The following is a 66,080-nucleotide window of genomic DNA, read 5'->3' on the forward strand; positions in this document are numbered from 1 at the left end:
TGTCGAGACGACGGTGATTGCTGACCCTGCTGAGTGTGCGCGCAGGAGGAGGAGCGGCAGGCGGAGATACGTCGCGTGAAGGAGGAGCAGAGGCGCGTGAAGGAGCAGGAGGAAAGGGACCGGCGTGCGAGGATTGAGCGGGATATGCGCATGGGCACAGGCTAGGCGTCGCAAGAAAGAAGCTGAGGAGAGAGCCGAGGAGAAGAAGCGCGAGTTGGCGGAGAGGCGTATGAGGGAGAGGGAGGAGCGTTCGGAGGAGCATCGCCGTTTGGAACAGTGGCTTGCTGAGCAAGCAAGGATCAAGGAGGAAGAGCTTAGGAGAGAGGATGCTGAGAGGGCCAGGGAGCGGGCCGAACGCAATAAGAGGGTAGAACAGATGGCGGCCTGGGTCAAGCGGGATAAGACAGAAAGCATGCTCACCGGCTGGGCTACCATTCAGATCAACGACTCCCTTGTCTGGCGAGGAGGTACTACAAGTTTATCGGCGATACCATGTTTTTCTATCGCAGTCCCAAGGTAAGCCTATCACTTCATTTCTTCGGCTCGCCTTCTCATAAAACCAGGACATGAACCAAGTCCTTGATCAAATCCAACTCCGCGGAAAACTCAACGGACTCAAAGAGTGGAACGACGGCTACGAAGAACTCAAAGCTATACCCAACTCTTTTGCTATTGAATTCAAGGACCAACGTGGGCCGTGTGCGATGTTTTGTGATACCGAGGAAGAAAAGGTGTGTCTTGTCGTTCGCCTGCCTCCTGCTCCCTCGCTGACCGCCTGTCATAAGGATAAATTGTTAGGTGTTTTGCATTATACCGCTGGACTGTGATTGGAACATGCCCTCTTCGCGTCCTTTTACTATCTTTATACCACATGCCTATGCACTGTATATCATCATCCCTCTTTGGTATCTTACTTTGATCTCCACAACATACACGTACTTCTTGTACTAGTAACGCTCAAACTGTCTCGCCGTGAAGTTCTTTACGCGACCCTCGAGGATGTGAGGAATGTGAGGGCGGGATAAAATTAGATACGCTTGACTTGAATGCTTTTGTAATCCGAGTCGTATGTTCTCAAGATACGAGAGGTGGTTTGCCTAACAAATCCAAGCAAGCGCACAGGAGCAACAGTTTGAGAGCTACGAAGTAGATCATAGTATCATCATGTATTTTCTAAAACGAGGACCACTCAGAATAAGAACTTGAAGAAAACATGGCGTCCGAATTCCCAGAGTTATTGGACGCGTCGGGCGCTCACTCAGATAATAATCATAGAAACACCAAAGCAATTCAATTATAAAACATTTCGACAGCAACAAAAAGTAAAAAATTGTAATGAACATGAATTGTTAGGCCAAAGCAAAATATCCGAGGGAAAACATAGAAAAAGGAAAAGAAAGACGGCAACTAGAGACAGCAATCAACAAACTAGAGAATTTAAGCAACAGCAATAGTGGGGTGACGATAGGTAAAGAAAGAGTCGAGCCGAAAAAATATAGAAATGAGAATACACCACCTGAGAAATCTATTGGATATCTTCGATGGTTGTCGATGCGCAGATAGGAAGGGGAAGAGTACATGGACTGGTATTGCGTTCCGAGGATCCGGAGAATGTGAGAAATTTGTAGGAAGCTATCGCGGTCATGGACTAGATGTACGGGTCCGACCCAGCCTCAGTGTGTGGTGAATGATACTGATAACCAAAACTCTCGCCCGTCGCACCGCCGTCTGCCTGATGAGCATAGGGATTGTCCATGGAATAGCCTGGGTATTGGACGAAGTAATGGTCTGGGTTATAACCTTCGGCCTGAGTGACATCCGATTGAATACCTGGTGGGGTGCTACTGGCCAAAAGAGAGGGCGTGGGCGGAGGGGGTGGAATATTCCCTGCATTATCGGTAGGGCTAAATGCATGGCGGGGACTGGGGGAGAAAATGGGTGCGGCAGTGACCGGGGTGAGATTCGCGTCGCGAGAAAAGGTGTCGGTATTGGCATTGGAATTGACGAACGGCGTGAATGTACTGTTGACGATGTCGTTGGAAAAGTTGATCACGTCGACACCATGAAAGGCAACATTATTTCCCCGGGAATTGTCCAACACGTTCCACGGCTCCCCAATACGATATGCGTTATCGGCAACGATGTGATCGCAAAGCTGAGCTTCACACGTGCAACGTTGTGCAAGAGGCGTCTATAATGTATGCAGCGTGAATTCAAGTTACCGTGCACAGTAGGGAGGGGCATACCTTTTGAACATACGCGGCACATTGAGCTGGGGGATGATGATTCACGACCATCGAAACGTAGTCGACATGGGCGTGAATACCGTGTCCGCACTGGCCACAGATGTACTGGAAGATTGTGAGCACGGGAATATGGGTGAAGATGGACGAGAGCCTACCGGGTCTAACGGAAGCGACACGAACCATGGACACTGACATTGTTGGGTATTGTCAGTGATATGGATGCATCGTTCTCGAGACGGTAGGACTACAGAAGACATTAATGATTGAATGAGGGCTGCCATGGAAATCGAGGTTCATATCGGTACACTTATATAATGGACTAGAGGTAGATACAGCAGATGTTAAGAAGTGTGAATTGGGTTGTGTTTCTGAACGTGACCAGTGTTGACCGCGAAAATAGGCTGCCGATGCGCTTGGAAGTCGGCAGAACCACTTAGTGGACCACTATACTCTGCACAGCCACCCATAACAATCGTGGGTATCACTTGTGACGTAACGTCACTCGACCCTTGTCGCCGTTATCGATGACAAATTGCATCGATTATGGGTGGCTGTGCGGATTGCTCAGATCTGAAAGGGCGATCATGCCGGTGGCATATTCCTAACTTTGCAAGCAGTGTTTCTTGCCGCATCTACCTTGTCGACTATTATTTACATAAAGTGCAGCAAGATGAATCTCAATTTCCATTGCATCTTTGCATACCACCGGCACTCGTCCAATCAGCAATGTCTTCAGCAGTCCCTACCGTCTCGAGAACGATGCATCCATATCACTGATAACACCCAACAATGTCAGTGTCCATGGTTCGTCTCAATTCTGTTAGACCCGGTAGGCTCCCGTCCATCTTTGTCCATATTCCCGTTCTCATGTTCTTCCAGTACATCTGTGGCCAGTGCGGACACGGTATTCACGCCCATGTCGACTACGTTTCGATGGTCGTGAATCATTATCCCCCGACTCAGTGTGCTGCGTATGTCCAAAAGGTGCGTTGTTCTTCATTCCACACGATCCCTAGAACTCACGCTGTGTTGTCTATAGACGCCTCTTGCACAACGTTGCACATGTGAAGCTCAGCTTTGCGATCACGTCGCCATCAATAACCTGTTTCGTCATGCGGATCCGTCGAGCGTGTTGGACAATTTCGCGGGAAATAATGACACTTCTTATAGTGTCGACGCGATCAGCTTTTCCAACGACCTTCGTCAACAGTACATTCACGCCGTTCGTCAATTCCGATGCCAATACCGACACCTTTTCTCGCGACGCAAACCTCACCCCCGATCAATACTGCGCCTATTTTCTCCCCTGGCCCTTACAATGATGCAGGCAACATTCCACTCGCTCCATACATACCCTCTCCTTCGACCAGTCACACCCCATCCGGTATTCAATCGGATGTCGCTCAGGTCCAAGCTTATAGCTCAGACCATTACTTTGTTCAATACGCAGGCCATTTCATGGACCATCCCTATGCTCATCAGCCAGACGGTGGTGCGACGGGTGAGAATTTCGATCATCAGTATCGTTCCCCAAATGCGAATGGTGCGACACCTGAGGCCAGGTCGGGCTCGTACATCTAGTCCATGACCGTGATAGCTTCCTAGATGTTTCTTTCATTCTCTGGATCCTCGGCTCGCCCACTCCCAGTTCGCGTACTCATCCCCTTCCTATCTGGGCATCGACGCGCATCCATGACAACATCCAAAAAATCCCTCACAAGGTATATTTTCATTCTTATTTTCTTCCAACTCAGCCCTTCCTTCACCCATCGTCACCCCATCGTTGTACAAGTTCCCTAGTTTGTTGATTGCTGTCTCTAGTTGCTATCTTTCATTTCCTTCTCTATGTTTTCCATTGGATCTTTTGCTTCAGCTTACAATTCATGTCCATTACGATTTTTACTTTTGGTTGCTGTCGAAATGTTTTATAATCGAATTGCTTTGGAGTTTTTATATTATCATCTGAGTGTACGCCATGGAGCCAGCACGCCCGATCACTTTGGGATTCATGTGCCATGTTTTTTTCTTAATCTAAGTGGCCCTCGTCTTTGTATAATATATGATGAAACCGTGATAACTTCTTATCACCGTTCCCACAAATGGTGTAAGATATATGGCTGACGGAGAATTGATGAACGCGCTTATCAATATATCTTTGCTATTGAGAGTTATCCATACAAACGTCATGTATTCACAGCACTGGGACGAAGCGGATTAGGACCAACGGCGTGATCGGCAAGATCCACCGAACATGTACATCCCTGACTCGTGTACGTCTAGGTCCAAAAGTCAGCCCGCGAACGGACTTGAAGGAAAACAGCGCACCGTTTGGGAAAATGCTGCGTACCCTGTTGGCGGGCGGGAGTACACTTACAAGCATCGACACTTGTCAGCATGCGAGTGGATGTCATGGTTGCATGTAGCACTCGAACTACGATGGTGTGGTTAGGGAGGAGAGAAGGACTGGATGGGTGTTCTTACCTGGAGGTACAAGACCGCCGTGCAAGGAAGAGTGAAGCACGGGCACTAATAGCTTTGAGTATTAGTAACCCGGGTGCACTATCCTCTGTAATATGCAGTAGGCAACGTGAAGAGACTGGTACGACATTTGGAGGAGTGCTGGAGGTGGTACGCTTCTGGTGCTTTCGCGTGATTCACTGCCCAAGATAGCAAGCCGACTACCAAACCCAGACGACCCAGTCGAACGAGCTTCCAAATCTGGTCAGCCGTTCTCGTTCTCAACGAAATCGTTCGCAAAAGAAACCCGAGGAAAGAAAGAGAATGGCCCGAACGAGATGAAAATCCGCATTTCGAGTGTCGCGATGTATGTTCATCTTGATTCTTCCCTGCATCCTCGAGTTGTGGGAACGAATCTCTATAGAATCTGCGACAGGGGCATCGTAAGTCAGCCCCAAAAGGACAGGAAAGGATGGGACGCAGCAGTTCGATGTTAAACAATGAACACCAAACACTGTAATCAACACTCGGTTGGAATAGCGTGTTATAAGCGCAATACTAGAACAAAGCAATGAGTCGAAACGGAAATTTTGTTAGATGAGAATCATCAAACTAATGGCGAAAGATCTGCGGATACGAGGGAGAGCCGGATAAGCATCCATCCCCTCCGCCTCTCCAGCACACGTTCTCTCAGCCTTCGGATTATAGCCCCGAGAAACATCACCAGGATGGGAATCGGAGTGGGTATCTACCTTTATAGAGTTGAATACTGGGTTACGGCTTCAATACTGCGCTTGTTCGTCCTGCGGTAGGGAGAGAAACTGATAGTTGCAAGCGGTCTCGGATGCAATCGATGCAGTTGAGAGTTATACGCATAAGGACGGGAGGTGGTTGCCAACAAATTTTCTTCCTTTTCTACCCATGTGTCCTGAGAATGAACTTCGCAACTTCTTACATGAAAAAGTGATACACACCTCTGCATCCAACACTACTATGTAGCCTGCATTCAATTGGCTATCGCAGGTTTACAGGCCTTGCAGTCATCATCGGGGAGTATTTAGAGACTACGGGGAGATAGTAAGACTTCAGAATTGAGATGATCCGTGCCAGTCCATCGTGACTATTCTTCCCAGCACCACAAAAAATATGCAGCCCAATGGATGGTCGCGGATTATGGAAAAGGACAGCAGGTCAAAGAACCTGCGAAGGAAACGCATCGCATCATCAGAAAAACTCCATTGTGGGTCGTCTATTAGTCTCTCGTAGAAAGACGATACATACTGTTGCTTGATTAGCTGATTCGATTTGGCATAGTGCCGATTGCCTTGAATGGGGCGCCAGCACGTCGAGTCTGGTACATATGAGAGGAAAGAGAATCGTGGGAATTTCACTGTCGGTCCGTTTTCCGAACTCTTCGGTAATATCAGCCGTCATCTTCGAATGTCAATCCTGCTCAGCTCCCAGCCGCAGTTTCCATTACCTTGCCAGCAAGGTCTCCGCGATCCCAGTCATTTGCTAGTCGAAACTTGTGATAAGCAAATAAATGTTAACAACGAGCAGACTCTCGCAATCATTGAAGAGGGTCCTAGATATAGACTACTGCCGCCATCCTTGTACGACGGACTCTGCGAACGTGGTCGCCTGCCCGGAAATCGATGGAGTCGACGAGTATGTGGGAGAGAAGTATATGCCGATGGTACCGGTAAAGGGTGGAGTGCGAACTGGAGGGTATGTCCTCCGTTTTCAGATATGACGTTCAAGCTACTGACTCCCTACAAGTCCAGGATCCACGAAAAGGCTCAGTGTGAAGACCATGGTCGAGTCAAGAGGGTAATTTGAGGACGAGAATTATTGCGGGGGCAACGGTGGTGGACGGAGAGGTGTACGGGGATGCGGATGAAGACCGAAGAGTGGTAGGTCTTCTCACTTCTCGTGCGCACTAAGGAGTCCTCACCCTCCGCAGAGATCGGTGTTGGTCCCTCTCCTCCATGTCCTCATCCACTTGATATGGATGACGCGCCTAGGTTGTTGAGACGCTGATACGGACTGTACGCCAGGAAACTGGGATTTTGTTTCGAGACGACGGATCGTTATCCCGCGAACAAGGTCAGGCGTGAAGACGGGGTGAAGCAAGCATGAGAAAGATGGTGAAATGGAGGGTGACGTGGGAGGCTATTACGCCAGAAATTGTAAGTTCATACATTCACCATCTCTAGCTCAAGGACTCACCGGCACCCCTCTGTAGCGTCAGCTACACGACTTGTTCTTTGAGAGACGACCTCCACGGACGTATCGAACGAGTCGAAGCTTTTCCTTGGGGGAATTTTGGCTCGAGACGACGTATGGTCGTCCGGTGAGCAAGGTCTGGAACATGGCGGTAGGAGGAAGATAACGCGGGAGGGAGGATATGTGCACATGCGTGCACGGAGGGTAAGTCTACTCTTTTCTGTGTCCGGCTACGACCCTCTGACCTTCAATTTCAGTCCGGACTGGATGTATCTTGTACTGGTGGAGGATTCAAATAGAACTAAAGCTAGATTTGGATTCAGTAATGGTGTGTATATAATACAATGTTTTATTTTTGTATCTAGAGCGCGTAGCCAACCTGAAGCAAGTGCACGTACGCACAGCCATGTCACTCGACACCGCGCACCACGTCAACGCATCCCGCCTCCCTGCACGCCATCCCCTCTACTGCCCTGCCCTTGTCGCTGCTCGTGCTAATGGTCTGGATGGTAGCCCAGCCGGCGAGCATGCTTCCTGTTTTATCCCGCTTGACCCGGGCCGCCATCTGCTCTACCCTCTTGTTGCGCTCGGCCTGCTCCTTCGCCCTCTCAGCCTCCTCTCTCCTGAGTTCTTCTTCCTTGATCCTCGCCTGTTCCGCACGCCATTGCTCCAACCGGCGATGCTCTTCAAGACGCTTCTCCCTCTCCCTCACGCCCCTCACCGCCAACTCACGCTTCTTCTCCTCCTCGGCTCTCTCCTCGGCTTCCTTCTTGCGTCGCCTAGCTTCTGTGCTCATGCGCATATCCCGCTCAATCCTCGTACGGCGGTCTCTCTCCTCCTGCTCCTCCACGCGCCTCTGTTCCTCCTTCACCCGACGTATCCCCGTCCGCCGCTCCTCCTCCTCCCGCGCAGCCTCTGCTTCCTCCAGTTCCCGCTGTCTCCGCGCCACCAGTCTCCTGGGCGCACGCTCAGCAGGGTCAGCAATCACCGTCGTCTCTGCAGGGTTGCACTTTCCTGCAAGCGGTACTGGAACAATGGGACTCGGGGGACACTCGACCATGACTGACGATTCGTCGGATTCAGGCCAGGATTGGTCGTGGTCGTGGTGCGAGATGATGGCAAACTCGGATACGCTCCTCCATCGTTCGGGCATGTCCATGCGTGAGCGAGAGGCGACGCCGAGTGAGTAGCTGTGCATCGGCGGGGGATGGAATCTGTAGTTGGGTGGTGCGAGCAAGTTATCTTTGGGCGGCGTTGGGGGCGGGAGATCGTCGTCGATGCTGTGGTTGCCTTTCCTCCCTCCAGCACATGGTTCGCCATGTCAAGGCTGTGGACCCGGCCGTTCCTTATTGGGACCTGGCGCCGGTAACACCACCACCACCTCCAGGGTATCGTCCGCCATCTGGTCCTAGAAATACAGAGTCACAACAAGGAAAGAGTATTTTTTCAAAAAGAGGTAGTGTTATGCACGATGACAACCATTCATCTGGTGCAGATTCAAGAACCAAATTAATTGATGATTCGACAGCCGGGGAATTGCCGACGTACAATTGGGAGAAGAAGCTCTTGCGCTCTATCAGCCTGCCACGACATCTGCCTGTCTCTCTTCAACAACTCGATGCTCGTTCAAAGTGTGGTTACAGACAATAGGGTTTGTATTCCTCACATCCATGGAGAGGACCTGACTCTCTCATAGCTCACAGCTGATGCTGATTTCAAGTTATAGCACCGTTCGTCAAACATGACTCTTCGTTCGTCCTCGACTGCAAATTCCCACATACCCCAATCTTATCGACCACCCCTGATATACTTAGTACGGCTTGTCCAGGGACGTCTGCATAGAAATCGTCCCCTGGGCACAATCTCAGCTCAGGCATCACCCCTCTCCGATGGATTCCTCGACAGTCATCTTGAATAGGACGCTCCAAGTCGCTCTTCTGACTAAACCCATATCGTGGCCGTTGTTTTACAATGTACCCGAGCGTTCCTGGGTTCTCGATATTCCTCCCTACATGGATGCTTACTCGCTCCTCTGACTGGGTACTTCATAATTTGCTTACAAGTTAGACACGGTCCTTGTATCTATAGGAAGGATGTGTGCATCTCTGCCTCGCCTACATCCTTGGATTACACGCTGAGTTATATCTCTACTTCGAACGGTGACGGACTCTTAATATTTTGTCATATCTTATGGATGAAAACCTAGGCACAGTCTCAGCATGTGCATTCCGGGCGTCGACTCTGAATTTATGACTTTCTCCCGTCTTTTATGCAGAGGATGCTCGTTCTTCTCAACCGTACCGTTCGTCTTCTCTCCACCACCTTCCTCTGGCCCCACGATACCTATTCTACCTGATGCCTTCGTATCCACTAAATGGAAACTGTTACCTCACCTCGCTCGGAAGTACTATGCCATCGTTCGGGGCCTATACGGGCTGGTGTTATTAAACGACAGACGTCGTGCCATTATTCACCGCACCCGCGAAGCAGGGCTCACTGTAAAATTCCTCGCAAAGTCTTTGTCGGAGGATTAACTTGGACGTGCTGCATCCGATATAGCCTACGCTTCGGAACACGACACGCTTCTGACTATGGTCCCGAGATAATAAGTGCCTCGCATTGCTCGACTCTGCCACATCCATCCTCGCCTCTTCTGCTGGTCGGTCAATAGAACTCTCGAAATCCTGCGAGTCCCTCCTTCCTTGATACAGAGCGGAGACGAGAGCATAATCGTTCACTCGCGGAAAGGGCGTCGGCGTCGATTTTCCCATCTTTTACGCAGAGGATATTTTGTCATGGATTTCACGTCTTTTCCGGTCTGTACATGAGTCAACACATGCCTACTCTCGGCCTTCTCGGCCTTGACCTCGGCTTACTGGTATTTTCTCTCATTTTCTCTTACTTTCTCTTACTTTCTCCCTTTTTTCTTTACAATACTAGAATAATAATGACTCAATTCCTTACTAGTGGTATATAAGTATTGTACTTGCCATTGTATTAGAATCTCAAGCTAATTTTACTCATCTTCGAAGTCCACTTAATTGTGTGAACTAAGCATCTCTGATCGGTTACGCCAAGCGCTTGCCAATCAATTGCTTCCCGACTACGCCCAGCGCTTGTTAACACCCTTACGGATCCCTCTTGGTGGTTGGAACTCGGCTTTCGGACATCCTCGCTCACAACTCGGGTTTTACTTGAGTATTCATTACTTCGGGTATTAGCTCAAATTACCCTAATCCTTAACATATTTGCTCTTGCTCTTGCGACTGTACTGTTCGTCTCCTCCCTACGCTGGAACATCCATCACCACGATACCTATTCCAGTCCTATTTACTTGATACCTTCGTATCTGCTGAATGGAAACCGTCATCACACCTCTCTTGGAAGTACTATGCTATCTGGTTTTTTTAAACAAACGACGCATCCTGTCGATGGCAAAGTCATGTCGTTGTTTACTACAACTACAAGAACTCAAGGCTATACCCAACTCTTTTGCTATTGATTTCAAGGACCAGCGCGAGCCATGTACGATGTTCTGTGATATAGAGGAGGAAAAGGTTTGTCCTTCGTCGTCTGCCTCCTGCTCCCTCGCTGACTGTCTGGCATAAGGATAAATTGTTGGATGTCCTGCATTAAACCGCTGGACTGTGATTAGAGCATTGCCCTCTTCACGTCCTTTTAAGTACCATCTATATACCACATACCTATGCACTGTATATCATCTTTCCTCTCTTATCTTGCGCTAATCTCCACAACATATACGTAATTCTTGCGACTATCACAGTATCATCATGTATTATCTAAAATTAGGGCCACTCGGAATAAAAACTTGAAGAAAATGTGGCGCATGAATTCCCAGGTTTGTTGGACACATCAGGCGCTCACTCAGATAATAATCATATAAACACCAAAACAATTTGATTATAAAACATTTCGACAACGAACAAAAGTAAAAATCGTAATGGTCATGAATTGTAGGCCAAAGCAAAGGATCCGAGGGAAAACATAGAAAAGGAAAAGAAAGATAGCAACTAGAGACAGCAATCAACAAACTAGGGAATTTGTACAACAATGGGGTGACGATGGGTGAAGGAAGGGTCGAGCCGGAAGAAAATAAGAATAAGAAATACCACGCGAGCAATATATTGGATGCTGTTTTGGATGGTCGTCGATGCCCAGACAGGAAGAGGATGAGTACACGAACTAGGAGTGGGCACACCGAGGGTTAGGAGAATGGAAGAAAAAATTAGGAAGCTGTCGTAGTCATGGACTAGATATACGGGTCCGACCCAGCCTCAGGCGTCGCACCGTGCATCGTGTTTGGCGAATAGTAGTGATGCTCGAAACTCCCCCCCGTGGCACCGCCGTCTGGCTGATGAGCATAGGGATTGTTCATGAAATGGTCCGGGTATCGAACGAAGTAATGGTCTGAGTGATACCCTTGGGCCTGAGTGTCATCTGATTGAATACCGGATGGGGTGTTACTGGCCGAAGGAGAGGGCGAGGATGGAGCGAGTGGGATGTTGCCCGCATCATTGTAAGGGCGTGATGGATGGTGAGCACTGAGGGGGAAAGTAGGTGCAGCAGTGATCGGGGTGGGGTTCGCGTCGTGATAAAAGGTGTCGGTATCGGAATTGGCGGATGGTGTGAATGTATCGTTGACGGCATCGTTGAAAAAGTTGATCACGTCGAGACTATGAGAAGTGTCATTATTTCCCGCGAAATTGTCTAACACCTTCCAAGGCTCCGCATGACGAAACAGGTTATTGATAGCGACATGATCTGCAAGCCAAGTTTCACAAGTGCAACACTGTGTCAAAGGCGTCTATAGCGTATGCAGGGTGAGTTCAAGCTACCGTACACAATAAGGAGGAGCATACCTTTTGAACATACGCAGCGCACTGAGTCGGGGGATAATGATTCACGAACATGGAGAAATAGTCAACATGAATGTGAATGCCATGTCTGCACTGACTGCAGATGTACTAGAAGAACATGAGCAGGGGAATAAGTGAAGGTGAACAGGCGCCTACCGGGTCCAACAGAGGCGACGCGAACCATGGACACTGACATTGTTGGATGTTGTCAGTGACATGGATGCATCGTTTTCGGGACGGTAGGAGTGCCGGAGACATTGGATGAGTGCTGTTGTTGAAGCCTGAGGGAAACATGTGAGGATGACTCGGAGATAGCAACTGAGTCTCCTCAACTTGTGCTCCAAACTTGAGTCCTTTTAAGTACCCGAGTGGAAACGCTGTTCCAATATCGTCTGATACCAAGGCTAGAAAATTAAAGATTTTTCTGAGCGCTTAATTGAGTTAATCAAATAGGCGCGCACTAAAGTTAAGGGCAGAGTGGCCCTCAGCAAAGGGCAACTTCTTTGTCTTTTTTTAGACCACTTCCGGCAGCTTTATCTTTGATATGACATCTTGATTTTAGGCAACCCGGATCTTTCATGTCTTTATGATCTTGCTCTCATTGCCGACTCTTTCATTGTTCCCTTACCTGGATTTCTCTTAATGATGCTCTGAACGCTTGATTAAGGTGCTGCACCAATTATTTACTGATATACCGGTCGGGAATCCTATACCCTATACCTATGCACTATATATCGTCATCCCTCTTTCGTATCTGATCTTCACAACATACACGTAATTCCTCTAGCTCCTACAGTATAAACATGTATTATCTATGTTGGAATTATTGCAGTGGGAGGCTTGCAGTAGGTATAATACTAAATTATTTGCTACTAGAGCTCCTAATGAGCTCCTTATATACTACGAAAAGTATCTAGAATATTCTACCAAAGTAACTAAATATATCTAAGTATCGTGACAAATGAGTAAGCCGAAGCTTCGGGAATCTTCTGGCATAAGCTTGAAGTTGCAAATCCCAACACTCCCCCTCAACTTCAAGTTACTAAAATGCATAATCTTCTTCATCATCTTCATCAGCTACATTTGCTCTTGTTGGATCTTCTCCCCCTTGAGCAATATTTGGGCACTTGTTTCTGTAGTGGCCTTTCTGCCCACAACCGTAGCAAATGATATTAGCCGGATCGGGAGGTCGGCCCTTGATTGATCGCGCGGCTAACGCCATTTCAAATTCCGGTGAATTGAGTTTCCGGCGGCGCTCTTCATTTAGCAATCGACGAGTGACATAATCGAAGTCTGGACCTCGCGTCGGATCGCTGGGATCAGTATTGGCCTCGATGTAAGATTCGATGGCGGTAACGATGTTCTCGTAGGTAGGGGGTAAGGATGCCAATAGAATAGTCATCCTAAGTATGTCTACCAATGTAATTCCAATATCCTTGAGGGACTGGTCAAGTTCATTGAAATTATTGATGTGCTCCTGCACAGATGCTCCCTCTTCCATTCTGAGAGAAACAAAACTACGAAGAACGGTCATACGATTGGCCCATCCTGAGGATTCATAATATTCCTTCAGAATTTGCCACATTCGGGCAGGGTCCGTGGTCTTCCGGGTTAGCGGTAACACAGAATCAGACACATGCAGAATGATCTCGGCAGCGGCAAGCCTCGCGCGCTTGTCCCAGACAGTCTGTGTCCTTGTTCCACTTGCGGGGCGGGGTTCTGTACCTGAAACTATTCCCCACAAATCCTTCCGAATTAAGTGCATTTCCATGCGGTACTTCCATGTGAAGTAATTCTCTTCACTCAGGAGATCAAATCGGGTGCTACTCCGGTCTTCCATAACTGGAGGTATCAAAGTGGTATGTAACGAGAGTATGTAATGTGCCTGAAAAGGCGAGTATACGGTGCCTAAAAAGGACTTCGGGAATGGGGTGCTAACCTAGAAAGGGTTTACAGCGACTAATACAATGATTTCACCTACGTAGAAACGATTTACGGCGGCGTAGAAACGACTTTTAACAACTTCGTCTACCTAGAGAGGATTTACGACGGCCTAGAAAGGACTTCGAGCACCAACCTAGAGAGGATTTACAGTGGCCTAGAGAGGACTTTTAATTACACCTGCCTAAAGAGGACTGATGGTGATTGACGTGTGGCTAGAAAGCCGGCTCGGGTGGTCCGAAAGAGAATGCGTGTGGAAGATGAGACTTCTACTGGAGCTCGGGGCCCATAACCTGTTGGAATTATTGCAGTGGGAGGCTTGCAGTAGGTATAATACTAAATTATTTGCTACTAGAGCTCCTAATGAGCTCCTTATATACTACGAAAAGTATCTAGAATATTCTACCAAAGTAACTAAATATATCTAAGTATCGTGACAAATGAGTAAGCCGAAGCTTCGGGAATCTTCTGGCATAAGCTTGAAGTTGCAAATCCCAACAATCTAAAATTAGGGCCACTCGGAGTAAGAACTTGAAGAAAACATGGCGCATGAATTCCCAGAATTATTGGACGCGTCAGACGCTCACTCAGATAATAATCATATAAACACCAAAGCAATTTGATTATAAAACGTTTCAAACAGCAACCTTGAAAAGTAAAAATCGTAATACTAAGTAGATGCAGATGTCAATAAGCGTGTCAGATATACCTAATTGGGCAGAAGCGTGGGACTATCGTAACGCTGATTCAACGTCCATGGTTGCCGGAATGACCCCCGACAGCCACTCGGCAACCATGGACGTTGAATCAGCGTTACGATAGTCCCACGCTTCTGCCCAATTAGGTATATCTGACACGCTTATTGACATCTGCATCTACTTAGTCCATCATATAAAGTGTACCAATATGAACCTCGATTTCCATCGCAAATCTCGTCGAATCACCAATGTCTTCAGCACTCTTACCATCCCGAGCACAATGCATCCATATCACTGACAACGTCCAGCGCTGTCAGTGTTCATGCTTTGTGCCGACCCTGCTAGAACCTCATTCATCTGCGTTCATACCCGCGTTCTCACTTTCTCCTAGAACATCTGCGGTCAGTGTGCACACGGTATTCACGCCCATGTCGACTACGTTTCGATGGTCGTGAATCATTATCCCCCGACTCAATGCGCCGCTTATGTCCAAAAGGTATGCTCCTCCCTACTGTGCATGGTAGCTTGAATTCATGCCGCATACATTATAGACACCTCTTGTCCAGCGTTGCACGTGTGAAGCTCAGCTTTGCGATCACGCCGTTGCCGATAACCCGTATCGTATTGCGGAGCCGTGGAATGTGTTGGACAATTTCCCGGGAAATAATGAAGCTTCTCATAGTGTCGACGCGATCGGCCTTTCCAACGACGTCGTCAACAGTACACTTACACCGTTCGTCAATTCCTATACCGACCCCTTTTCTCACGACGCGAACCTCACCCCGATCACTGCCCCGCCTACTTTCTCCCCCAGTCCCCGTCATGCGTTTAGCCCTTACAATGCGGGCAATATCCCAGTCGTCCCATACATGACCTCTCCTTTGGCCAGTCACACCCCATCCGGTATTCAATCGGATGTCGCCCAGGTCCAAGGTTATAGCCCAGACCATTACTTCATTCAATACCCAGGCCATTCCATGGACAATCCCTATGCTCATCAGCCAGAGGGTGGTGCGACAGGCGAGAGTTTCGAGTATCAGTATTATTCGCCAAATGCGATGTACGGTGCGACGCCTGATGCTAGATCGGGCCCGGACACTTAATCCATGACCACGACGGCGTCTCAAACTTCCAGATCCTCGCGCACCCATTCTGAATCTATCTACTCATCCCCTTGCTAACTTCTATCTAGCTGTCGACGACTACCTGCACACGCAATATATTCTCATTTCTATTTTCTCTCGACTTGATTCTTCCTTTACCAATCGTTATCGCAATGCTGTTTACATTCCTGCGTTCATTGATTGCTATCTTTAGTCGCTACATTTCATTTCCTTCTCGCCAAATCTTTCAGGATTATCAATTTGTTTGCTTTGGCCTACGATTCCCATTACATTTTTTACTTCTGGTTACTATCTTTAACATTTTATAATCGAATTGCTTTTTGTTTGTGTCACCATCTGAGGGCTATAGGGTCGGCTCCGATGAGTCTGGGATTCAAACGCCAGTTTCTTCTTGATCCCGGTGGCTCTCGCCCTCATTTTAGATAATATATGATGAAACCGTGATACCTACCCATCATCGTTCCCGTAAAATGGACTCCGGTAGTCGGCTTGCTTGTGCAGTGAATCGATGAATGCGCTTATCAATCATAATGGCACCCAAGTGCTCTTCTATTAATAGTTCTCCATATAAGCGCCATGTAGGTTCGCAGCACTGGGGCGATACGGATTTGGACCAACAATAAGATGTATCGAACACGTACATCCCTCACTCGTATACGTCTATCCAGAAGTCAAACGCGAATGGACTCGGAAGAAAACAGAAACAGAAGCATACCGCTTGGGCAAATGATGCACACCCTGTTGGCAGGCAGGAGCACACGACTATTGACACTTTATCGGCGTGTGAGTGGACGTCGTGGTTGCATGTGGCACACTCGAACTATGATAGTATAGTTAGGGAGGGGGGATAAAGAGCTTGATGGGTGTTCTTACCTGGAGGTACAAGACCGCCGCGCAGGGAGGAGCGAAGCACGGACACTGACAGCGTTGGGTATCACTGACCTGGGTGTACTGTCCTCTGTAATGGAGTAACTGGTATGCCATTTGGAGGAAGCCGGCGTATTATATACTGCTGGGGAATTGGCTGTCCAAGAAGTAAGTGAGATTTCAGACGACCTCATCGCGCGAATACTTAATCCGGCTCATACTCAATCCACTGAGTTCCTGCCTTCCGAGTTCTTCACAGTATATGAGTTCTGAACTTTCATCCGGGTAGGAGATGAGCGAGCCATCCTGTGTGGAGCGGGGTTTCGGATTGCACAAATTGAGTAGCGTCTGGAGATTTGAAAACCTGAAAGCTAGGTGCCTGATGAACTTCTACCTATCAGCTTCCAGGGAACGTCGATCATCGAGCCATCATCAAAGTAGGGGTTACGTGTGCTTAACCATCACAGGCGGGCGGCTTTGTTCAACCTTTTGGGATCTAACATCAGTCGAAATAAATAGCAGTACAAGGATAGAAACGCACAGGATATGGTGTTCCACGCCCGAATGCGATTCGTCTGCGCCTGTTTGTGATCCACGGTCTATGTAATACTAGCCGGGAATCCTCATAGCGAGGAGAACGAAGTCATGCAGAGGTTTGTATTATCGAGCGAAGGAAACACGGAAGTCCAAATTGTATTTCACGAGAACGACCTTGACAAGCAAGAAACGTTCCGCATTGAATGTACGGTCGGGATCATGAAGATCACATTAGATACAATTGGCATTCTGAAGCGAATGGGCGACAAGATAATTAGATACAGTCCGCGTGAAATCTATGGAAATGTCAGAAGGTATCAAACGAGGGTCGGAAGACACCACACCTTCGATGATCCACGTGCCCAAGACATTCTGTGCTCTTGTGGTCTTGCCCGTGCAGGATGGCAGACGATGTCCACTGAAGTGCAGATCGTTTTCCGCCATGAGACCGAGTAAGGAGTGTCCTGATGGCACCGTTAAGCTTTCGCGACAAGAGCTTGTAAACGTCCCCAGCCTTGAACAGGTGTAAATATAGACTACAGCACGGTGAGGTCCTCTGCAGAACCCACTGAGCGAGGGCGGGTAAAGGCGAGCAAGTGACGTGCCATGTCGCGCAATGGGAGAATCGAGATGCATGGGACGACAATAGGATTAGCACCTAGTAGTGTAACATGAGAAGGGTACCTTGAGAATGCTGTTGCGTTGCCCTGTAATGGAGATGGAGGCTAATGCATTAGCGCGGATGGCAGCGGAGAGTGATACTGAAGGATACCGGCAAAGCACCAAGAGAGGCTGGCAAGGGGAAATGACTGCCCCAGTTAGATTATTTGCGGTCGCACGGTTCATATATAACTATATTGAGTTTGAATGTGTGTCGCGCATAATTGACACCTAAATAGGCGTGTCAGTCTGTTTATAAGTCGTTGATGCTCGGCGACCTGACCTTCTTCCCGCCCGCACGCTCGTGTACTTCTAGATGGCGCCCGATAACCTCTCCCTGCATCTTCGGGTCGTTTCGGCGGTGGCGCTCAACGCCGATACGCAGGCGGCTAGTTCGCGGGGTGATGAGGGAACGAATATGAAGATTATCGTGGAGGCGGTCATTGTTGACGCATCATGAGACAGTGGGTGATAGTCTCTCCCTGCATCTTCGGTGTTGTTCGGGGTGTTCCGCGTGTCCGTCAGCGCTGATACGCAAGCTTTGAGGGAACAGATATGAAGGTCGTGGTGCTAACAGGCATTGTTGACGCATCGTGAGAGTAGGGAGAAGGGTAACGCGTAACGTCGCATGCAGGAAAGGCGACCTCATTCGAGGGCTTCGCTGATCCGCTATGTCTGGTACCAATACTGATAATAGCCAGTATGTAACAGACGCTGGATTGCTCCTATGTAAAATGGAGCATGGGTATCCGCGGACCGCTGGTATCCGGAAGCACTTTGCCGGGTCACCTGATATCTAATGTCGGGTCAATTTGAATTAGTCAATACGATCCGCTCTCACAGTCTGCCGAGCCTTCGTACCATTTCTCTCAACTTTGCCACCTCTATGAGGCTTCCTAGAGACAGATAGCACTGCACCCCTCGGATCACTGATCTTTTCCATACATATGAGGCCATGAAATGGCACTGCCCTCTTCGCTGTCACGTTCAAACCCTGTACGCGGTCGTGTTTTCAGCGGGAATACCACCCAAAGCAAAGTGCACCCAGGTCATTGACAACATCCTGTGCTGGCAGTGTCCATGTTCGTGTCGACCTACTAGATCCTGTAGGTTTTCATTCGCCTTCAGTGTCGCGGTCCCATTCTCTCGGAACATCTGCAGTCGGTACGGACATGATGTCGATTACGTATTGGTTGCGGGCCATTACTCGCCGACTCAATGTGCAGCGTGTGTACAAAAGGTATGCTCCCGCTGCGCACAGTCGCTTGTGCTCATGCAGCCGACGTTACTTATAGACGCATCTGACAATGTTGTACGTGTAGAACTTGGCTTTGCCCTCACAGATCACCGGTCATGTCGCTATCGACAACCCACATGTTTCTGCAGAGCTTTGGATCATTTTCCAGACAACAGTGTTCTTTCTTCCGATATCTACGCGACCTGCCGTGCAAACGACGCCTTGAGCAATCCATTCACCCCGTACTTGATGATCTTTTCGTCTAGAAATTCCAACGCTATCACCTTATCTCATGACGCGAACCTCGTCCAATCACTGCCGCGCCTATTTGGCCCCCCGGTCCCCGCGTGTATTAGACCCTTCTGGTGATGCGGGCATCACTCAACTTACTCCCGTTCATGACCTCCTTCGGCCAGTAGCACCCAATCGGGTATTTCATCAGAGATGAATTAGAAGCTTAGACGATTACTCTGTCCAATACCTGGGCGATTTCGTGGACAATCCCTACGCCTGTCAGCCAGACGGCGGCGCAACCGACGATATTTTCGAGTATCATATTGTCCCCTAGATATGATGTACGGTGCGACGACCGAGGCCAGGTCGGACCGGTACACTCAGTCCAGCGTTTGCTTTCATTTCCGATTCTTCGGCGCACCCACTCCAAGTCATCTACCCATCCGCCTGCTATGTTTTGTTAAGACCATCCGATAAATTCTATGCGTAGCGTATTCTCATTCCCATCTCTCCCGGCTCGATTCTTCCTGTGCCAGTCAGTATACCGATCCTGGTTCAATCCCTCAGTTTGTTGATTCTGTCTCCAGTCGAGACATTTCATTTCCTTCTTCTCAGCCTGTTCTCCTGTCCCAGTTATGGAGTTTAGGGAATCGATGGACTTGGTGGACTATGGAATGAATTGTTTCAATATCCATGGCAAGGATATTGAGAAAGCTGATGGGGAGTTTTAGTTGTCTTGACCGTCGAGGATTCGTGTGCGGTTCGATCTACAATATTTTTTTACCGCCCGTGATGGCAGGTGTTGGTGTTGTAGCCCAGAAGTAGGAGCTATACGCAGATGTGGGATGGGAACATGCAGGTGATTCCCACTGTGTCAAACCTTTATTTTTGGATGTTTATGCTATTTTAGATGTAGCCCCTCAAGTATAGGAGCCATGTTTAACAGTACCTCCACGGAAGTATATATACTTCCATGGTGGCATGGATCCTATTCCCTACCTCTGCCATGATTGCGCTAATCTTTGTCCTCATGCTTCCCCTCTCCCTGGCTTTGGCCGCTACTCAACCACCAAATTGTTTCCCTGCGATAGGATTCAACATGCCTGCGACACCACCATCCACGACAGACGACTGGTGGTGCGACATGAACACAGAATACGCATTCGTTGGATTCAGCTATGAGGTTACGGCTTGTGTGTCGGTGCCTCTCGTCATATAACGTTCTCTGCTAATATCGTTTGCAGGTCAAGACTTGAACCAGCTTCAAACTGAGTTCACGGACATTCGACAAAGGTTCAATGGTCGCTATGTCCGCATGTATGGGGCTTGCGATAGGGATGGGTTCTAGTACGAGAATTTCCTGCTCTTTTTGTCCGAGACGCACTAATTTGACGCGTAGCGACGATGTTATAACTGCAGCCTGGGGAGCTGGCCTAGGTGTACACGCTCTTATCTGGGTACGTATACTTGCCTGATATCTATATATAAGCTTACGCATGCCTACCAGTTCGGATTTGACGGTGACAACATTTGGGAAGCTCGTCGTGACACTCTCTTTGCAACGCTACACGCGAATCCCAAGGCCAAGTTCGTCACGCGAGCGGTCCAGTTTGGCTCGGAGCCCCTCTATGATAATGTTCTTTCAGAGGAGGATCTCGCTGCTCAGGTGTTGGCTGCCAAAAACAATCTATCGAGCTTGGGTATACCTGTTACTGTCTCGGACATGGCGTGAGTTGCTCGAATTTTCTGCTCTTTATAAACCTCGTCTCATTAAAAAGCTTGTATATCTAGGTACGGATATCAGGTCCGAGCGATGCCATATTCATTTTGATCACCACTAACTTCTTCTAGGAACGCGGCGGCGCGAAGGACGTTCTTAACGCCATTGATTTAATTGATGCACACATGCTGCCTTTCTTTTCCCAGCAAGCTTCGACTGGTAAGTCTGATTGACGTGTTTTGATCACTTCTCACGCATCATTCTCTAGCGAGCGCGTCCTGGCCTATCGTTCTGAACGACTTGAACTGGTAAGTTTTGAGATTTTTCATAGAGAAATCCAGGTCTTATGCTGAATAGGTTCGTTAATAATGGTGAAGGAAAGAAAATCTACCTGTCCGAGGTCAGTCTCGGTTCCTTGGCCATTTACCACGGTCACTGATCCGTTTCTTTACGATTTCCAGAACGGCTGGCCATCGGTCACGTCCGAAGGTGTACAACCTAACAGCCCTAATGCAGTAGCTGATGTTCAAAATGAATTGGTCAGTTCAGTTCTGCTGCCCATATACAAATTGTTTCTCATGTTCACGTCCCAGGATTATTATAAGCTTCTCGATTCGATGTGCTCTTACTTCAAAGCAGTTCAGGGTGGTGGCGTCGGATGGTTCGCGCACATCTATTCTGATGCACAAGAACCGGGATATGGCATTTATGATGACAACGGAAATGTCAAATTTGATTTTAGTCCTGCTACGTCTTGTTAGATTCTGTGTTTGTGATTGGACACTTCCGTTCTTGTTGTATCAATAGTTTCTTATCATCTGTATTTATATTTTATCGAATCTCCCTCGGTTTCTAGATACTGTAACGTTTATAAGAACCAGAACTGCACATCAATAAGAGGAGAGCGTACACTTGTCATCGAACCCAGGTTTCTTATTGGCGAGGAACAACATTGACTTACTTGAACTCCAGCCTGAATCAAACTCTCTTAGTACTACGCTCAATTCGTCTACAGATCGTTTTGCAACGAAGCAGAGAATTGACTCAATACGACGAGAGCGCGCAGGACAGGAACTTCTATCCTTCCAATCTCGTCTTTGGAAAATAGTGCACACCCATAATCTTTTCTTCATCCGCCCGACAGATGGCCTCTATGATAATCCATGCTCGATAGCTTTTCTGAGCTATTTTTGTATCACATATATACACCCGGAGGTATCTAGATCCAATCTAAGATTGTGCCCAGGAACAACCAGGAACCATCTACGGAAGCAAATCCACTCGAAAAGGCATTCACCGCTTGGCATTTTCAAATTCGCTGCGAACGAAAAGAAGCCTAAAGAAGCACGGGCCATGACTTGTTTAGCTTCTCGGATCTCGAACTGGACCAGTTCTTCCATTGATTTGCCTGATTTGTGTTCTTGATGTTAGTATCGCTTCTTCTGACCACCCTACCAAGGACTTACTGAGGGGAAGATGGTCGCGGTGGAGAGACGATTGTCTGCATCACATCCAGACCCTCATATGCTTTTGCATTACCGCAAATGGAGAATACTCAGGTTGCCTCCCGAATCCTTCCAGACGCATATGAAGACCGACGAGTCAACATGACTAAGTCCAGCCAAAGGACTCAAAGACATCGAGTCTCCAATATTTGAGGTCTATGGCAGGACCACAGCCATATCTATATTTATCATGAAGCTCTCGTCAACCTGACACGACGACATGATAAAAATCAGTGCATTGATATTAAAAAAGGACAAGAGGTAGCTATCTGTAGTTATTAGAGTTGTGTTTGAGTGTTTTGAACACTTGGCTTTCACCACACCGAGTACTGTTTGTTTACTTCTAGTACCGTACATCGGATTGCTTGCTAATCATGAAGATCCCAGACTTTGAATTACTCGGACTCATATATATGTCGTCTATGGATCAATCTTCAGTCATTATGTTTCATTTTTTTTGCCTTCTTTGTTGTATTTCCACCAATTTTGTCAAGATTGACTTTGGCTCATGATCCATGTCTGTTACATTTATAATTTAAATTTTGTTCTTGCATTACTACTTGTTGCGATCAATAAATAATCCAAGTAGCCTTCATAGCGATCATATCGTGATAAGTTACTATCACGCTTCCGTAACATAGACCAAAGCGACAGAATTAATTTAACAACGGATGTCCGTAGAAGGAATCTGGGGGTGCTAAAGAAATGATGCGAGGACCGACCATGTTCGCAAGGAGACATCTCGTCGTGAGGTAGATGTATTTCTGTCCCTATTTGTTGGGATCAGGCGTCCTTCCTGAAATCAGTAGGTGGTACAGTCTGAGCTGATGTGCCATTGGGCGTTCTGCCAAAAAACTACACTGATCTGTGGCAGTGTTGTCCATGAAAGCGCGTCAATCGCTTATTTAGGACAAGTCAGGGACGAGCAACTGATACGCGATCGAGTTTTGGATCCTGGACCGTTTTGGACCATTTCACGGACAGTAACGGCCCTTCTTATGCATTCAGCCTGCTGTACAGCGAATTGATGGGCGCGCTTGTTCCATGGCGCTTATGTATTTCTCTGATCCTCCATATGTCAATCCCGAAAACGACAGAGATGGAAAACAACAGTTCAAAGCGATATGTGAGTACAGATATTGTAGACCAAAGTGATGGAATCGATACCAAAGACGTAGAGTATGCAATCCCGGTAAACGGTAACAAAAGGAGAAAACAGATGCCTGACATCGAGAAGGCGTTTCCAGAGACTCGGTGTATGAGCCCACCTAGACTTCGAGAGTCATGTTGTAGTGACGTCGCATTTGGATGGTGATACTTCGAGGCTCCCGTTCCAAGATCGTCACACCACCATCTGAGTCGTGATAGACTGTCCAGGGGTTTGATATCACGAGAACAATCAGAATCTGCCAGAGCGCTTGAGTAATGATCAGTGGATAAATTGAGAGAAAGTGAGAAAACAGGCGGCAAAGTAAACAGCGTGAGATCCGGAAGCGCCGGCCAGGTTGACATCATAAAGACTCTCGATGTTTTGGATAGCACCCGCAGATGATTTCAAGCTGTAGAGAAGCAGTGTAGGTAAACGTAATGGAATCATGGTGCGAGAATTTCAACCAGGGTCCCGCTGGGCTGCACAGGTACGTTCTTACATCTAAAGCGAACTGTACAAGTGCTATTGATATCGTGGCGGTTAATAAACAGGCAGCACAGTCCAACGAAAGCCTACCATATTCGACAAGAGAGAGATGAACCGTAGACATTGCTACTGTCAGCGACCTCGTGCTCTGTAGTGCCTGTTGAGAATTGGCCTCGACAATGTCTTTATAATAAGCGCCTAGTGGGAAGAGTGCGTCATAACAATTACACAATCATTACCAGAAGAAAGGAAACAGTCAATATAAACACACCGGCGAGAAAGAACTACTAGGCCAACCGTAAAACAGCTGCTGCGTCTTCAGAAGAAGTCGCTGACGTTTGAGAGTTTGTCGAAAAGCGATCGATGGAGAGACAGCCGCGCAGGGAATAAGGAGGGAGGGTATACATCCATGTTATCGAATTCACCGAGCGAGCGGTAATTCCGCGCCATCAAGCACTTATCCTTTCTGCCTTTCCTATGGACCGTCTCTCAGCAAAATCGTCAGACCCTGTCCCTGGAGGATAGTAGGGAAATTAGAAGGGGAGTTATTGATCCTGCAGGATGACGTCACGCTGTATTTGTGACAAGTTTACGTTCATCCCGTTCATCGCTGAGAGACGAAGATAACGAGTCTTTGCGAGCAGGCAGGAGAAACAGATACCCACCAGTAGAGAGAGATGGTGTAGTTGAGAGAGTCGGGTGCGGACATGAGGGGCGGTAAGTAGTTGCCGTTGCCGATTGTGTTTTCTTCCTCTTGTGCTTCGCCAATCCTGAGGACGTGTTACTCGAGTTATATTATAATGCACTAAAAAGTAGCATACATCTGCATTCAACACCGCCGACGTGTTCGAGCTCCAAGTTTGGCGTTGTATCCAAATCGTGACTCTAGTATCGCTCGAGGATATCGGACATCAAGGTGCGGCGTTCTTGGTCTAATGACAGTCAGATTGCCATTATGTGAAGTATGGAACTTGAAAGGACTGAGAATTAAGGTAATAGAGGAAACATACGTTGACCACTCAACGGCGCCGTCTCAGTCATCGAGGACGACCCAACGGTATGTGGGGGGGGGGATCCCCAGACCTCGTGAATAGTGAATGGTGAATAGTGAATGAGCCAAAATTGGCGGGATCAGTCGGGGGAAATACTCCCATCATAGAAGAGCCATTAGGGGTCGGGGTCACCCATTGCGCCCCAGCAGGAGAGGGATAATTCCAGGATTTCCTGGCGTGACCGAAGAGACGTGATTATAGTCAGCCGAAAGACATCCTAAGCGACAGCGATGAACTAGGAGGACGCCGTCTCTAGTATATTCCATGGAAACCGTGAGGACGGGACTGAAGACCAAGGAGTGTAGGCGAGGGCAGAGATACCGTTCTCTACTCGTCTCCACGACGTGACTAGTCCATCTGTTCCAAGCCCCGCCTTCAAAATCCCCAGGTGATAAATTCTGAGCAAATTCAAGGTGATGTGTCACGTGTGTGGGCGTGGCAGGGCAGGCAGGAATTCAAAAGGTGACGCGTGACGAGTGACAGTCGTCCAGGTCGTCCACACCACCTGTACTAGCCTGTACTACCGTTCCGCACCACCTTGCACCTAATCTACCTCGTTTTGATGCCATAATCAGGACACGCTTACGTGGTGGGATACTTATATCTGGGTTTCACGCGCATGAATCGAGCAATTAGATTTCGAAAATCCCGTGCGTATGGCAGTCGCTGAGATGAACCTGGTCGCGGCATATAGCCCTGAATGGACTTCACTAGGACCTTAAAATGCGCAAGATGAATCTCAATTGCCATCGCATCCTCTGTCATCTCCCTCAGCAACAGCACTTGTCCAATGTCTTCAGTGGCGTTACCATCCCGTAGACAGTGCACCCAGGTCATTGACAACATCCAACGCTGCCAGTGTCCATGCTTCATTCCTCCTGCTTCCATCCTGCTAGACGAGGTAGACTCTAGTCACCTCCACCCGTACTCATTTGCTTACTCTCTTCCCAGAATATCTGCGGTCTGTGTGGACACGGTATTCATTCCCATGTCGACTACGTTTCGATGGTCGTCAATCATCATCCCGCGACTCAGTGTGCGGCGTATGTCCAAAAGGTATGCTCCTCCCTACTCTCCATGGTGTCTTGAGCTCATGCAGCTTGTCTTATAGACGCCTCTGACTCAGCGTTGCACGTGTGAAGCTCAGCTTTGCGACCACATCGCTATCGATAACCCGTATCGTTCTGCAGAACCATGGGCCATTTTGGACTACTTCACGGACAACAATGGCCCTTCTTCTGGTGTCAACGCGACCAGCTTTTACAACAACGCCATCAATGTGCCGTTCACGCCAAACTCCGTGCTCTTTCCATCCGCCAGTTCCCACACCGACACCTTTTTTCACGACACGAACCTCATGCCAATCAATGCTGCGCCTGTTCTCTCTCCCAGTCCCAACCACGCATTCAGCCCTTCCCGTGACGCGGGGAACATTCCCCTCACTTCTACGTCCATCTCTTCACCTTCTGCTAGAAGTAGCTCATCCAGCAATCAATCTTATATCGTTCAGACCCAGGCTTATGGCTCAGACGATTACTTCGTTCAATTCCCGGACCATTTCATGAACAACTCCTATGCTTTTCAGTTAGATGGCAGCGCGACGGATGAAAACTTGTATGACCAGAATGTGATCTACGGTCCGATGCCCGAGGACTGGTCAGGTCCACACACTTAGTTCATAGCTGCGACAGCATCTTGACGCTTCCTTTCATCCTCCAAATTTTCGGCGTCTTCAACTCACTTACACCTATCCATCAATGATCATCCAAAAAATCTCATTCTTATGTTCTCTCCGCTCGACTCTTTCTTTACCAGTTAAATGCCTTAGTTTCCAGTCTCTACATTTCTATCTTTGTTGTATATGTAACCAGTACTGTGAGATAAATTTTCAATTCGGCATCAATTCTTTTGCTTTGTAGTTTACGCTTATTGCTTAGCTGTTATCCATTGGTTTTTGACATGTGTAAATGTTTTGGAATGTAAATGTTAGTGCAGCGAACACTATGGGTGCAGACAATAGTTCTGGATTCTGCCAGTACGTATACCAAATGTTAAGCGATGGAAATGATATCAACATGGAGTGGGGTAGACAATGGTACCCGAAAGAGACTACAGCGGCCGGCAGGGTATTCCCAGTGTTTAACGAATACGAAGTTCCAAGTTAAGCGAGCCAACTCGTAAGGTGCAACAAAATAGGGAGCAGGCAAGAAACAGGCAAAATAGTAAGATAGTCGCCAATCGATGTCGATGCTCCTGTTTAGCAGCGAACACCAAGTCAGTTTGACTAACGCTCTGTCGGAATAGCAGGTTTACTATATCCCAATTACAAGCGGCGGAGGAAGATGGTTTGAGTCAACAATTTGGATGTACAGTGGAGAGTTGCACGCGCAAGGGCAGGAAACTATCATCGATGGATTTTGTTCCTTGTCTATCTTTCCGCCTCGCTCGTCCTGAGAATGCGTTCCCTGACTTCGTATGTGAAAAGGTAGCACCAACATCCGCGTCCAATGCTAGCTCCAAAATTGGCCTCGCATCCAATCCGCGATACTTCATTATCGCTGATTCATCGGCTTTGACGACCGCCATCATTCTAAGAGAATAGTCAGAGCTCAGAATTGATATGTTAGTAGGTGTACGTACCACCCCGCTGTCAGGCTCACGGCGCGTCATCTCCAGCCAGGAAAAACCTCCCCGTAAAAGAAAAACGTTGGATGAGTCATTGCGGAACCCGTGGTGTTTGGTAATAAAGATGGATAATGCATGGAACTCCTGGTATACTCGGAGGGAATATCGGTGTTGATGTTGGTGCTGGTGTTCGGGAGTGATAAAAATGGGAGCGGGAACAGGGTAGTGGGCTGTAGGCGACGGAAGACCGTCTCTAGAGTATTCCAAGGGTATAAGACAACAGTGGCGAAGAAATGGGTGACAGTGTGAAGGATAGAGAGTCAGGGCATCTAAAGATGCGTACTACGGCGCCTGCCGGCTGATCTTCTCACCCTTTTCCTCTTCCAATTCCCTTTGCCGTGATCAAAGCCTCGATAATTCGTCTGTTAATAGTTGTTATCAGGCCTGCAGCTCCAGAAGTAGGGTTCCTGCCTGAAGTCTGTGGGCTAAGGCCTTGTATCACTGTATGCAGTACTAGTGATAAGGCGAGGGGCAGTCGCGGTGGATTGGACGAATGTATCAATAGTAAACAGCTGGCTCAGATAGGTCTTGGCCAAGAGGCACTGTGAGGGTGCCCAAGATGGGTGAAAACATGCATCGTGAATCTAGGATCTGAGGGATTGGTGGCTCACAACTGACCTGCCTCTTTGGGACGCGCGGTCAGCTAGCAGCATGCCTTACCTGACTGCCGACCTTCGAAACTCTCACACAACTCACACAACTCTCACAGTCCTTTGGCATTCTTGCTTCTTGATGTAATGTGTTTGCTTCTTACATCAAGAAGCAAGAATGCCAAAGGAGTCGGATCAAGAAGCAAGATGCCAAAGGACTGTGAGAGTTGTGTGAGTTGTGTGAGAGTTTCGAAGGTCGGCAGTCAGGTAAGGCACGCTGCTAGCTGACCGCGCGTCCCAAAGAGGCAGGTCAGATCCTTCTGATATTATATTCCCGGACTCTTTTTTGCAGCCGATTGTACTCCTTTCTTTAAAAATGCGTCAAGATGAACCCCAAGTACCATCGCATCCTCAGCATACATCCCCTTCACTAGTAGTCCAATGTCACTCTCACCTGTAGCAGCCTTACCCTCCCGAGGACAGTGCACTCAAGTCATTGACAACGTCCAGCACTGTCACTGTCCATGCTTCACCCCTCCTGCTTCCATCCTGCTAGACCAGGTAGACTCTAGTCACCTCCACCCATGCTCCTTTACTTACCCTCTCCCCAGAATGTCTGCGGTCTGTCAACCTGTCCTGTCAGAAAAGTGTATTTTCTCCAGTAGTTATAGTGGAACTGAAAATACATTTTCTCCAGTAACTATAGGGCTGCCTTTCTAGTCACAGCCGGTGATAGGACCCACGTGCATCGTCTCTTGATTACTTTTTCCCGTGCTTCCCGTTCCCTTTCGCAAAATCTGATCCCATCCCATGGTTCATATAAAAATAATATTACAAGTAGATACATAGAGTAAAGGAATATATTTAGTCATTCGATATGTAGATAAAATATGGCACCGGTGGGCAGGCGATATTGACGGCGGTGATCGGGAGGCATGGCCAAAAAAGGGGATCATTGCATTGCCGTAGTGGCTGATACAAGCAAGAAACATCAGGTGCCGGGATAGGGAGCGGGCATACGGCGGCTACCATGTCGATCGGCAGGGGCTTCCGTGATCGTGCAACCATGAATTCAGGCACGTCTGTTATGGTCTCAGGTACCCTTTCAATGGCCAAAAAGACGTGCTTTCCATTGTCATCACCCGCCATCCACATCCCGACCTCCCTCGCACCCTCCTGCCCTTCTGCACCTCTCCAATACACTTTATCCCCCTCCATCCCTTGGCTGCCATTTTTTGTGACTATGCTTCTAAAGACCTCCACCCTCACGCCGTTGCTGTTACCTCCCTGGCCGCCACCGCCATCGTTGTCCCGCATATGGTGAGGGAAAGAAGCGGAAAAAGAAGTGGCACAGCCACTCGATCACTCTGCAGTTTCATGGACCGGAGCGATTGAGCGAGTGGAATGAATACCGGGGATGCATCCTCTGCTCCATTCCTGCATCCCGAATGCCCGAGAATCATCGGAATGTAATGCTATTGTATTATACAGTATATTTATATACTTTCCTATATATTAAATAAATCCCAGCATTGATTAATATGCATTTTACAGTTGAAAAACCGCATTTTGGTTCATTTAGCATATACTCATTGTATGCTGTTCTATACACCATAGAAAAGAATATGATGGGCTGCATATGCGAGATTATGTAGTATACTATCCAAACAAAGTGTCCGATCCATGGTGATCTTTTCGTAGAAACATCGTTACTCACTTCATTGCTTAGAAGAACTGTTAGAAATCCGCCCTCAGTGCACTTTCATCTGACCAAAATAAAATTGTATCACGGCTTCAGGGCAGGTACATTTTCAGACATATACTACTCAGAATAGATGAAATCCATGGTTTTATTGACTCTGTATTCTCATTTGAATGTGTACTATGGGATAAAGGATGCAGAGTACTTGCAACTGATACCATAATTCATATTTATCTACAAATCAGCTAGAATGTATGGATAACTAAGCTATACATGATACATAAATGCCAATAGACACTATATATTTGATTTTAGAGGGATGGAAGAGCCTCATAACTGTACAATTGCGATCCATTGCTTGCTGCAGTCAATTTAGAGGTTGTCCGGCAAATTCCGGAAATCCACTCGAAATGTTCTTTTTTCACTAGTTCATACATGCATTAAATATAGTCATGATTGAGTCATTAGTGCACATTTTATACAAAAAAAAAAACACCATATCTATCTACTATCCCCTAAATTGAATCCACTATTGGATTGGAAATGCTATTGACATAGTTCCTGACGATCGGAGACAAAAGCAGAGCATGATAAAAAGGGAAAGTCGAGGCACATCTACAGTTATTTACCGGTCATTGCAACACCATGGTTCAATGAAACACTTAGCCTCTTGCTCTCCCTCCCTTCATCCTTCATCATTAATTTGTATTACATTGCTGATGTGTATTGTATCTTCATGTTCTACAGTAATTCTTCATATGTGACATGGATAATATTCTGAGAAATTGAGGCTTCTGTTCTAAAAATATCTATTTTCTCATGAATGTTACGGTTTATTCATTTCTTTTTTCCTTTTCTTCATATTACTCAGCTTGATTACCCTCATGCGATCACAACGGACGCATTCCCACAGTACTATTATTAGTTTACTAAACGTGTATTTAAGTAGAGCCTCAGCTGGTCTAAACCCCAGCTTCGGCTAAGGTTTAATCTACCCAACTCGAACTCCATCCTTCGTGTTTATCTGCCCGCGATCTGCTTTGACATTGCCTTTGACTTGCTTGAGTATCTACCACCGAAGTGCGAGTGGTGATCCAAGCTCGATCTAAGTCGATTATTAGTTGGTTGTTAACATTTAGCCGAAGCTCGCCATACGTTGCTCAACGTCTTGCGTTGCCCAACATTTATCTCTTCATCATCATACTCCTAGTAGCCGATTGGATCCTTCCACTCGTGCTGCCCGACCCAATCCTCACCGTCGTCCTTATAGTCCTCGTGACTACTCTTTTTGTACTAGCGACCATCCTGGCACTACTACTAGCAGCTTTGCTCGTAGCGGCCTACGTTGGTCTTCTACGACTCTAAAAATGAATCCTTTCTCCCTACTCCTTCGACTCGCCTCTCTGTTAACAGTAGTACTGTTAACACTAACAAGCACCTCCGATACAAGCGAAATCTTGTTGATGAACGGCTCCAACTACGAGACCGACATCAGCCTCATTATCGCAATTCTCATCGTATTAACCATCCTCTCCGTCTACCAGACTGTATGGTCAGTCGTAACCCTCGGGCTGCACGAAGAATAGATCCACTTACGGATGCCCTGGTCCGACGCCATTCCCGCCGTCTTCGCGACTTTTATACTCTTTTTCTTGTCCATTATTTTGTACCGACTACACCGTTGTTTTCGACAACAGAGGAGAGTCCACGCACAGCTTCTGTTCCATTACGTCCCCAGCACTCCCGCCTACCCTCCACAGGTAATTCACATTCCCGAGGCATCCCAGCAGATGATACGAGATGTCGAATCCAACGTCTCCAGGGGACCTGGAGAATCCCTCTACAGATCGTCGCAGTCCAGCTCGCGATACTCAGGGTCGAGCACCGACTCCTACAGAAGTGCTACCGCTGAGTCAGTCGACTCCGTCAACATCACCAATACCCGGGGCGTATTCCTCGACAGAGGAGACTCGCCCCTACCAGGCCTCTTTGACCAGTCTCCAGTCGAAGGCGAGTCAAGCCCCGGCAGAGGCCGAGGACAAGGCACCAGGCATCTGGTCGAGGGCGAGGAAAGCTCTGATACCGAGTTCGAAGGGGACGAGCTTACCGACCTCGAAAGAATCCGACTCGAAACCATCCTCGACGACCTCTACCCGAATACGGAGGAGGATGCGACCGATACCGGAGACAATTGGAGCGGAAGGTCAGGGACGCGCTGGACAGATGCAGATTGGGGAAGTGAGAGCAGAAGGTACAGAGTCGCCCAGGAGGACAACTACGACAGTGATTCCGGAGAGCTTGCCCTTGGGGCCTCCGCCGCGACTACCTCCCATGCAGATGGAGCAGGACCCATTCTTCCTGCTTGGCCAACAGACAGGGGCCCTCCAGTCGGCTGGCACCCCAGCACCAGTTGGGTCTACGCCGAGCCAGGGGAAGAAGCTCCTATGGCCTGAGAGTCGACCCCGAGGAGCCTCTCTGTCGCCATCCGCCCAGAGGCCCCAATGCCCGCTACCGCCGTCTCCAGGCCTGAACCGACGGATCAGCAGCTCTGGTCAGAGTTCCCGGATTACAACCCCGAGGAACTTGACACAGTTGCCGGAGCCGGGGACCTCACCGCCGTCACCCCTTTTACCCCGTCAGTCGCAGGTCGAGCGTTCGCCGACCCCGTCCCTAGCAACCAGCGTCCATGGACGCTTCTCTACCACACGCTCGTCGAGTCGCTCAACGTCCCTCGAGATGCCCGGGAGTCCGCAGACTACGAGGCCTGAATGGACCGAGCAAGAGCGGCAGACACACGCACTCGATGTGCGGAAATCGCCGCCCTCATCAGACCCAATGGCTTCTATGACCTCCCCGTCGAACCCGACGCCACCCGAGCCAAAATCGAGAATAGGCAGCGAGCTGCCGCCCTCTGATATTCCGGGCTCGCAGAGCGGGCCGGAACCGACCTCGAGGCCCGCCGAAGAGCCTGGGAAGCCTATGAGTCCGAGATCAGCGACCCCGACTCAGACATCGGACGGTGGAAGAGGAACAAGGAGATTGACAGACTCGCCAGAGAGAGGAAGGAGGCCAAGGATGCCGAGTCGGCCGCCAAACAGTTCCCTTGAAGGCGAGGTGATGAGGGTGGTCCGGACAGTCCTGGTCGATCCCATGGCTCCACAACCAACAATCTTTAATATCCTACCGTGGCATGGGCTGTACGAAATAATGATGGAGGACATGGAGAAGGACTCCCAGTGGCTCTTTATGGAGGCGGGAGAGGATTATCGGCACGCAAAATACATGGGGGACGTGTACCTCATGAAAAATATCCTAGAAGTGGAGACGTGGCACCGAGCCGCCCTGGTGTGGAACCAGGTACACCCTGATGGTCAACAACCAGGGTGTGAACCCTATCGACGACCACAACCGATGCCCAACCCGCTTGAAACCGAAGAGTTCTGGGCGGGAGCGGGGCCCGACGACCCCGAAGAACCATGGGATGACCCGGGTGCCGGAACCTCCAAAGGAAAGGAGTCAACGGTGCCAAAGCAGCTGTTACCTGTACCACCGAGCAAGTATCCGGGGGGCTATCCACCGCCTGACGACAATCCACATCTGCGGTTGTTGTCGAGGCCTCCCAAACCACCGGTACCTCCGAATGCACCACCGCCACCGGACCCAATTCCACCTTGGCAGCTGGCTCCAGGGGCCGTTAATAACCCGTGGAACAAAGTAAAACCCAAACTAATCACGCAGCCCAAATACTTCTTTGGGGTATCCTCGGACATTACGTGCTTCCTCCATCACTGTGAGGTTTACTTTCAGGTGTTTCCCATGTACTACACCATGAACGATCAGGGGCAGAACCCCTACCAGATCACCTTTGCCCAAGGATATCTACGCGGAGAGGCTCAACAGTGGTGGGTGGACCAGTACTATCGCTATCGGACGCCACAGGGGCATTGGCGATTCCCCACGTGGGAGGAATTCTCCCATGACCTCACCGTCCAATTCCGCAAGGTAGCCGAGTTGGCCATATGGAAGCAGGAATGGAAGAAGGTCCGACAGTCGGACTTCAAGTCAGCGGTGGAGTTCTTCGCCAAATTCAAACGTCTAGCCCACAAGTGCGAGGAATTCGAAGACAAGAAGCAGATGTTTGAAGCAGTGGAAGCAGCGATTAGGCCGACGGTCCGCAAAACGGTTATGCATGGGGACAATGAGCGCTCCACAACCTATGCACAATGGAAGGCGCGAGTCCTTAGGATCGACGCCAATTATCGATACGATGTGGCCCAAGGCCTAACCGGTAAGCCCTCCTCGAACCAGAGTGGTTCGAGTCGAGGCAACCAAAACCAGTCGAAGGGGCAAGGTTCCAGTGGTGATAAGAAGGACGCCACCGGAACCACGTATGGGGGTGCAGGGCAACCAATGGAGATCAACAAACTCCGGTCCGACAAGCGGTGCTTCAAGTGTGGAAACACCGGATGGAGCCGAGACCATAAATGCCCAACGGACAAGTCGAAATGGCTTCCTGTCAAACTCCCACCTCGCAAAAAGCCCAATGTCGCGCGCCTCCACCAATTACTCGCTGAAGCCAAGAAGGAAGAGCTAGGAAAGGACACAAAGGTCGAAGAAGTGAAGGAGGAGAAGTTGTCAAAAGATGAGCTGGCATCGAAATAAGCGATTCGACGGCGTCGGCAAAGGACTTAGTTTCATCTGGTGCGCGCTCATGTACTTCTAGTCGGACTTATACTACGTATGTAGGGACTCCGTATGACCAATATACCCATGTTTTCGCCGCGTTACCCGATGAAAAGACCAAGAAAGAAGAATCACAACCCACCAATGGCGTAGGAGGGGATTTCCGCCATCCTACGCAGTCAGCGAAGGACAATGAACCCCTAGGGGCCGGTCCACCTCAGACACCCCCGCTTGACCGAACAGGGAAAGAACTGGAGAACCCAGTCAGCACCTCAGGTCAAGACAAGATGGACGCCAGACATGGTGGTCGTCGCCCCGGCAGGGAGAATCGGCCGACGACTCCGACGGAAGGGCCTCCTGACCAAAATGTCGGTCAGGCTGTTCCTCCCACCAGTGGCGGAAAAGCAGCTGAGGCCAGGACTCCAGGGGACCACCTACATTTAGTAGTGGCCTCATCCGCAAACGATGCCGACCCCCTGGACGAGCCAATATGTGTGCATCTGCCTAGGGTTTCCGAGAGTACCGCTGGCATTAGGAATGAGGATAAGTATAGGATCACAGTGGAGGTTACAACGCCACGTGCAAATGCCCCAGGCCAGGGCTGAACACAGGGCAGCGAGCCCTCCTCCACCAACTCGTCGGAAGGTGACCAAATGCCGCTGAGGGGCCCTATCGACCGGCCCGGTGACCAACTGCCACCTCGAGGCAAGACCTCTTCGGTTTCATTAGAAGAAGTCGAAGATGAGGAAGCTCACTTACAGTCCGACATTCCGGTGGTAACCAAGAAAGGGAAGTCTCATGTGACCCCTACGCCAGAAGCAGCACCTAAGGTCCTACACGAGGTTCGCGATACGTACTACGAACCCTTTGGGACGCCCTGGACCCGAAGAGCCTTGCGACTCGCTAAAGACGAATCGACCGCCTTCGCCGCTCTCAGGCAGTGGGTCCACCCTAGGAGAACGGGCGAAATATCTTACGAGTTATGGGACTCCCTCAAAGAGCAGCCTGAAACGATGGAGGAGGCGAGAAGTCGCTGGGAGTGGATGGAGGATTTAAAAAAGCCCCCCATGTACATACGAGGTCGAAAGGGACGAAATGTATCTATTAACGTGCAGCTGGAGACGCTGGACACTCGAGAAGTCCATGCCCTGAAAGCGTTGGTGGACAGCAGAGCCACCGGGAGCTCTATTGATCGAGGCTGGGCGCATGAACATGCCCTGAATCTCAAAAAGGCAGCCTGACCCGTTCCCGTCTACAATGCCGATGGCACCCGAAACAAAGGGGGAGACATCACCGAGTACGCCGAGGTACGGTTACAAATAGGGAATCACGTGGAACGAATCGAACTCGCCGTAGTGGATTTAGGAACTACGCCCCTCTTCCTCGGGCATGACTGGCTGCAGAGGCACAACCCGTTAATCGACTGGGACACAGGAGCGGTCACACTCGCTCGTTGCACCTGTCGAAAAATTCCTTTTTTGCTTCCAGACACAGACCCTTCCTCGCGATGGGAAGAATACGAGGAGGGGGACACGATCTTGGTTATTGACTTCGAAGAAGCGTTTCATGTGTGAGCAATGGGGACTAAAGCCAATGAACTAGCCGCCCAGGCTAACGCTCGTAAAATGACCAAATCCTTTGAGGAAATAGTACCTGAGGAGTACAGGGAGTTCGAAGATGTATTCGCTAAAGAAAACTTCGACGAGTTACCACCGTGAAAACCCTGGGATCACGCCATCAAACTAATCCCCAACACTAATGCCAATTTAGACTGTAAAGTCTATCCTCTTAATCCAACAGAGCAGGAGGAATTGGACAAATTTCTCGACGAAAACCTCTCCACAGGCCATATCCAGGCTTCCAAATCCCCCATGGCCTCTCCGTTTTTCTTTGTCAAGAAGAAGGATGGGAAGCTTCATCCGGTACAAGACTACCGTAAACTCAATGAGATGACCATCAAGAATCGATATCCACTACCGCTTATTGGGGAACTTATGGACCGGCTGAAGAAGGCCAAGTACTTCACGAAGTTGGATGTATGGTGGGGGTACAACAACGTCCGGATAAAACACGGGGACAAGTGGAAAGCCGCTTTTAGAACTAATTGCAGACTCTATGAACCCCTAGTAATGTTTTTCGGACTCACGAACTCACCAGCCACCTTTCAATGGATGATGAATGACATCTTCAAAGACTTGATAACTGCCGGGGAAGTATCAGTCTACCTCGACGATATACTCATCGCGTCCAAAACCAAGAAGGATCATCGACGCATTGTGCGCGAGGTACTCAGGATTCTCCGGGAGAACAAACTATTCCTGAAGGTGGAGAAGTGCGAGTTCGAAGTCAAGGAAACCGAATACCTGGGTGTTCTCATTAGTGAAGGGAAGATCCGTATGGATCCCGTAAAGATTGCAGGCCTACTAGATTGGCCGATTCCGTCCAAGAAGCAGGAACTACAATCATTCTTAGGCTTCTGCAATTTCTATCGACGGTTTATTCGTGACTATAGCAAACACGTCAAACCGCTCACCGTCTTGACTGGAAAGGTGGAATGGAAATGGGGAGAGGCCCAACAGCAGGCATTCGAAAAGCTCAAAGAGTTGTTCCATGAGGACGTAGTGTTGACCGTCCCACTCGACGAAGGGAAGTTCCAGGTAGAAGCCAACTCCAGTGAAGGAGCAATTGGAGCCGTCCTATCCCAATGGCAGGAGGAGAAGTGGCGACCGGTGGCCTTCCTTTCTAAATCCTTGTCCGTCACCGAACGAAACTATGAAATTTACGACAAGGAACTCCTCGTGATAATGATCGCCCTCGAGGAATGGCACCAATACCTTATGGGCGCCTGGGAGGACTTCGAGATCTGGACGGATCACTCAAATCTCCAGTATTTCCGAAAGCCTCAAAAACTCAACCGACGACAGGCCCAGTGGGTAACGGAGTTAGCGGAATATCAATTCACCCTACACCACAAGCCTGGAGCCCAGAATCGCAAGGCAGATTTACTGTCGAGGCGGGCGGACCACAATCAAGGGAAGGAGGACAACAAAGACATCACGGTCCTAAAATCCGACCACTTCCGGGCCTTAATCATGCCTACCACAGAGGAGCTACACGAAAAAATCAAACTGGCCACTCACGACCCGCGCAAGTGGGACCGAGGGATTTCAGACTCTCTCAATCATGAGAAAGGGATCACTCAGGATCAAGGGCTACTCTGGTATGAGGGACGAATCTACGTCCCCATGAATAAGGAACTGTGAGGAGAGATCATCGCCCTCTGACACGACCATGTTACCGCAGGACACCCCGGCATAGAAAAGACCAAGGAACTCGTCCTTAGAGATTACTGGTGGCCCCGTATGCGACGGGAGGTGGAGGCGTATGTAAAAGGGTGCAAGGTCTGCCAGCGGACCAAAGCAGATCATTGTCCCAAAAGGGCGCCCCTTCATCCAAACGAAACACCAGATCGCCCATGGACTCATATATCTGTCGATATGATCACTAAACTCCCCACCTCGAAAGGGTTCGATTCCATCCTAGTCATTGTCGACCGGTTCTCCAAAACAATTATCCCCATAGCATGCACCGAAGAGCTTACCTCTCTAGGCTTCGCCAAGATTCTGAGGGATCACATTTATGTGCTGTACAGGGTGATGCCCGAAAAAATCATTTCAGACCGAGGAGCGGTGTTCGTCTCGAAGTTCATGAAAGAATTCTATGCACTCATTCACGCCGCTGGGAACCCTTCAACCACCTATCATCCCCAAACGGATGGACAGACTGAACGAGTCAATCAAGAGATAGAAAAATATCTCAAAATGTTCGTTAATTATTGACAGGATGATTGGAGCGAGTGGCTACCGTTAGCGGCCTTCACCCACAACAATCGAAAACACTCCGCAACAGGCTTCTCTCCGTATAAAGTAGTCTTCGGGCACGACGGGCAGGTTATCAAAACGGCCCAACGCCCAGACGCTGTTCCGGCCGCATCAAGGCTGGTCCAAGGAATCCAGGAAATACAAGAGAAGGCCAAAGAATCCCTCGAACAAGCTGCCGAATCAATGAAGAAGGCCTACGACAAGTGTAAAGACAAAGCTTGGGAGTACCAGATCGGCGACAAGGTTTGGTTGGATTCCACCAACCTAAACCTCCCTCGTCCAACGAGGAAGCTGGGAGACAGATGAGTAGGCCCCTTTACTATCATGGCAAAGAGGGGAGCCTCAGCCTATGAGCTGAAGCTCCCCACGAAATGGCGAATCCATAACCAATTCAACGAGTCCTTGCTGACGCCATACCAGGCTCCTGAGTTCCCAAACCAATCAGGCCCCGAACGACCACCTCCGGAGTTAATTGATGAGGAAGAAGAATACGAGATTGAAGAAATCGTGGGGGAATGAGATAGAGTCATTGGGCGAGGACGAACACGCCGAACAGTTACTGAATACCTGGTAAAGTGGAAAGGGTACCCGGTAGAGGAGAATTCCTGGGTCAAGCGTTCCGACATGGCCAACGCCGAAGAACTCATCAACGACTATGAAACTCGCATCCAAAAGGTCTGGTGGACAGTCAACGATAAAGGCAAAACAGTCGGTCGGGACGACAAGATACCTATTACGATTTCGCGCCTTATCTTATCTTATCATCTCCATCGTAATCCTGCTATACTAGTTTTCCGGACTTGATCGCATTCACCATGCGGGTCTCGCGTGTTCAACGCACCGTTGCAGACACTTGTAGTATATTTAGCACGACCCAAACTGTATTTAAGTAGCTCGACTGCAGGTCTTAAACCTCAGTCTCGAACTAAAGTTTATTCACCCGATAACTTAGTCTGAACTCACTCTCGCTCCGCTAAGCGATAGCTCCCTGCACGCAAACCTGCGAGCAACATAAAGCGCCTGACCGAAGTGCGAGTCACGCTTAGTTGTTTGATCTTGTTTGTGTAATCGGTCGCTAACAATTAGTTCGAGACTTTCTTACTCTTCATCAACAACCACGTTGACGAACAGTAACGAATGAACCCTATCGAACAGTATCTCACCGACCTCTTTGGACTACAAGGCTTTATTGCCGTAGCCTATCTCGCGTTCCTATATGGATACGAGTACCGACGAAACCAGGAGCCAGTCTCCAAAGAAATTATCCCCGTCGAAGCCCCCAACCCGGAGGCTGGACGAGCGCACACACCCCCTCCCAACTACGTCGACGACAGACCCGACCCAATTATCCATTTCATCTTCATCACAGACGACGAGTGGATCACAGAGGACTCCGACACAAGCGAGTCCAGTGAGTCCGACACCGAAATGGAAGGATGGCCCACATAGAGAGGCCCAGTCGTTGAAGAAGAAGAAGAGCGAAGAATCTACGAACAAGGGGTGGACCAGCGTGTTCTCTCTCCCATTACCGAGGAGGAAGACGAAGGGGAAAGCGAAGGAGATCCCTGGGATGCCCCTTCTCCCACCTCAACAGAAAACTCCGCCGCCAACCCTGGATACGATTCGTACAGACAGCGCCTCTATCAAAGAGGGCTTAGATATCATCTGGGAGAAGGAAGAGAGGCTGAAAATGGAACTGGAAGCAGTTCAAATGAAGAAAGTAGCAATGCAGAAGAGGACAGTAACAGCGACAAGCTCCCAGGGCCGCGCAACAACTGGTCTCCTCCACGGCTCGACTCAAGGGGAGAAACGTGGGGCTACTACTACGCCCGCAGCGACTCATCAGATGACGAAGGCAGCTACCTCAATCTCGTCACCCGCCCGAACACCCCAATCATCATCAACGATCGGGCCAGGGAAGCAACTACCGAGCTCGACAATTGCGGACTCACGTACGACGCCGACGCCAGCTGTGATATATGCAGACAGCTGCAGGACTACGCTGACGCATGGCTCATGTATGAGGGAATCGAAGCCCCTGCTTCCGTCGTCCCCTACGCCATCTACCCCCTTGCCCCAGAACACCCCCATGCAGCCCCCATCCCCTTCATTGCACCCTGGGTATGGGATAGACCCCGAAGACCAGACTTCAATCAGGTCATACTCAGGGTCAACGAGTGGGCAAGAATCATTCGAAACTGGAACCGTATCGTCATGGGAAGCACGGAGCCTTTCGAGCGAGTCCGACCTATCGGACTTAGAAGAAGGCGAAATCTACGAGAACCCTGGAACAGGGCGGACTTCGACCTACAACAGCAGCATAGAGTCGGAGAATACGGAGAGGAGGATGTCATCCCGGAATTCGTGGAAGGATCTAGCTCGGGAGCCTACTGAGGCCGAGCTAGAAAATATGACTTATTTGGAAATGCTGCGATGGACTGAAAAAAAGTTGCCACGGGAGCTGTCATGGAACAGTTCACCGCAAGGAAGGTACTTCCAAAAAGAGAAGAACTCGCAAATTGGAGCCCAGGTGATTTACCGAGAAACCGTTTTTCACACGAATATCTTGTGGAACCAAGTACACCCGGACGATTACATGGACCCTGGAGAAAGATACCAGGTGCCAGCACCATCAGAAGCGTCCAGCGGAAGTACGGTGAACTTGGACCATTTAGCTATCCTCCAAAGGACAGGGTACGTCGACCCTAGCCGACTCTTCGCAGGAGCAGGGACCCCAGGAAGCGCAACCGCAGCCGCAGCAGCTGTCCCTGCGGCCCCAGCCCCTGCACCGCAAGGACCCATGTCCCCACATCACAACCCCGCTTTACGATCATTACCACGCCCGGCAGCAATCCCTATCCCCGCCGACCCTGTACAACCGCCAAACATGCCGCCACCCTTTATCGTCGGGGTGGCCAACACGAACCCGTGGGGACAAGTAAAGCCGCAACTCACGGACCCCCCTGAAAAGTTCAAAGGGGAGTCCAGCGACGTGGACTGATTCCTCAATCAGTGTGAGGACTACTTCAACGTATTCCCACAACAATTCACGATGAACACGCATGGACAAAACCCTAATCGAGTGGTGTTCTGCACGTTCCGACTCACAGACAAAGCATTACACTGGTGGAATCACGTGTGAGATGAATACTATGATGAAACATGCGGATACCTGCGATATCCCGCATGGCATGTATTCAGACAGATCATCGAAGACCAATTCCGAACCGACGCGGAAATAGAACTCAAACTACAGGAGTTCAAACGCCTTCGCCAGAACACCTACAAGTCGGCAAAAGAATTTTTCCGCGACTTCGAAAGACTAGCAAAGGAGTCCGGCAAATGACACAACGAGGAATACATGATCGAGATCCTCAAGCCAGCCATTCAGAAAAACGTAAAGACCGCCATTCATGCCACGGGAACAGCACTTCCACGAACCTATGCAGAATGGAAGTTCCGAGTGGAGCAAATGGACTATAACTACCGAGTGGGGCTAGCCGAAGATGGGGGAAGGAACCAAGGAACGCAGGGCCAGCAGAACAAGGGAACGGGAAAAGCCGGTAGCTCTGGGAATTCCCAGAGTGACAAGAAAACAGGGACGGGCACCACGTACGGGGGCCAAGGACAACCCATGGAGATAGATCGTCTTCGCAAAGAAGGGCGATGCTTCCGCTGCAGTCACAAGGGACACCGGAAGCAGGATAACAAATGCCCCAAGGACGAAAGTACCTGGCTCGTCAAGCACCAGCCCAAGTTCTCAAGAGCCCAAATCCGCGCCATGTATCAACAGGTATTGAAGGAAGAAGAAGGAGAAGCTTCCACGTCGAAAATCGAGGAGGTAAAAGACGAGCCGGCGGCATAAGCGACAAACACGCGTCGGCAAAGGACACAATTTCATTTAGTGGTGCGTCACAGAATCCCGCAGGTCGGACTAATATACCACATGTAGTACCTCGAGGCAATGGCAAACTTTTCACGCTATCACAAAATGAAATTACCAAGTCGCATATAAAGAAGAACGGTGTACAGGGGATTTCCACCATGCTCGAAGAAGAACCCCACTCAAGATCCTCGGCCACCGGTGCGAAAGCACAAGCGGCGCATGCTGCGCAAGGCGGCGGGACACCCGGGATCAAGGTCAACATCGCTCCGTGGAGGGTAGGTACCGGCGCAGAAAACGGAGGAAGAGCGGCCGAGCCAGTAGTGGGCGAGGACACCTCCAGGCGGGACGGGAACGATGCAGGGCCTCGCCCGAAGGCAGAACGTACGCACCTGCCCTATGCGGCCAACTACCCCGACACCACAGAGCTGCAAGAGGGAACGCGAATCCCCATCAAGAAAACCGCTGCCCCGCAAATAACAGTCCAGACGACCGGGGACATCATTTACCCCCCTCCAATCACGGTGCGTCTTCCCTCAGCATCACTAACACATAATGGCACCGGGGGCCCGTGTTCCCCAGTGGGCGGGTCGGTGGGACCATTATGTGATTCCTCTATTTGTAATAAAAAGAACGTTTCTATTGAAGAAGTGCCGGATGAGGAAAACGACTACAGCTACCAACAAAGCCTCAAAAAGAAGGGGGAAGACCCGGCAGTTCACGCCGAGGAGTACCCCGAAGACTATGAGGAAACAGAACTGGAAGAGGAATACTATGACGACAAATGGGACAGAGGGTGGCTTAAACCCCACAGCGCTGAGTGGGTACGAAGGAAAATGAGACAGGAGAAAACCATGGAAGGAAAATTAGCAACCCTTCACATGTGGATACATCCGAGGCGTCTCATAGAGGTAGACGAGGACTTGGTCCTAGATCTCATGGGATCCTCCAAAGAATCGTACCAACAGCGAGAGCAGTGTCTACAAAATATGGAAGACTTACGCGTTCCTCCCCAATACATTCGTGGAGGAAAAGGTCGAAGCGTTAATATCCGAGTACAACTCGAAACCTTGGACACCAGTCAAATACGGGCTGTCGACGCCTTGGTCGACAGCGGGTGCACAGGAAGTTGTATAAACCGGACGTTCGTACAAGAGCACCAAATGAACATGGTGAAACTATCCAAAGCGCAGGCAGTATACAACGCGGACGGAAGCAGGAACAAGGGAGGAGACATCACGGAAATCGTGGAACTGCGAATGACCATCGGGGATCACCATGAGAAAATCGATTTCGCCATCGTCGACCTAGGAAACGTTCCCTTGTTTCTGGGACACGACTGGCTCAAACGGCACAACCCTATCATAGACTGGAAAACCGGAGCCGTGACCTTAGCCTGATGCTCTTGCCGCAAGATACCATTCCTACTACCAGATGAAGACCCGGAACAGAGTTGGGGAGTAGAAGTGGAAGAAGGAGATACTATCCTTATCATGGATTTCGAAGAAGCCTTTCATGTTCGAGCCATGGGAAGCAAGGCCAATGAACTAGCCACCAAAGCAAATCAAGAAAAGGGAACGAAGACATTTGAAGAAATAGTCCCCAAAGAATACCGGGACTTTCAAGACGTCTTCGCAAAAGAAAACTTCGATGAACTACCTCCTCAAAAACCATGGGACCATGCTATCGAACTCATCCCCAACGCGCATGCTAGCCTAGATTGCAAGGTATACCCCTTGAACCCAACTGAACAAGAGGAGCTAGACAAGTTCCTAGATGAGAACCTGGAGTCGGGAAGAATCCGACCCTCCAAATCCCCCATGGCATCACCCTTCTTTTTCGTCAAAAAGAAAGACGGAAAACTCCGACCGGTACAGGACTACCAAAAGCTAAACGAGCTAACTATCAAAAACCGGTACCCCCTCCCACTTATCGGAGAACTAATGGACCAGCTCAAAGATGCCAAATACTTTACCAAGCTGGACATAAGATGGGGGTACAACAATGTGCGCATCAAAGATGGAGACGAGTGGAAGGCGGCTTTCCGAACCAATCGAGGACTGTTTGAACCCATGGTGATGTTTTTCGGACTCACCAACTCCCCAGCAACATTCCAGTGGATGATGAACGATTTGTTCAAAGAACAAATCGCACGAGGAGACGTTACCGTGTACTTGGACGACATCCTGATCTGCACAAAAGACAAAGACAGACATCAGGCCGTTGTCCAAGAAGTACTGACCATCCTCCACGCCAATAACCTATTCCTGAAGGCGGAGAAATGCGAATTCGAGGTACTAGAAACAGAGTACCTTGGAGTGATCATCAGCCAAGGATCGATTCGCATGGATCCCGTAAAAGTAAAAGGAATCACGGAATGGCCGCAACCTACCAAGAAACGAGAGCTACAATCATTCTTGGGGTTCACCAACTTCTACCGGCGATTCATCCAGGACTACAGCAAACATGTACGACCGCTGACCCAACTCACTGGAAAAACAGAATGGACATGGGGAACGGCACAGGAAAGTGCCTTCCGAGAAATCAAAAGAAAGCTAGCTGAAGAAGTAGTATTGGCGATACCTAATCGCACCGGAAAGTATCGCGTAGAGGCGGACGCAAGTGAAGGGGCCATAGGAGCAGTCCTATCTCAAGAACAAGAAGGAAAGTGGAGGCCAGTGGCATTTCTATCAAAAGCCCTGACAGTAACGGAACGCAACTACGAAATCTATGACAAAGAACTCCTAGCCATCATGTTGGCCCTTGAAGACTGGAGACACTACCTAATGGGCGCGTACCAGGAGTTTGAGATCTGGACAGATCACCAAAACCTGCAGTACTTCCGTAAACCCCAAAAGCTCAATCGAAGACAAGCGCAATGGGTAACAGAGCTGGCGGAGTATCACTTCATGCTACACCACAAACCGGGAATGGCAAACAAGAAGGCAGACCTGTTATCCAGGAGGGCAGACCATTACCAAGGAGGAGAAGATAACCAGGAAATGGTGGTATTGAAACCAGAAATGTTCCGAGCGTTAGTCATGCCCGGAGAGGAGGAGATTCATAAGCGCCTTCGAACGACGCTAAGGGACATTACAAAGTGGGACAAAGGAATTGAGGTGTCCCTTCACCACCCTAGGGGAATAACGCAAGAGGACGGACTAATGTACTATGATGGACGACTGTATGTGCCTCGAGACGCCAAGCTACGAGGAGAACTGATCGCCATTCATCATGACCATATTACTGCCGGACACCCCGGGATCGAGAAAACCAAGGAGCTCGTACAGCGAGAGTATTGGTGGCCCAAACTCAAAAACGACGTGGAACGGTACGTAAAAGGCTGCGAAGCCTGTCAGCGCACCAAGACAAGTACACAGCGAAGAAGAGCCCCCCTTCATCCTCACGCTGTACCCTCTCGACCATGGGAGCACATCACAGTCAACATGATAGGCGAGCTACCAGACTCTAACGGGTACAACGCCATTCTCATGATTGTGGATCGCTTTTCAAAAGAAGTAATCCCAGTTCCGTGCTCCACCGAGTTAACCTCAAAAGGATGGGCCAAGATCCTTAGGGATCAGGTGTGGGCCAAACACGGGATGCCACAAAAAGTCATATCGGACCGGGGCCCTCAATTTGTGTCTAAATTCATGAAGGAGTTGTACGAAATGCTCCACATACAAGGAAATCCATCCACAGCCTATCATCCACAGACAGACGGACAAACGGAAAGGGCAAACCAGGAAATTGAAAAGTATCTCCGCATATTTATCAATCACAGGCAAAACGATTGGAGTGAATGGCTACCCCTCGTGGCCTTCCAACATAATAACCGAAAGCATTCCGCCACTGGGTATTCCCCGTTCGAGATCAATCATGGACAAAAACCTCATCTCGCCCCGCTTACAATCAAGGAAGGAACCAATCCAGCCGCCAGGGAATTCGTCGCGGACATACAGAAAATACATGAACAAACCGCAAAGGCATTAGAAAAGGCAGCGGAAACCATGAAACGACAATATGACAAGCACCAACGAGCGGCGATAGAGTACCAACCAGGAGACCAAGTATGGTTGGACTCAACAAACCTATCCCTTCCTCGACCAATGAAGAAGCTAGGCGACAAGCGCGTCGGACCCTTTGAGGTGATTTCCAAACATGGCGCATCGGCATACAAATTACGACTGCCGACCGCGTGGAAAATCCATGATCGTTTCAACGAAAACCTCCTTACTCCATATCACCCGCCGGAGTTCTCAATCCAAGTACAACCGCCGCCACCGCCACCAGATCTCATAGACGGACAAGAGCAGTATGAAGTGGAGGAAATCGTGGACAGAAGAGAAAGAGCAAGAGGAAGGGGAAGAAGGCGCGGCACCGGAATCGAATACCTCGTTAAGTGGAAAGGGTACCCACGAGAGGAAAACTCTTGGGTAGATGAACAAGATCTGGATAACGCCAGAGACGCAATCGAAGACTTCGAACAAGTCTCGTTCATCACTCGACCACCAGCGGAGTGGTGGGAAGACGAAGACGAATCAGATTCATGGTCCGAACATGAATCAGTAACAGAGTCAGAAGTCGACCACCCATTGGTACAGGCAATCCAAGAATACCTGATAAAACCAAACGCTCCCTCCCTCGTAGAAGCCTATCTCCCAAAACCAAGTTACACTGCAGTCGGGATGACTGCCTTAACAGGGGGGTAATATTACGATTTTGTGCCTTATCTTATCTTATCGTCTCCATCGTAATCCTGCTATACTAGTTTTCCGGACTTGATCGCATTCACCATGCGGGTCTCGCGTGTTCAACGCACCGTTGCAGACACTTGTAGTATATTTAGCACGACCCAAACTGTATTTAAGTAGCTCGACTGCAGGTCTTAAACCTCAGTCTCGAACTAAAGTTTATTCACCCGATAACTTAGTCTGAACTCACTCTCGCTCCGCTAAGCGATAGCTCCCTGCACGCAAACCTGCGAGCAACATAAAGCGCCTGACCGAAGTGCGAGTCACGCTTAGTTGTTTGATCTTGTTTGTGTAATCGGTCGCTAACAATACCCCGGGACTGTCCGATCCAATACCATGACCCAAACACCCCATGCATAACCGACATAATCACCATCCCTTCATCAGAGTGTACAGCACCTGCGCACTCCGAAGAGCTCAATGCCATTGACGATGCACACTCATCTGATGACCAATCACAAGGTTATCCTGATACCGATGACTCAGATGTGGACCTCCTACAACGAGTCACCGAAAATTGGGATAAGGATGAAGATGATGACAACGATGATGATGATGATATTTCATCATTCTACTCAGAGTCGCAGTCGAGTGCGGGGGGATCTAGTGACTCATTCGAGACGAACGAAGCTTCGGACAACTCCCAAAGCTCGTTTGAAACAAATAAGTCTTAATTCCAAAATCCTATTTATGGTGTAGAAGGGGATTACCACCGCTCAATTTTGAGCAACGAACCCTTAGGAACAGGGAGTTCTGACAGACAGCGAGAGGCCGTACCGGCGCAAGGTGGTCCCGGATATCCAAGGATACCAGGATCCAGGTGCAGCTAGGGACGAGGCCGATGGCAGTACTCGAGGCCCAGCGGACCCGATGCTAAACTGTTTTAAAGCAGAAGGGAGACCCTCTTACTCGCTCATGCAGAAGGAAGGGGCCAGATTCTCATTCGGGACGAATGAGTCTTAAGGAGGGGGTAATGTTACGGTTTATTCATTTCTTTTTTCCTTTTCTTCATATTACTCAGCTTGATTACCCTCATGCGATCACAACGGACGCATTCCCACAGTACTATTATTAGTTTACTAAACGTGTATTTAAGTAGAGCCTCAGCTGGTCTAAACCCCAGCTTCAGCTAAGGTTTAATCTACCCAACTCGAACTCCATCCTTCGTGTCTATCTGCCCGTGATCCGCTTTGACATCACCTTTGACTTGCTTGAGTATCTACCACCGAAGTGCGAGTGGTGATCCAAGCTCGATCTAAGTCGATTATTAGTTGGTTGTTAACAATGAACTCAAAATCTGACCCAGAAATGTGTGTCCTCCATCTGAATGTAATCACCCACAAAGGCCTCAATAATGTTAATGACCTTCTGAAGAACCTGTATGACAAGTTTGAGACCAGGTGCCCATTATCTGAGGAGTCTAGGGCATAGATAAAAGTGTGGTTCTGCCAAGCTATTGCCTTTGATGGACAGTCTGACAGTCCAATGCACCTATTATTGCCCCATTGCCTCCGAATTTTATTTCTCCTCTTGCTCAATTTTTTACTATGCCTGGACATGCTAAATCAAACTTGAAAAAGTGCCAGATTACTCACAAATGCCATGACCAGCTAATGGAAAAGGCAGTCATTGCACACAAGAATGAGCTTGCCAAACTACCTGGTGCTCCTCAGAAAGATGCAAGAAAAATCTGCAAAGATTTCGAGGCTGTATATCAGAGGGAGACTGGAAAGGAGATCTCGCTTTCTTATAACACTCGAGTGATTCCAAGTTGCTGACTAATGAGGTTTGGGTACATGGGCCGGACTGTTTCAATGACTCAAAATAGCCCAGAATACCCACGCCACAATAATGCTGTGAAAGTGGACTTGTACCCGCACCTTTGAGCATCTTTTTTTTACTGTATCTTATTGTTGCATAGTATTACACATTCTTACATTCAAACCTAGTCAAAATTCCCAACCAATTGGAACCTACAGTAAATATCCAATTTTGCTGTTTCATTGACCGGTAAATAACTGTATCAGGGGGCCAATGGGAGTCAAGGCGGCATACGATGGGTATACAACGGCTGAAAGTAAGTCCAAAATATATTTCGCCGAGAATATGTCAAATGTAAATAGAATTTGACAGGGCCTTATAAATTGTATTTTGACAGCTCCAGTAGTTACTGGGGAAATTGTACTTTCGGTTCCCCTGTAGTTACTGGGATAAATTGTATTAAATGGACAATACAGCCTCGGTCTGTGTGGACACGGTATTCACACCCATGTCGACTACGTTTCGATGGTCGTCAATCATCATCCCGCGACTCAGTGTGCGGCGTATGTCCAGAAGGTATGCTCTTCCTTATTTTGTAAGGCAGTATGGACTCATGTAGCCTGCGCTATAGACGCCTCTGACACAATGTTGCACCTGTGAAGCTTGGCTTTGCGATCATGTCCCCATCGAGAACCGATATCGTTCTGCGGAGTTATGGAACGTTGTGGGCAATTTCCCGGACGTCGATGGCCCTTCCTCCAATGTCAACGAGATCCCCTTTTCCGACGACGCCATCAACAATGCATACACGCCCAGTTTCATGTCCTCTCCTTCCACCAATTCCGACACCGACACCTTTCCCGTGTTAAGCACTGAGGCGCCTATTTTCTCCCCGGCGTCTATCAGTGGCGCACCATCCGGTATCCAATCGGATATCACCCAGACCCAAGCTTACGCCTCCGACCATCACTCTGTTCAATATCCGGACCATCTCGTCAACTCCTATGCTCCTCAGCCAGACGGCGACGCGGTAGATGAGAATTTATATTACCACGGCGATCCGAACGTGATGTACGGCGCGGCGCCTGACGCCTGGTCGGGCTCATACGCTTAACCTGTGCCGGCGGCAGATTGCCAGGATCTTTGATCCTTGTTATCTTCTACCTATCCATCCATGGTCCAAAACTATCTACGCCCAATCAATCGCGCAGTGCGCACATCGTGTATTCCCATTCCCCTCTCCGCTCAGCTCTTCTCTCACCAATCTCCATCACAAGACAGGGCCTCATTTTCCTCGTATTATTTCGCTGTTTACCGTTTCCAGTAGCTGTGTTCCATTTCCTACTTGCTTTTTTGTATCTATTTATCACCAGTTTTGTCGGGATCATGTACTACCAGTTCGCTTTCGAAACGTTTGCTTTGATCTGTTGATATATGCTCGTTACGCTTATCGCTTTCTTGTTATCTGTCTGTACAGTATGTCGTTGTTGCTTTGCTAGTTAAACGTCATTAGGACGAACATCATGGACTTTTGCCAGTTCTTAGGATGAATTACTAAATATATCATGCGAGTTACCCTCGTGGAGTTTCAGCTTTTCTCCTCGGCGTACCGATCTCAAAACTATTTGTTAACCATACAGATAGATACAACTGAAGAAGAAAACAGAAATTCAAAGCAGCAGAATCAGATCAAAGCAGAGGGATTGATATCGAAGATGAAGTCTGCTGACAAGTAGCGATGACCGAAAGAAAGACGAACGTAATGGGGCAAACGAATATGGGTCCAATACATACGAGACTGGTAATATTGTAGGAGGAAGTCGTCGGGTAGAGAGTAACGATGTATGTGAAGGAGTAGCAGTCAAGAAGCAGAGACAGTGGTGTTTATGGTCCTCCACTCGATAAATGCCGACGGGCACAATGAGTGTACACGTGCACGGACAGCTAGCTGTAGTACTGAACATCAATGTTCAGAGCCGCCCGAGCAGTCTCACGCATCCAACGTCGCTCTCTTCATGTTGACCGGATGTTCCCACCAAGGAGTATTGGCCAGACCTTCCGTTTACTGAGCCAGAATCGTTCATCTGACTCTGGATGAAGGTCGCATCTTTCTCAAGCTCAACATCAGCTTTGATTTGAGTGGCATCCGGTTGATCAGTTGCAGTAGCAGGAGCAGGAGTAGCGCTGATGGATGGAAGGGGTTTGGCCACGTCGCCGGAGGGAAGTTGGCTCTTTCTAAGCTGAGCGTTGCGCATGGCGACCTCTTGGTCTGATAACTGCTCCATCAGAGCCTGAGCCTCAGGGATGCGATAAGGGTTCTGCATGGGTCTATGGCTGACAAGCATGGCAGTACAGGTGCACGCTTGTGTGCGATGTGTCTAGAGTATACAGAGTATGAGCGCTGTTCACAGCTATGACGAGGAGAACGTACCTCTTGGACATAGGCAGCACAGTGGGTCGGGGAGCAAAAATGAACCATCTTTGATACGTAGTCGGCATGCGAGTGAATACCATGCCCGCACCCGGTGCAAGTAAACTGGCAGTATGTAAGTACACAGAAAATGAGCATAACAGCCTGCTGAAAGCCCACCTTGCTTGCCGCGAGAGAGGGAGGTGAAGTGAACCATTGGCATTGGCAGGGGTTACTACCGTCAGCCTCTAGGCATCGAGCTCTGTAAGGCATCTTTAACGGTCCCAGTGTGCGATTTCCATTGATCGTTATCGTATCGCGAAAGAGTGGGATGGAAGTTGAAGTCATTTGTAGGGCGGCAACGAAGACGACTGTACTAATGGTGGTAGCAGGATGTGAACCAATGGGCAATGATCATCAACCGATTACAGCATCTCTTAGAAAGTTTTCCCACGGACCATTAGCGCTCTCAAAGTTGTCTCAGTCACACTCGAATCATCACCGGCCTTGATATCATTCAACACAGCGCATGGGGCTGTCGACGCCGGCGCCAATTAAGGTAAAGGCAGACGTTTGTACCTAGAAGAATGCCAAGTTCGGCACGAGGCACTTACTGCCGACCGGGGCTCAGGGAACGGACTCGGAATTGATAGATTGTCACGATAGCTGAGGAAATCGGTCAAGACTTGACAAGGCTATTGCTCTATATCATATCTCTCTATTGCAAAAAGAAGTATTCTTGCAGCATACATTTGTAGGAACTGATCGCCGCCGTATCGCCATCTCGTCGAAACACCACATTACTTTACACAAACTTCTTGGCCTGATACTCCACGACAAGAACTACCCTTCTCCAATCACTTTATCCTGTGATAGTAATCTTCTGGTCCAAGGGACAGCGGGCGGACTCGTACAGCTGGGGAATATGTAGGCGAAGGATACTGAAGAGGCTCAGAGCTCGGTGGACCCTTCTTCTCATCCAGATACTTCCAAAAAACACGCGACGGCGCTGAATTTCTCGATCTTCGTCGCTTGCGCAGCATGAAGAGTGCGAGACCTGATATGATAGACAAAAGCGCAAGTGAGCCGAGGACGCCACCTACGATAGCCCCCGTATGTGAACTGGGTTTAGTCTGCGCACTGGATGCCGATGCCGTTGTTGTTTGTCCTGCCTGAGGATCTAATCTGTGAAAAACTTTCAGGGATATGAGGGACTCGATATGATAGGACACACTCTGTTGTTGCCAAAGAGGTACTGGCTGTAACAGTTGTACCGAGGATTGTTGAGGTGGAAATAAGTGTTGGAGTCGTGTTTAATTCCACCGTAAACCAGGAGCTATTAGCATAATTGTTATGGTGTCTTAAGATCATCTTTTCAAAAGAGAAACCTAAATGCATGGCACCTGAAGCGTACCCGTTGATCCAAGCCAGCAGAATATAGTCCTTCACAACAGGGCTCGGCGAAGAGATATTGAAGGTCATATAGACGACTTTGTATTGTGTGAAATGTGTCACGACTTGGTTCACGGGAACGTGTAATAAGTGGTGATTTGGTACGTCCTCGGTCAATTTTCCCTGGTATACACCAAGATTGAATTTATCAGGGTCTCCTGACGTCCAGTGCAAGTTTATAGGAGTCCTCTGGAACAATACTGCGGGGCCATCCAGCGAAATATTTAGGGACAGCGCGAGAGGGAGGATGATTGCGAATATACACCTGCGTATTGGTGTTAATTACATTCACAGCAAACAAGCAAGCGACGCTGGCTTACATTCGAAAGAGTGAGAGAGACATGGCAGGAAAGAGAGCAGGCAACAATCGTTGGGAAGAAGACCAAACGTTTCGCCTTTTGGCCTTGGATGTGGGTCGCGATGGGTGGGTGATATCATGATCGTAGCGTGTAGGATGTGTATGGGGTGTTCATCGCCAGTACTGATGGTAGTAATCACAGCACAGATCAAGAGCTCCATCCAAAGGAGGTTCACATGAAGTCGGAGTTTCGGAAGTACAGTATCAAGTAGGGAGCGCTCGGTAAAGGTAGAGATGGCGGAGGCAGCTCCCGTATCCGAAGTCACATAATTCGACTACGAATCTGATTCGGTTATCAAATTCAAGTCTCTAACTTCCCTAATAGGATGATCATGATGGAGACCAAAACTAATATAAAGATCAGCGATGGGTTCAAGCCGGCGGCGCTGCCCCCCCAAAGCGCCGGTAGGTATGGATGTGGAAACGTCGTCGCTAAGTCCTACAAGGAGCCTTCAAATACTGAGAGTTACTCTGGTAGGGAATCAAGGTAGCATTGCGATACAGATTTTGTTTTGTTTTGATCGCGAATTTGTCGTTTCAGCGTATGTTTGCTGTACCCCAGTACCCTCTTCGGGGGACTTGGCTTAAACACTCAAAGCGTTGTTGCCTCCGACCATCCTTGTGAATATACACCTAAAACCATTGTGAACACATTCGACGAGCGGGAATGGACTAGAACAACTTACAGATTACTGACCAGATAATAAAAATAGGCAGACTGCGAGAAAGATAGGAGAGCAGTGTGATCACGATATCGCAGTGCCCCAACGTCCTCGTTCAAGTTAGCTAGATAAAAGGGCGCTCAAATACTCAGTGAGTTGTGATGATAGAAATGATGGCATTGCGGACAGGGAATCAAATTTCGCATGGGAATTACAGTAAGCAGATCTCCTGCACTAAAACTGTGTTTGGCCTCGTCGCGTGGTCAGTTCTGAACTTCGTTCCTTAGCCGTTGGAACTAGGAGGGCTAGATCGTATGAGTGATGAAGAAGACGAGCGATCTCAGGACAGGTATGAAGATGTACTTGAGCTCAAGTCGTGGTGTCGCCCTTCGTCAAGTTTCAGCACAGACATCGAGTAACTCGTATTAGTGTTTCAACATGAATGATAGCGTACTAGTCCAGCGAGACCTTTTTTAGGAGGGATAAGCACATATGCATGAAAACAAATTCATCAAACACACAGCAAGTTGTTACGACGGGAGATTAAAATGACGATCCGCTATGGCTTGTTCTCTCTTCGGCGCCACATAAATACATCGAATGGAAGATAAAGATCGGTGACAATTCGCAAAGACGCTATTGAGTGGGGTGCTGAAGTAGTATATTAGTGTTTCTTCTTTTCAATCAAGCGGGAGAAGACAGCACCGGATGCCGATTGCAAAGAAGCACATATGTGTTCCCATTAGCGCCTTCTTTTGGTTGGCATGCAAATCTTATCTATTCAAGTACCAGGATTTGAAGCATGTTACGTTGCGACTCACTGAACAAATACGACTTCGTATGATCAATAAAGTAGACGCGTCGCGGAGGAATTACATAACTGGCGTTAATGGTCATTCATTAGATACTCTTCGCAGTATTTTCATTACGCAGATACCAACGTAGGTTCAGGCCGAGGGCCAGAAAAATGGTTATGAAGCAATTGATCCCTGCGGGACCAGTGATCCTTCAACTAAAATTCGCCATCTTCAAGATGTCTAGGTGTACAGAGGCTAGTTGGCAAGAACAGAACGTAGGTGCACGTGCAGTTGTATGAAGACGGCGAGTTAATAGATGATGATGGTAGCATTTCAAGGTTTGGGTCCCTGTGCCGGCGGCCGACCAAGACAAGCGCAAATAACGCGTACCGGCTCAATTTGAGCTTAATTCAAATTTAGTCCTCCATGTCGTGTCTGTCGTGTCTCGCTGCCTCTGCCGAAGCATGTCGAAATAGCATTAAAGAAAAATAAAAACCTTATACATTGCTCACCGTCGTGTCGGGCAACGGTGGGAGTGGGCGGGGTAGTGGTCGGTGGGGCGGGGAACGATCTTGATTATAGTTCGACATCTATGATCTCGATGATCACGATCCAAGCCGTTTTCAGTGTGATCGATCTACCGATCTCGGAGCAACAAAAGGAGAGATGGAATGAAAAGTTGAATAAAGCATCCCTCTTTTAGCCCGCAAATTGGTATGACCTCGAAAAGCTGAGCCCTGTCGCAATTGGAGGAGGGAACAGTAGGTGATTCTGGCTCGGAATCCTCCCCGGGCCTGAGTTCTCTCCAACAATTTAGGATTTCCCGAAAAGATATTGCCATGAGACGACATCACCATTAGGAAGGATTGAGTAGGCCTGGAAGAGAAGTTACGCGGTCGACTAATGGTCAGTATGTCTCGGTCTTTAGCGGACGCGTGGGGTTCCATAACATCCTACTTAAACACTGAAGCGCTTACAAAACATCGAAGACAAACGGACAACAGCAAGCCAAAGCGATAAATATGTATCATAGGCAAAAGAGAAAGAACTGATAGCGTATTCTGAGGGGGAAAAATGATTGGTGATCGATGCATCCCTAGCAAGGTGGGGACAAATAGAACGAAGCCAAGGAGAAAATGAGAAATAACGATCGAAACCAACAAATTGAGGAGTACAGATCGGAATCTGACTTGATATCCTGTAGCCGAAACATCAGTGGTGAATGGGGAGTGAAGAGTAGAACAAGGAGGGATCGCAACAAGAATATAGAATACATGCAGAGACATCAAGAGTCGTATGCAGACGAGGAAATACCAAGGGCCGTCACAATGAGGTATAAGGGAAATTTATGTACCGAAGATTCGGGCAGGACAAGGTTGTGGTTAGTGTCTGTAGTCGTGGACTAAGCGTACGGGCCCGGCCAGGCATCAGGTATAGCCCCGTACGTCACATCCGAATGATCATGGTAATAGAAACGCTCATTTGTCCCGTCGCTGTCTAGCTGATGCGAGTGGGAGCTCTCCTGACGTTGGCTAGAATAGGCGTCACAGTTATAAGCTTCGGCCTGTATGGTATCCAATTGAAGACTAGATGGGTGACTATCGATAAAAGGGAAGGAAGTGGAAACGAGAGCGATGTTCCCCTAGCACCGGAAGGGCTGAATGTATGGGAACTGATGAAAGGGGAGAAGATAGGCGCCAGAGTGATTGGTATCGGGTCCGTGTCGCCGGAAGAGAACTTAGCGTTATAATCGAATAACACGAAGCTGCGCGCGTATGGACCATTGATGGTATCATTGAAATGGTCCAAAACAGTCCATGGATCCAAAAAACGATACGAGTTATCGATAGCAATATGCTCGCAAAATTGTGCTTCACAGGCGCAACGTTGTATAAGAGACGTCTACAACATAATTCGTGAATTTCGGATACCGTGCGGAGTGGGGAGCAGCATACCTTTTGTACATATGCGGCACATTGATTCGTGGGATAATGATTGAAGATTATCGAAACATAGTCGGCATGCGGGTGAATACCGCGTGCACACAGACCGCAGATGTTCTGGGAGAACATGAGCACGAGAACATGGGTATGGAGGCCACAAATGAGTGTCTACCTGATCTAACAGGGGCGACTCAGGAGGGAAGAACCGTAGACACTAGCAGCGTTGGATGCTGTCAATGACCTGGATACACTTTCCTCTCGATGGCAAGTCAGTTGAAGACATAGAAGCCGAGGTGCTGAGTGCAGCACTGGTAGGAGAGAGGGCGATAGAGGTTGGGGTTTGTCGTGATGCATTTTGATAGCCCAAGTAGTCACAGCGGAAGTACACTTGGGATGGTGATAGTATATATGGGGCGAAGGAGCAGAGATGAAGTCCATACTATCATGTACGACACAAAGCATGTCATTATGGCAGGGTCTACATGTGGTGTACCTTTGATGGGTCGGACCAGAGGTTTAAACCTTCGTGGGCGTGTCTGCTTGAGGGGATTGATAAAACTCTGTGACAAGAATTTGAAGAAAAAGCCGAAAGGATAGCTTAGGTCACGCCCTTTTGCTGCCAAATCTTGATCAAAGAGGCGATGTTTCCGAAATAAAATTGGTCAGGCACGTCATAATGACGGAGGTAATAGAGGAAAGGCTTACCGCCCGTCGACAATTCAGATCAGAAACGAACGAACTGCTATCCTGCATCAATGTCTAATGGGCCCGGGGCCGTAATCTGGATGCAGCCGCTCTAAAGGAATCCCAGCCGCCAGTCATCTAACCCGTTGCTATCGGAGCCAGCTGTTTGAAAGCGGAAACGTCGTAACCGTGACTCGTGGCAAACCAACATGTCTGGATTCTGAGAAAGAGTGCAAAAAGAAAAGAGGAATAAGCTTTCAAGCTTTGAGGTCGCTGTGGAATTCAACTAGTTCTATCAGAACTTTTTGTCCAGACCTCGGAATCTGCAACGTGGTCTAACTGATGTAACTAGGAGTTACTAGGACCCCGAAACTGGTCGCCTTTCGTCCATGGCAAAAACGTCCGGGGTCCTGGATGTTGGTCCCTATTCGATCTCCTATTTCCCAATCTAACATTTACTGCACATGCTTTGCGTCGTACATGGGTGTGGACTTCATCTCTGTTCCTTTGCCCCAAGTGTACTTCCGCTGACTACTTGGACTTTAAAAATGCGTCATGACGAGTCCCAATCTCTATCGCCCTCTCTCCTGCCAGTGCTGCACTCAGCGCCTCAGTCTCAATGTCTTCAATCATCTTTCCATCGAGAGGAAAGTGCATCCAAGTCATTGACAGCAACCAGCACTGCCAGTGTCTATGGTTCTTACCTCCAGAGTCGCCCCTGCTAGACCAGGTAGGCTCTCATTCATCTTCACCCATACTTCCGTGCTTAGGTTCTTCCAGAACAACTGTGGTCTGTGTGGACACGGTGTTCACGCGCACGTCGACTACGTTTCAATGGTTGTGCATCACTGCCCTGCGATGAATTGTGGTGCATACTTTCCTAAGGTACAATTGCAATATACTCTCCGTCGTAATGTCTGAGATAATGTTCATGAATCTTACTGCAGACGGCCCGGGTACAAGCATGCACATGCTCGGCATCTCTCATCGATCATATACCTGTTGTGAATGTGTATCGTTCGCCTACGCCTCTTCCCTACGGGGCGGATATATCCGTCCATGATAATGGCCCCCCTTCCAATGTCAACACATTCACCGGTGACACGACGAACATCCCACTCACTCCGATGCCGATGCCCTCTCCCTCCACTAATGCTAATCCATCCTACCCTTACGGCAACACAATGATCTTCTCACCTACCCCGCTGCCTGTTACTCAAACGACTATCACTCAGTTTGACGCTCATTCGAACTCGGAAGTGGGGGGCTCTTACGGCGCTCAGTACCGGGGCAGTACCTCCAGCGTTAACGTGCAGGACCCGAGCGCGAGATTTCGCGAGGATTATTTGACCACGACCTCCAACGCGGTGCGTGGCACGGAAGCCTGGGAAGATCAACTCGAATAAGGGTATCTACGAAAGGATTCTATCTTTCATCTTCAGCTCTTTCGTCGTTTGGCGTGTAGAGTAACACATCATAAAAACGTCTGTAACACAACATGTATGTACATTTTGGATATCGTCTTGTTTATCGTCTGTCGTCTTAGGGTACCCGCTTGTGATGTCTATCGTCTTGCTCTGCTCTGAATTATATGCGTTTTATTATTTGAATAATGCAATGAATAAACGCATTTAAGACCTCATATGTCCTAAAATATTCTTGCTACGAGACGGAAATTTGCTTCAAGTGGCCTGAGTAGTCGCTAGATGTACCGGAGGAGCTGGGTATGCTAGCTTCGAGTTCCTTGTAGCCCTCGCTCTATTTTGTCAGCTTCTATCACATGAAAACCCGATTCAAATCCTGATGGAAGCTTCATAAGAGGGAAAATACGCAGAATCAAAGTTTTTCTTACCTAGGAACTATGATAGAACAACATCGCATTGTCGACAACTGTGTACCGACAGGCAAGCGGGTCAGCGATCTCATGTAGCAACTTGTCCCGCTTGACTCTCGTTGTTGATCCTCTTCTCCGCCAACCCTCTCAGCTAACCAGCGCTTTCCCTCCTTCCTTTTCGCCCCAAACCGATATCCATAGCTTGCTTGATCATCCATTATTTTCGTACGCCGCCCTTTGTATTCTGGGACCACTGCTATCGAACATCGAAGGGGTGCTAATGGATCGAGGGCCTGTTCCGGATAGAAATCGACAAAAGTCATCGGTGGATTGCTTGAAGTAAGACAAGATCTCGAATGAGAAAGAATAGAAAGTGATGAGATGGTACGGGGCGCCAACTAACTAGGGAGGATAAGGAAGGGACAGGCCCTCCGCAACGAGTTCTAGAGAAAGAGAACGTAGGGGATGACGTTTGGCTCGTGAAAAAGTCCAGGAAGAGATACAGATAGTACCATGCTTCAAGCGTCCTCAAGTCCTCGCTCCAACATACAAGCCTACGCCATGCATTTCCCATGAGCGACGACATCAGTATCTAGGCCTTCGTAGCCGTTTATGACAACGTCCCATGGAAGACGATATTCCGACGTGCGACGTCTTGATGAGCTCCGTGTGGGTATAGTGGCGGCGCGGGGGGTTGCGTAGATTACGCATGGCAAGAGAGGCAGGCACCAGTGAAAAGAGATGAGCCTTCTTGGAGGACTTGCACAATACATAGAGAGGGACAACGCAAATGTTTGGCGGACAGTCTCATCCAGAGAAAAGCCTGATAGAAAGAGACGGGGTCCGTCACCGGTGGCCGACAGCTGAGTTACATAAACAAGTGCCTGCAGATTTAAAAGTTGCCGGCAGCTTTAAAAGTTGCCGTAACGTCGGCTGATCGTATCTGTCCCGGTGTGTCTGTCGCCACCCTGCTCGAACGTATAAAAATGCGCCGGGTGAACCCCTACTTTCGTCACTTCCTTTTTCATTATCACGCTCAGCAGTAGCACCCGTTCACTAATGTCCTCAATGACAGACCTACCTTTGAGAGCCGGATGCACGGTCGCTCCGGACACTATCCACCATTGTCAGTGCCCGTCGTTCATACCCCCTGCACTACCCATGCTAGATCAGGTAGGCTGTGACTCTCCTTCACTGGTACTTTCATTGTGTTTACATGCCCTAGACCATCTGCAGTGTATGTGGACATGGTGTTCATGCGCACCGCGACTATGTTTCAATGTTTGTCCATCACTGCCCTGCGATGAATTGCGTTGCGTACTTTCCGAAGGTACGGTATATTCTCTGGCCGTGGTGTCTGGAATAACGCTGATACAGCTCATTGTAGACGGCCCGGATACAAGCATGCACATGTTCGGCGTCTCTCATTGAGCATATACCTGTCGTGAATGCGCATCGTTCGTCTACACCTCTGCCCTATGGAACGGGTGTATCTATCCATGACAGTAACCTCCCTTCTAATGTCAACACACTCAACGGCGACACGACGAACCACCCATTCACTCCGATACCTCCGTCCACTAACGCCAACCCATCCTACCCTTACGGCAACGCACTGATCTTCACACCTACCCCGCAACCTGTCATTCAAATGGACATCACTCAGATCGACGCTTATTCCCACTCGGAAGCGGGAGGCTCTTACGGCGCTCAGTACCAGGATAACCTCAGCGTTAACGTCCAGGGCTCGAGCGAGAGCGCGAGGTTTATTTGACCAGGTCCTCCAACGCGGTGCCTGCCGCGGAAGCCCAGGCAGGTCAACTCGAATAAGTATGGGCAAGAAAGTTCTATCGTCATCTCCAGCTCCTTCGTCGATTGGTATAAATAGTAACGCGTCATAAATCATCTGTAAAACACAGCAATGTAACAATGTATGTACATCTTGGATATCGTCTCGTTTTCTCATGCTTAGTGTACTTGTTTGTCGCGCTTATCGCTTTGCTTTGTTCTAAAATCATATGTGTTTTATTTATCTAAGTAACAAAACAAGTCCTGAATGAACGGGTTTAACACCTAGTTGGTCCCAAATATATTCTCGCTGCGAGACGGTAGACTGTTCCAGGTGAGCTGAGTGGTCGCTAGATGCATTGGAGGAACTGGGAATGCCAGGTTCCAGTCCCTCGTAGGCCCTTGTCAAAGTCCTGAAGAGAGTTCCATGAAAACGAGCATAAAATAGAAACTTCCCTTACCTAGGGAGTACGATAGAATGACGTTGCGTTGTCGATGAACGTGCAATACCATATCCACCAGTAGCGATGGCTTTACTGGTATCTCCGAGCTTTACAGATGAGGTTCCACAGGATATTATGCAGATATCCATGAACGCAAAACTGGGAAAAGACCGTTCGTATGATGCCTCGTCGTCAAAGGGAAATGGACCTAAACACCACCGTTGGGAAAGACAGACGCTGAGATCCTGGAGAACGGCGACCATGGGATCGAAGACGCCTGAATTAAGTATGAGCTTGTGAGTCCTGTCGACAGATGACTCTGGTGATTGAGGGAAAGGCGACCTTGGAATGGAAGACGGCAAGGTAAGTGATGCTAGCTTTGAGAGCCACCGTCGATGAGTAAGGTCAGAGACAGCGGCGCTGAGCCCAGAAAATCAACCATGGTGTATACAGATGTCAGAGATATGGAAATGCCGCACCCAGCATGCTCCTCAAGTCCGCTTCATCCGTGATTCTTCCATCTTCCAAACCTCCGCATTCTGGTGGTCGGCACTGATTACAAGAGCTAAACGACCTGGATACAACAGAACGCCGGCACAGAGATGGGGCAGTGGTGGTGTTGGTTGGATGGAGACGGGTGCAGTAGCAGTCGAAGTGTTGTCTCCTGCATAGACAAGGCCAACCCAGCGCCGAGCTGCCTTATAAACAGGATTTTCTTTAGTATAATGGGGCGGAAATTCTAGACTTGAGCTTGGACTTCTGGAGAGCAAGCTTAGCTGACGGAATTATAGCATGAGTAGGAGGTTGAGGATGTGATTTAGGCCATTATCGGCGTGTCACAGAAAGCGTGACCCTACTGCTGACCTATCATCATCATCATCATCATCATCATTACACGGCACGGTACCTTCAGGCACGCCGGACGCAAACCTATCGACGCGCCAACAGGCTTTAGTGACCGGAAAGTGACCTTTTGTGAAACAACCACCATCCGAAACTCTCTGTCTATCGATCTCCAAATATCAAGCTCGGACATCGATAGCGATGCAGGCTGACTCTACGTATTGCGGCTCGCCAGGTCAATCGAGAAGCAGCGTCAACAAGGGAGGGAGCCAAACTTGACTGATACTCAGAGGTGAGGTGATTATATTCATCCATCGTGGCTCATTCGACTGAACGATCAAACGTTTACAGCTGATCTTAAGCACTTCTAAATCTATAACCAGAAGTGATGATATTTTGCTCCGGATAGTCGTTGAAGTATAAGGATCAGGAAACGGTTGGAGGGAGCTCGTGGAGATAAGGAGGGGAGGTGTACGGGATGTGAGCATGGGCCGCCGGCACAGGGTCCCGATCAACTGTTGCATTGCTTCCACCATCGCATTTCTCCTAGTCTTCATACTACAGGCATCCGTATGCTCCCTTTTTGCAGTTAACGTCTCTGCCACCACTTTGAAGACGTCGTTTTTTGGTTGAGGAATGCGATGCTCATTGCTGGACCCACATCGATGCGTTCAGTTGACTTCGCCCTATATACTACATGTGTTCTTCCTAAGCTTGAATCTACATAGACGTCGCGCACCGAGAATGCTGCAAAGACTCAAGAGTGTCCTGTGAATGGCTGTTTACCTCCATTGATCGCAGAAGGGACAGGCTTGTTCAACGACTCGCAACATACGAAAATCCATGGCGATGTCTGTTTCCCTCTTTCTGCTCTCCGTTGCTGCGGAGTATGCATCAAGACAACCTCTTCCCCTTCCCTAATCCCATCCGCGTGGCATCACCCTCGATTACCACCAAGCGCCGATTCATAACAACGGGAGGAACTATTCCCTTCACTGTTACATATATTTTCCGGACCTTAATCTTATTTTCTGCGCTCCAGGATATATATGCCATGATGCCAGCCCCATCTTATCACTGGAATATCCTGAAGACGACTCCTGCGGTCATCGTCTACCCACCGGCCAACTCAAACCCTGCCTATACCACATTCTTCACTGAGCCATAGGACTATGTCACCGGATTTCTAGCCTAGGGCTTATACCGCCGTCTTCGGTGACAATGACGAAATAATGCCTCTACCGTTATTGATGGCATCTGTATTCCCGGATCAGGGACTGTTGACGCTCAGGCTACTCGAATCCGTCGCCTAAAACCCTTGACTGATGGTTGACCTATTTTACCGTGATGCAAGCCATGCTTCTGTTACTCCGTCACATATATCTTCTGTAGGCCTGTTTCCGTATCTTCCTTCCAAAGGACATTGTCTTAACTCATCGCGTACCTTTTTTCCGGTAGTGTTTATCCTCAAGTTCGACTACCGCAGCTGCCAGAACAGCACCAGGAACAATCGCATTCTTGAAGGCTACGAGCGTCTCCGATGAATGTACTCAAAGTAGACCAACATCGCAACGTGGTTTTCTCTTCGAAACGGCACGCTCAGCCGATGCTCGTATGGAGCTTTGAGCGGTGCCGTCGTACCTCTCTTTCTTGTCAGATTACTGATTGGATCAGATGATACATGTGGATGTATTATTTGCTTCTGTATGCTCGATTTCTCTCCCGTCGGCGCTGAGTTCAGCTGCTAGTGCGATAATTATGAAGAGGAATCCATTTCCGACTCTTGCGGGATTCAAGGGCGGTGCGCTGGAAGAAAAGCAGTCGCCTGTACATCTTTGGTGAACTCATTTAATGCTTTGTCACCGTATTTGTGAACGCACCAGTCAATGGTGTATGTTCTGATAATAATTTGTTTCCAAAGCAATTACAAAACGATAGGACAGACGAGCAACGACAAGTAAAAGCGATGAAGGTAATAGATATATCATAGACCGGAGCCGAAAAAAATGGTAGCCAAATATTGGCAGAACTGATTAACAAATACAACAGAGAAAACGAAAAAGACAAGACGTAGCACGAAGGAAAAAGCATCAAACCGAGCGTAACAGAACTGAGGGCATTAAAGGCTGAAGTCCTGCATCGCAATAATGACTGGCGAGAGAAAATCCGAGCGGGGAAAAACAAAAAGTGGGGTGGGTATAATCGATCACCAGCAATGGAACTGAGATCGAGAATCGATGACATAGAAATAGCGAGCATGATGACAATGAGGAATAAAAGAAGTGATCCGACGATGAGTCGGAGGAGGGAAAGGAAGATAACAAGAATTAGGATGTTGCTATGGATCAAGCGCTGTATGGGCCCGACCAGGCTCCAGGGGTTTCAGCGTACATTGTATCCCCATAATCCTGGTATTCGAAACTCCCATTGGTCGCGCCACCCTCAAGCTGACGATCATAGGGTGAGTTAACGACATAGTTCGGATACTGAGTGAAGGGGCCATTTGAGCTATGACCTCCCGGGGTCTGGGTGGTATCGGGTTGAGTACCGGATGAGATGACCGTGCTGTTAGCATAACCCGAGTGATTTTCCGAGTAAATGGGTTCGGGGGTGAAGGGAATGCTCCTTGCGTCGCCAAAAGAAATGGTGCCGTTGTAATCAGTGGAAGGAATGGAACTGGTGTTCGGGTCGGATGAACTGTTGCGGTCGTAGGTATAGCTGTCCGAGGTGGAAGAGCCATTACCGTCTGCACTGAAATAGTCCGAAACAGTCCATGGCTCTCGCAAATAATACTCGGAGTTATCGGTAGCGATGTGCTCGAAAAATGGCGCTCCACAGGTGCAGAGCTGTGTTAGAGTCGTCTACAATGCAAGTCGTTGTGAGTTCAGGATACCGCTCGGAGCGGAGAGCATCGTGCCTTTTGAACATACGCGGCGCATTGATTCGCGGGGCAACGATTAACGACGGTCGAAACATAGTCTGCATGCGCATGAATACCGTGTCCACAGAGACCGCAGATGTTCTGAGAGAACGTAAACATGAGAATATAGGTGAATTGAATGAGAACCTACCTGATCTAGCAGGGGCGACACAGGAGGGAAGAACCATAGGCACTGACAGTGCTGAAAGTTGTCAGAGAGTTGGATGCATTGTCCTCTAGACGGCAAGACAGTGGAAGGCATAATGAGTGCTGGTGAGGCGCAGAGTGTAGCACTGGTAGGAGGGAAGAGGATAGAGATTGGGGTTCATCTTGGCGGTTTTTATTTAAGGTCCAAGTAACTGTGGTGGAGGTGAGGAGGAAAATACACGGTCCTGATCCGGCATCCTAATCGTGCAAAGCGCCGGGTGGCGGTGGCTGTGTCATATTACCTAGTCCCACTGAAGCGCGAGATTTGAGGGCCCAGATTTGATAATAGTTACACCTCTCCGTGTCCGCCAATCTCAGATCACTTGAAAGGTATGTAAAATTTACATTTGGTCGAAATCAATCCAAACTTATGGACGGCTTCAGGCTTTCAGGATCTACAAGGGAACGTATGGAATATAAGACTGGTACGCTCATTTCAAATGAGATTGTGCCTGAGCACCCCGGCACCTTGCCATTGCTGTATATGGATAAGGTCTTGTGATTTTTATTAATCAGACTTGTTATTTGCCATAAGCAGCTATAGACTCAAAATAAATCAATATATATAGATACTTAAATAATTTATTAAAATTCTAATCTGGGTTCACGAATAGCTGAAGTCAAGGGAGTAAATGAGATCCTATCTCAATCCTATCTTGGTCCATCATCCGGCTTCTCACTCATCAATTTAGGTATGATGCTTCTCTGATCTTAGAGCTTGAGGACACAGTTAATATCATATTTGCACTGAAAAGTCTATTAATTGGGAGATATCGCGATGGG

The 66,080-nt window shown here is 48.7% G+C and overlaps 18 protein-coding genes across 18 annotated transcripts; 9 read left to right on the plus strand and 9 right to left on the minus strand.

The window, feature by feature from the left end:
• Positions 1-78: 78 nt before the first annotated feature.
• EV420DRAFT_1593176 (uncharacterized protein) lies at positions 79-1,233 on the plus strand (the record flags this gene model as incomplete). Its single annotated transcript, XM_060474950.1, is given in 3 exon segments — positions 79-454; positions 564-777; positions 786-1,233. Coding segments are annotated over 2 exon segments (439 nt in total), but the record flags the coding sequence as incomplete, so codon positions are not given.
• On the minus strand, positions 1,234-2,709 carry EV420DRAFT_1770602 (uncharacterized protein). The gene is made up of 3 exons (XM_060481077.1): positions 2,402-2,709; positions 2,247-2,351; positions 1,234-2,191 (listed from the first exon to the last, which is right to left on the minus strand). The coding sequence occupies exons 1-3, from the start codon at positions 2,525-2,527 to the stop codon at positions 1,649-1,651; spliced, it is 774 nt and encodes a 257-aa protein (XP_060321959.1). The 5' UTR covers positions 2,528-2,709; the 3' UTR covers positions 1,234-1,648.
• A 106-nt stretch (positions 2,710-2,815) lies between these two features.
• EV420DRAFT_320575 (uncharacterized protein) lies at positions 2,816-3,963 on the plus strand. Its single transcript, XM_060481709.1, has 3 exons — positions 2,816-3,075; positions 3,126-3,230; positions 3,286-3,963. Exons 1-3 carry the CDS (start codon positions 2,917-2,919, stop codon positions 3,832-3,834), a joined length of 813 nt encoding a protein of 270 aa, XP_060321960.1. The 5' UTR covers positions 2,816-2,916; the 3' UTR covers positions 3,835-3,963.
• A 622-nt stretch (positions 3,964-4,585) lies between these two features.
• Positions 4,586-5,576, minus strand: EV420DRAFT_320547 (uncharacterized protein). The gene is made up of 4 exons (XM_060481708.1): positions 5,317-5,576; positions 4,934-5,261; positions 4,728-4,882; positions 4,586-4,677 (listed from the first exon to the last, which is right to left on the minus strand). The coding sequence occupies exons 1-3, from the start codon at positions 5,422-5,424 to the stop codon at positions 4,806-4,808; spliced, it is 513 nt and encodes a 170-aa protein (XP_060321961.1). The 5' UTR covers positions 5,425-5,576; the 3' UTR covers positions 4,586-4,677; positions 4,728-4,805.
• Positions 5,577-7,338: 1,762 nt separating this feature from the next.
• On the minus strand, positions 7,339-9,156 carry EV420DRAFT_1678195 (uncharacterized protein; the record flags this gene model as incomplete). Its single annotated transcript, XM_060479177.1, has 5 exons — positions 7,339-8,228; positions 8,265-8,337; positions 8,478-8,543; positions 8,711-8,937; positions 9,132-9,156. The coding sequence occupies 5 exons, from the start codon at positions 9,154-9,156 to the stop codon at positions 7,339-7,341; spliced, it is 1,281 nt and encodes a 426-aa protein (XP_060321962.1).
• A 1,992-nt stretch (positions 9,157-11,148) lies between these two features.
• Positions 11,149-11,913, minus strand: EV420DRAFT_1754052 (uncharacterized protein). Its single transcript, XM_060480474.1, has 2 exons — positions 11,810-11,913; positions 11,149-11,754 (listed from the first exon to the last, which is right to left on the minus strand). The coding sequence occupies exons 1-2, from the start codon at positions 11,858-11,860 to the stop codon at positions 11,200-11,202; spliced, it is 606 nt and encodes a 201-aa protein (XP_060321963.1). The 5' UTR covers positions 11,861-11,913; the 3' UTR covers positions 11,149-11,199.
• Positions 11,914-14,890: 2,977 nt separating this feature from the next.
• EV420DRAFT_1653185 (uncharacterized protein) lies at positions 14,891-15,548 on the plus strand (the record flags this gene model as incomplete). Its single annotated transcript, XM_060478718.1, has 2 exons — positions 14,891-14,941; positions 14,997-15,548. The coding sequence occupies 2 exons, from the start codon at positions 14,891-14,893 to the stop codon at positions 15,546-15,548; spliced, it is 603 nt and encodes a 200-aa protein (XP_060321964.1).
• A 4,655-nt stretch (positions 15,549-20,203) lies between these two features.
• EV420DRAFT_1281762 (glycoside hydrolase superfamily) lies at positions 20,204-21,585 on the plus strand (the record flags this gene model as incomplete). The annotated part of the gene is made up of 10 exons (XM_060468284.1): positions 20,204-20,297; positions 20,349-20,451; positions 20,504-20,561; positions 20,612-20,832; positions 20,896-20,908; positions 20,956-21,043; positions 21,093-21,132; positions 21,182-21,224; positions 21,286-21,363; positions 21,418-21,585. The coding sequence occupies 10 exons, from the start codon at positions 20,204-20,206 to the stop codon at positions 21,583-21,585; spliced, it is 906 nt and encodes a 301-aa protein (XP_060321965.1).
• Positions 21,586-25,965: 4,380 nt separating this feature from the next.
• Positions 25,966-26,838, plus strand: EV420DRAFT_320855 (uncharacterized protein). Its single transcript, XM_060481710.1, has 2 exons — positions 25,966-26,073; positions 26,129-26,838. The coding sequence occupies exons 1-2, from the start codon at positions 26,023-26,025 to the stop codon at positions 26,690-26,692; spliced, it is 615 nt and encodes a 204-aa protein (XP_060321966.1). The 5' UTR covers positions 25,966-26,022; the 3' UTR covers positions 26,693-26,838.
• Positions 26,839-48,739: 21,901 nt separating this feature from the next.
• EV420DRAFT_1593242 (uncharacterized protein) lies at positions 48,740-49,028 on the plus strand (the record flags this gene model as incomplete). Its single annotated transcript, XM_060474951.1, has 1 exon — positions 48,740-49,028. One exon carries the CDS (start codon positions 48,743-48,745, stop codon positions 48,971-48,973), a length of 231 nt encoding a protein of 76 aa, XP_060321967.1. The 3' UTR covers positions 48,974-49,028.
• A 453-nt stretch (positions 49,029-49,481) lies between these two features.
• Positions 49,482-50,070, plus strand: EV420DRAFT_1653195 (uncharacterized protein; the record flags this gene model as incomplete). Its single annotated transcript, XM_060478719.1, has 2 exons — positions 49,482-49,532; positions 49,588-50,070. 2 exons carry the CDS (start codon positions 49,482-49,484, stop codon positions 50,068-50,070), a joined length of 534 nt encoding a protein of 177 aa, XP_060321968.1.
• Positions 50,071-50,926: 856 nt separating this feature from the next.
• On the minus strand, positions 50,927-53,442 carry EV420DRAFT_1754057 (uncharacterized protein; the record flags this gene model as incomplete). The annotated part of the gene is made up of 9 exons (XM_060480475.1): positions 53,139-53,442; positions 52,781-53,083; positions 52,601-52,726; positions 52,228-52,551; positions 51,981-52,032; positions 51,825-51,872; positions 51,547-51,614; positions 51,388-51,492; positions 50,927-51,290 (listed from the first exon to the last, which is right to left on the minus strand). The coding sequence occupies exons 1-9, from the start codon at positions 53,159-53,161 to the stop codon at positions 50,927-50,929; spliced, it is 1,413 nt and encodes a 470-aa protein (XP_060321969.1). The 5' UTR covers positions 53,162-53,442.
• Positions 53,443-56,026: 2,584 nt separating this feature from the next.
• On the minus strand, positions 56,027-56,816 carry EV420DRAFT_320930 (uncharacterized protein). The gene is made up of 2 exons (XM_060481712.1): positions 56,591-56,816; positions 56,027-56,537 (listed from the first exon to the last, which is right to left on the minus strand). Exons 1-2 carry the CDS (start codon positions 56,705-56,707, stop codon positions 56,133-56,135), a joined length of 522 nt encoding a protein of 173 aa, XP_060321970.1. The 5' UTR covers positions 56,708-56,816; the 3' UTR covers positions 56,027-56,132.
• An 820-nt stretch (positions 56,817-57,636) lies between these two features.
• Positions 57,637-58,889, plus strand: EV420DRAFT_320950 (uncharacterized protein). The gene is made up of 3 exons (XM_060481713.1): positions 57,637-57,992; positions 58,043-58,147; positions 58,210-58,889. Exons 1-3 carry the CDS (start codon positions 57,882-57,884, stop codon positions 58,666-58,668), a joined length of 675 nt encoding a protein of 224 aa, XP_060321971.1. The 5' UTR covers positions 57,637-57,881; the 3' UTR covers positions 58,669-58,889.
• Positions 58,890-59,534: 645 nt separating this feature from the next.
• On the minus strand, positions 59,535-59,953 carry EV420DRAFT_320916 (uncharacterized protein). The gene has a single exon (XM_060481711.1). It carries the CDS (start codon positions 59,867-59,869, stop codon positions 59,651-59,653), a length of 219 nt encoding a protein of 72 aa, XP_060321972.1. The 5' UTR covers positions 59,870-59,953; the 3' UTR covers positions 59,535-59,650.
• A 52-nt stretch (positions 59,954-60,005) lies between these two features.
• EV420DRAFT_321034 (uncharacterized protein) lies at positions 60,006-61,202 on the plus strand. Its single transcript, XM_060481714.1, has 3 exons — positions 60,006-60,269; positions 60,322-60,426; positions 60,484-61,202. The coding sequence occupies exons 1-3, from the start codon at positions 60,156-60,158 to the stop codon at positions 60,868-60,870; spliced, it is 606 nt and encodes a 201-aa protein (XP_060321973.1). The 5' UTR covers positions 60,006-60,155; the 3' UTR covers positions 60,871-61,202.
• A 2,575-nt stretch (positions 61,203-63,777) lies between these two features.
• Positions 63,778-64,741, minus strand: EV420DRAFT_321074 (uncharacterized protein). Its single transcript, XM_060481715.1, has 2 exons — positions 64,051-64,741; positions 63,778-63,995 (listed from the first exon to the last, which is right to left on the minus strand). Exons 1-2 carry the CDS (start codon positions 64,427-64,429, stop codon positions 63,841-63,843), a joined length of 534 nt encoding a protein of 177 aa, XP_060321974.1. The 5' UTR covers positions 64,430-64,741; the 3' UTR covers positions 63,778-63,840.
• EV420DRAFT_1770612 (uncharacterized protein) lies at positions 64,108-65,704 on the minus strand. Its single transcript, XM_060481078.1, has 4 exons — positions 65,682-65,704; positions 65,242-65,627; positions 65,097-65,192; positions 64,108-65,031 (listed from the first exon to the last, which is right to left on the minus strand). Exons 2-4 carry the CDS (start codon positions 65,350-65,352, stop codon positions 64,516-64,518), a joined length of 723 nt encoding a protein of 240 aa, XP_060321975.1. The 5' UTR covers positions 65,353-65,627; positions 65,682-65,704; the 3' UTR covers positions 64,108-64,515.
• Positions 65,705-66,080: the final 376 nt, after the last annotated feature.

This window comes from Desarmillaria tabescens, assembly GCF_030435595.1.
Source record: "Desarmillaria tabescens strain CCBAS 213 chromosome Unknown EV420scaffold_150, whole genome shotgun sequence".
Classification (NCBI taxonomy): domain Eukaryota; kingdom Fungi; phylum Basidiomycota; class Agaricomycetes; order Agaricales; family Physalacriaceae; genus Desarmillaria; species Desarmillaria tabescens.

Coding starts and splice junctions, on each gene's coding strand:
- EV420DRAFT_1770602 (XM_060481077.1), bottom strand. CDS start 2,527: ATGGCAGCCCTCATTCAATCATTAATGTCTTCTGTAGTCCTACCGTCT. Junction 2,352..2,401: donor TGTCGCTTCCGTTAGACCCG/GTAGGCTCTCGT, acceptor ACAATCTTCCAG/TACATCTGTGGCCAGTGCGG. Junction 2,192..2,246: donor GTGCCGCGTATGTTCAAAAG/GTATGCCCCTCC, acceptor CATACATTATAG/ACGCCTCTTGCACAACGTTG.
- EV420DRAFT_1770612 (XM_060481078.1), bottom strand. CDS start 65,352: ATGCCTTCCACTGTCTTGCCGTCTAGAGGACAATGCATCCAACTCTCT. Junction 65,193..65,241: donor TGTCGCCCCTGCTAGATCAG/GTAGGTTCTCAT, acceptor ACGTTCTCTCAG/AACATCTGCGGTCTCTGTGG. Junction 65,032..65,096: donor CGAATCAATGCGCCGCGTAT/GTTCAAAAGGCA, acceptor CTTGCATTGTAG/ACGACTCTAACACAGCTCTG.
- EV420DRAFT_320855 (XM_060481710.1), top strand. CDS start 26,023: ATGGTCGTCAATCATCATCCCGCGACTCAGTGTGCGGCGTATGTCCAA. Junction 26,074..26,128: donor GTGCGGCGTATGTCCAAAAG/GTATGCTCCTCC, acceptor CTTGTCTTATAG/ACGCCTCTGACTCAGCGTTG.
- EV420DRAFT_320547 (XM_060481708.1), bottom strand. CDS start 5,424: ATGTTTCTCGGGGCTATAATCCGAAGGCTGAGAGAACGTGTGCTGGAG. Junction 5,262..5,316: donor CCGCAGATCTTTCGCCATTA/GTTTGATGATTC, acceptor GCTTTGTTCTAG/TATTGCGCTTATAACACGCT. Junction 4,883..4,933: donor CGTTCGACTGGGTCGTCTGG/GTTTGGTAGTCG, acceptor CGAAAGCACCAG/AAGCGTACCACCTCCAGCAC.
- EV420DRAFT_321074 (XM_060481715.1), bottom strand. CDS start 64,429: ATGCTCGCTATTTCTATGTCATCGATTCTCGATCTCAGTTCCATTGCT. Junction 63,996..64,050: donor AGAACATACACCATTGACTG/GTGCGTTCACAA, acceptor AAAGATGTACAG/GCGACTGCTTTTCTTCCAGC.
- EV420DRAFT_320916 (XM_060481711.1), bottom strand. CDS start 59,869: ATGTATTGTGCAAGTCCTCCAAGAAGGCTCATCTCTTTTCACTGGTGC.
- EV420DRAFT_320575 (XM_060481709.1), top strand. CDS start 2,917: ATGAATCTCAATTTCCATTGCATCTTTGCATACCACCGGCACTCGTCC. Junction 3,076..3,125: donor TCTCAATTCTGTTAGACCCG/GTAGGCTCCCGT, acceptor ATGTTCTTCCAG/TACATCTGTGGCCAGTGCGG. Junction 3,231..3,285: donor GTGCTGCGTATGTCCAAAAG/GTGCGTTGTTCT, acceptor TGTTGTCTATAG/ACGCCTCTTGCACAACGTTG.
- EV420DRAFT_1754052 (XM_060480474.1), bottom strand. CDS start 11,860: ATGTTCGTGAATCATTATCCCCCGACTCAGTGCGCTGCGTATGTTCAA. Junction 11,755..11,809: donor GCGCTGCGTATGTTCAAAAG/GTATGCTCCTCC, acceptor CATACGCTATAG/ACGCCTTTGACACAGTGTTG.
- EV420DRAFT_320950 (XM_060481713.1), top strand. CDS start 57,882: ATGTCTTCAATCATCTTTCCATCGAGAGGAAAGTGCATCCAAGTCATT. Junction 57,993..58,042: donor AGTCGCCCCTGCTAGACCAG/GTAGGCTCTCAT, acceptor AGGTTCTTCCAG/AACAACTGTGGTCTGTGTGG. Junction 58,148..58,209: donor GTGGTGCATACTTTCCTAAG/GTACAATTGCAA, acceptor ATCTTACTGCAG/ACGGCCCGGGTACAAGCATG.
- EV420DRAFT_321034 (XM_060481714.1), top strand. CDS start 60,156: ATGTCCTCAATGACAGACCTACCTTTGAGAGCCGGATGCACGGTCGCT. Junction 60,270..60,321: donor CACTACCCATGCTAGATCAG/GTAGGCTGTGAC, acceptor TACATGCCCTAG/ACCATCTGCAGTGTATGTGG. Junction 60,427..60,483: donor GCGTTGCGTACTTTCCGAAG/GTACGGTATATT, acceptor AGCTCATTGTAG/ACGGCCCGGATACAAGCATG.
- EV420DRAFT_320930 (XM_060481712.1), bottom strand. CDS start 56,707: ATGTTCTCCCAGAACATCTGCGGTCTGTGTGCACGCGGTATTCACCCG. Junction 56,538..56,590: donor GTGCCGCATATGTACAAAAG/GTATGCTGCTCC, acceptor ATTATGTTGTAG/ACGTCTCTTATACAACGTTG.